Genomic DNA, 72,089 nt, shown 5'->3' with positions numbered 1-72,089 from the left:
AAAGCTTTTCCTAAAAGCTATTTTTCCTAAAATCAGGAACAAGGCAAGAATGCCTGCTTTCACAATTTCTATTCAACATGTGTTGAATTATAGAACTTCTGTTTCCTGCCCACTTCTTTCTGTGTCCTGACTGCAGGAGATTCACAGTGCAGAGAAAGTCTGTGCCATATGCACTGAAGAATGTGAGATCATTCAAAAAGCGGCCTAGCTATGTGCCTCTGGGCCCTGGTAGAAAGTGCGCAGCAAGACGTCAAGGGTCCAGTGGCCAGAACTTCCTTCCCAGAATAAGCTGAATCCCCCGCACCAAGCAAGTCTTTGGGTCAGGTGGGCCCAGTGTACAGTCTAATGCAAATGGCAGTGGCACATCTGGGAGGTGGCTCAGCAGGCCCAGACGAATGAAGCAGGTGGTCAGATTGCATCTCTCCCTCATTCCACACCTATTGTCTCCTAGGGGGAGAAGCAAGAAGACCAGTATCAGGTGCAGCCTTCGGGCATGCCCAGCAGCCAGGGCTCAAGTCCCTTTGAATTGCTGGTGACACAGAGCAGGAGAATCACTACCACTCTGGGAAGACCAAGAATGGATGCTGTTGCCCAGCCCAGGGTTTTGAGGGTGAAAGTTTTAGCCTCTGCAGAGCTGCAGCACATCAGGGATGATCTGTGTTCCACTTAGCACTTGTGAGGTGTCCTCATTGCTATTTGTCAGAGGATAATCTCTGAGGAATTCCATCCTTAGGGTCACATCTGGTTGTAGCTATCTTAGGTCAAGTTCCTAGAAGCAGAGCCTGCAATGGGGATTCTTGAACAAGAAATTTATTACACTGTGCTCTAGGAAGAAGGGCATGAGGAAAATGGAAGAGGGCAAAGGTAAGCATTGCTGTGGTCTTGGGTGGAGTCCAGCTTCAGTCTGTTTCCACCGAGGGCTTAGAGCAAAAATAGCAGCAGAGTTGGTCCAGGCTTGAGGAAAAGGGTGGGCTTTTTATCACTTAGGATCAGTTAGTCTCCAGCTGCTGACATGTCAGATGAGTCAGTAGCTGTTCTATGAGGCAACTCACTGGAGAGGAGGGGAGTGGTGAGCCCCAGCAGCCAACACTTACAGCACCCACAAATCAATAGAAGATGTGTGAGGCAGACGGAGACAAGCACTGTCCCCAGATGCTAATAGTGATGGTGAAATGAGCCATGTAAAAGAAATCTCAGTGACTCTTCAGGTGACCGTATCCTGGACAGATTTTCTCAAATCCAAAGACCAATGAGTGAACAATATGCTTCTAAGGACAAAAAGGTGATGTTGATTCTCAGATCCACACTCAGCCCTTCAATGGGAGGAATATTATCATCATTTTTTTGTGTGTGTGTGTGACAGGAAATAGGGTCCATTTTGCTAAAAGGACATATAATAATTTTCTTTCATCTCTTCTGACATTTACACACAAATTTTATTTTATATAATCTGTGAGCAATTGATAATGGCAGGTATGTACATAGGTGTTTGGAATGAAATAGATGATGTATATTTGAAAACAAATCATCAGATTGACCAGTCTCATTGTTGTTTCTGAACATAACTGTGAAAATATTTTGCAATTATGGCTGTCTTCTCCTCAACCAAATTATGAGTGTCGAAGTTTTCAAAAGAATCGTATTTCTCAGATACAAGGAGAAGAATGGGAAGAAATGATAAAGTTAAAACTTTAAAACATGTAATTGAAATCTGGAAGCAGTTTTTACAAGACAGATATGTTCTAGATTCATGCAAGTCATTAGCAGTTAGTGGCAAGCAAAGGACATTGCCCATTTTTTGGTATATATACTTTCAAAACAGAAAAATGTGGGACAGAAATTTGAGTTTTCTGTTTAAATTCTTCTTCCAATTTCAAATAAAGTTATTTGTCCCTATCCCTTTATTCTAACTCACGTAAGTCATTCATAAAATTACTTAAAATGCAAGCAAAATTACAAGGGTCCATAAGGCCCAGTGGTAAAAGATAATTATTTTCCTCAGTATACTGAGTGTTAAGCGGGAATTATTCAGAATGGTAAAAGAATGAAAACTTCTCAGAGGACCATCACTGGTAAAATTAATAAATACTTACACATTCTTAAAATGGAATATTGTATTGATATTAAAATTGTAATAAAAATAAATATCTACTGCTACAAAATAATTTCCAAAATATAAAGTGTAAAAAAGGTACAGAATAGGATGTAAAATATTCTATCATTTGTGTTGGAAAAAGGAGAAAAAGTATGAATTTTCCTTTTTTTTTTTAAATCATAGCTGTGTACATTAATGCAACCATGAGGTACAATAGGCTGGTTGGTTTTATATACAATTTGAAATACTTTCATGAAACTGATTAACATAGCCTTCACTGCATTTTCTTAGTTATTGTGTTAAAACATTTATATTCTACACTTAGTAGATTTAACATGTACCCTTGTAAAATGCACCATAGGTGTGGTCTCACCACTTACCCTCCCTCCACCTATTTGCCCCTCCCCCCCTCCTCTTTCCCCTTCATCTTGGGCTATAGTTGGGTTATAGCATTTATATTGAAGTGTAGGTGTTTATAAATTGGTTTCATGGTATGGCTGAGTACTTTGGATATTTGTTTTTTCAATTCTTGAGATAGTTTTCTAAGGAGAATATGTTCCAGCTCCATCCATGTAAACATAAAAGAGGTAAAGTCTCCATCTTTTTTAAGGCTGCATGATATTCCATGGTGTACATATACCACAATTGATTAATCCATTCATGGGTCAATTGGCACTTGGGCTTCTTCCATGACTTAGCAATTATGAATCGAGCTGCAATAAACATTCTGGTGCAATTATCTTTGTTACAAAGTGATTTTTGGTCTTCTGGATATATACCTACTAGAGGAATTGAAGGATTAAATGGCAGGTCTACTTTTAGATCCCTAAGTGATCTCCAAATAGCTTTCCAAATGGGATGTATTAGTTTACATTCCCACCAGCAGTGCAAAAGTGTTCCCTTTTCTCCACATCCACGCATAATGAGGAAGGAAAGAAAATACACACCCTACACTTACAAAGTGGAAAGTTATACCTGTTCTTGAGGGTAAAATATCTACATAAATCATTCACTTTTGCATAGAAGATTTGTCCTTCCCCATTTACTTGTTTGTATCAGTATGGACTCACAAATATTTATCCTCTCCTTTGTGTTAATGAACAGATTTTTTTTTTTATTAAGTAGAATTGTTGACTTGCTCTTCTGATTTTTCATCCTTTCTAGAGTTGTACACACAAAAAAAATGCTGATTTTTTTCTCAGGTTACAAGGACTTTATATGCATGTATATATAAGTTATATTTTAAAATATCCTCATAAAGTTTGGAAAGCATGCCAGATATGGGGAATTATTGCTAGTTCCTGATACTCCCTGTGTTATGACCTGCTCCTCCCCTGCACAGAGAGTCAGAATCCTCCAAATTCAGATCCCTTGCTCAAAGATTCTGGAATTCTTAAAATGTGTCCTAGCTTTCCATTAAACTTATAAGTCAATAATTCTTTGATTTAGTGAAAGATTTAGACTAGGAAGCATTTCACTTGGATTTAAACCACGTGCATTATAGTTTTAAATCCTCAGTTATCTTCAGTTACTGTTTGGTAAGCTGTTGAGAAGAAATACTCCTTGAATTCCAGGTCTTCTGCAGTGCCTTTGGGCAGCTATGTTCTCTGATCTCTGCTCTCTCTATTTATTTCCAGTTGCTTTCATATTTGGCTGCTTGTTATAGGATTTATAGATAGAATGGTGTAATCCCATTTCAATTTGAATGTCAGATAAACAATAAATGATTTTCTTTTAATATAAGTGTGTCCCAAATAGTTGACAAGACATACTTTGTTTTTTTCCTCCCCCAAACATATAACCCGGGTCTAATCATGAGAAAAACATCTACACCTGAGAAAAGCCAAAATAGTGCAGAGGGCATACTTGTCCTAAAAATTATTTGTTTTATTAATCTGAAATTCAAATTTAACATACCATACTATATTCTTTTTTTTCTTCAGGGTTAAATAATCCTTATTTCTTTTTATATTGACACAGATACACACATTATGTATTAAGTATATATGTTATGTATAAAGTAATGGAGAAAATAATATCTATCATTCTTAGAATACTCTGAAGTCTTTGAAATAAGGTCCTGTGATGTCCTAGGGGCAGTTCAGTTATATCACATTATTTTAAATCCATCTTACTGTGACTTTAAGGGTGTCCTGAATAGGAGAATGTAGATTCACCTTTACTGCCACCTTTAAGCAAAGTAAATGGTTGAAAAGCAAGAAAGCATTTTTCAGGTATGTTGCCAAAGGCATGGGTATTCTATTGCATTTTTCCATATTCTACTTAGATTTTTCTTAGCATCACTGATGTTAAAATGTCATCTGCTGAGAACTCAATTCCATTTGTAGTTCTTTAGGTGCCTTGGTGATATCAACTATTTGAGGCTAAAAAGCTAATTTCAGTGCTATGTCCTGATTCTCAGTCAGTGACTCTTTCATCGTATTCTCCAATTACTAGGTCTATACCATCTAGATGTTCTTCAAATGATTTACAGGTATCATCTTGCTTATCAATGATCCTTGCTACCTGGGGAAAATGTTCATCCAAAATTTCCTTTTTTAGAAGTGTTTTGATAAAATATACCTTTTTTTGTAAATGGCTTCCCTTTTTTACCAAGTATCTAGGCTACTTTATAAGTTGCTTCAGTGAAATTATTGCCAGGTCATATCACTGCTTGAAAACATTGCCTTTGCTTTTGATTTCATCTTTTAATTCTGCAATACAGCCTTTTATGGCTCTCCCTCTAATTTAAAATATTTGTGGTCTTTGTGAGTGTTACAATGTTGGTGACACTGAATTTCTTTAACATTCATATTATAGTATCACAAAGCAAGCAAATCATCTTATTTTTAGCAGAAACAAGATAATATTGCATTTCCTATTCCTCATAAAAAAAAAATCTGTATTTTTTTCCTTCCTGAAGTGTTCTTTGACATGATGGCCAATTAAGAAGATAGAATTAAAGCACATCATTCAGGTGTGCAGCTATTTACAAATCCTGCTTCAAGCAGAAACACATACATTGGTATCAAAGGCTGATAATAGATTGGCATACTTGAATCCTATAGACTCTCGCCAACATGCCATGTGCAGTATTGGTGCCAGTAGAGCAGAGGAAGTTAGAACTAAATCATGAGTATAGCAGACACCAATTTAACTCTTATGGCTTACCGATGTTCTAATTGTTCCAGTTAATATGGTAGGATTATTTCATTTAAAAAAATTTTATTCTTGGTGTTTTAAATACTCTCATTGTTAAAATAAAATAAAAATATGAATTAGGAAAAAATACATTAATAAAAATAAAAGAATTAGCTCTGCAAAAATTTGAATTCAATGAAAAGGTCACCTTTAAGGATCTAGAAGACCACATGTGGCCTTACGGCTGTAGGTTCCCCACCTCTTGGCATCATTGTCAAAGATCAATTGATTGTAAAGGTTGGATTTATTTCTGGGCTCTCTCTTCTGTTCCCTTGGTCAACATGTTTTATTTTTGTGACAGTACTATAGTATTTTGATCAAATTAGTTTTGTAATATAGTTTGAAATAGGGTAATGTGATGACTTCTATTTTGTTCTTTCTGCTTAAGATTGCCTCTACCATATGGGGTGTTTTGTAGTTCCATAGGAATGTTGGGAATCTTTTTTCTAATTTTGTAGCAAACTTTATTAAAATTTTGGTAGGGATTCTATTACATCTGTAGATCACTTGGGTAATACAGTATTTTAACAATATTAATTTATGTATATGTCTTCAATTCCTTTTAATTTTTTGGTATACAGATATTTTACCTTCTTAGTCAAATTTATTCCTAAGTATTTAATTTTCTATGGTATTGTAAATGTGATTATTTTATTAATTTCTTTTTTAGATAGTTCATTGTTAGTGTGTAGAAATGCAAAATGTTTTTTATGTTAATTATGTACCCTGCAAATTTATTGAATATGTTAATTAATTTTATGTTTTTATTAAACTTTTAGCATTCCCTCTCTATAAGATTGTCATTCGAAAAAATAGATAATTTCACTTCTTTTGCACTAATTTTGAGGCCTTTCATTTCTGTTCTTGACCTATTGCTGTGGTTTGGATTTGAGACTTTCTCAGACACCCCTCTTCCCCCCAAAAATAAGCCGAGAGAATTCATCACCACGGACTTACAGGATATGCCAATGAGAGTTCTTCAATATGAAATAAAATGAGACTAATTAATAAAACTGAAACGACATGAAAGTATTAAAATCACTGAGAAAGGTAAGCATATAGTCAAATTCAAAATACTGCATTGATGACGTGTAATCACTTTTAAGTCTAATATAAAGTTTAAAAAACAAATATAGAAAATAAATATAATAGGGATACATTTTTTAAAAATGTCTTGTTGGCAGTTTCATTGCTGTATGAACATTGTAGAGTGTACATACACAAACCTAGATGGTATACAAATCTCTATGACAAAGAGTACTATTCATCTACACCAGCCATTCTCAACCTGTGGGGGTCAAATGACCCTTCACAGCGGTTGCCTACAACCATCCTCCAATCATATATTTACATTATGATTCATCACAGTAGCAAAATTACAGTTATGAAGTAGCAACGAAAATAATTTTATGGTTGGGGGTCACCACAACATGAGGAACTGTATTAAAGGGTCGTGGCATTAGGAAGGTTGAGAACCACTGATCTAAACTATATGGCATAACCTATTGTTTCTAGGCTACGTGTTACTGTACTGACTATTGTAGACAATTGTAGCATAATAGCAAGTGTTTGCATATCTAAACATAGAAAGGGTACAGTAAAAATAAATTATAATCTGGTGGGACCACCACTAAATAAGCAGCACATCACTGATCAAAATTTCCTCATGTGACACATGACTTTATAACATACTTTATATAAGACTCATGGCAATCACAAAGAAAAAACATGTAATAAGTACCCAAAATAAAGAGAAAATCATCAAGGCATACCATTACAGAACATTATCAAATCATACACAGCAAGAGAGAAATAAAGAAACAAAGAAACTACAAAATATCAAGAAAGCAATTTAAAAAATTGCAATAGTAGGTTTTTACCTATCAATAATTACTTAAAATGTCAAAGAACTAAATTAGTCAAATAGAAGTTACAGGGTAGCTTAATGAATAATAAAAGAAAAACCAACCACATGCTGCCTATGAGAGACTCACTTCACTTTTAAGGACACACATACAATGAAATAAAGGAATGGAACCAAAAAGACAGCAGGAGACAAAAGACAAAATAGATTTTAACTTTTTAATTTAATTTAATTATTAAATCATAGCTGTGTCCATTAATGTGATCATGGGGCACCATGCACTGGTTTTATAGACCATTTGACATATATTCATCACACTGGTTAAAATGGCCTTCCCAGCATTTCCTTAGTTACTGTGTTAAGACATTTATATTCTACATTTACTAAGTTTCACATGTACCCTTGTAAGATGCACCATAGGTGTGATCCCACCAATCCCCCTCCCTCCGCCCATACGCCCCTCTCCTTTCCCTTCTTCTCCCCCTCCCCTTTATTCTTAGATTATAACTGAGTTATAGCTTTCATATGAAAGCCATGAAATAGTTCCATAGTAGAGCTGAATACATTGGCTACTTTCACTTCCATTCTTGAGATACTTTACGAAGAAGAATATGTTCCAGCTCCAATCACGTAAACATGAAAGAGGTGAAGTCTCCATCTTTCTTTAAGGCTGCATAATAGTCCATGGTGTGCATATACCACAATTTATTAATCCATTCATGGATCAATAGGCACTCGGGCTTTTTCCATGACTTATCAATAGATTTTAAATAAAAACAATCATTTACAGAAAAAGCAGGGCACTGTACAATGACCCAGGTGTTAATTCATCAAGCGTGTATAACAAATGCAAATATCTGTGTACCCAACATTGGAGCACCTAGATATATAACCAAATATTAACAAATTGGAAGATATAAATAGAGAGCAATAATACAATGATAGGGAATTCCAGTATCCCATTTTCAATAATGAATAGTTCATTCAGACAGAGAATCAATAAGGAAAAGCTGATTTAAACTACACTATAGATAAAATGGACCAAACAGACACGTACAGAATAGCCCCCAAATATAATACATATATTTCCCAACTGCACACAAAAAAAGGCCTCTAAGGTAGGTCACCTGTTAGTCCACAAATCAAGCCTTAACAAATTTTAAAAGATTACAGGTTTAGTAAGTATCCTTTCTGACCACAGTGGCATGAAACTAGAAATCAATAACAGGATAAAAAATGGAAAATTTACAAATATGTGGAAATTAAACAATACTCTCTTAAATAACCAATGAGTCAACAAAGAAACCAAAAGGGAAATAAAATATCATGAGACAAATGAAAACAGAAATTCTACATGAAAAACTTATGAAATATAGGAAAAGCTGTTCTCAGAGGGAAGTCTATACATGTAAAAACCTACCTGAATTAAAAAAAAAGAGCTCAAATAAACAATACACCTCAAAGAAATAGAAAAAAAGAAAAACAAATTAAGCTCAAAATTAGCCAAAGGAAGAAAATTACAAAAATCATAGCAGAAATAAATGAAATCGAGACTGGAAAAATAATAGAACAGATTACAAAAACTAAGAGTTGGATTTTTGAAAAGATAATCAAAATCAACCCACTTTTATCTAGGATAAAAGAAAAAGAAGGAAGACTCACAAGAATAAAATTTAAAATGAAAGGTGACATTACATCTGATACCATAGAAATATAAAGAATCATAATAGTATACTATGAACAATTATATACCCACACATTGGATAGAACAAATGGAGAAATTTCTAGAAACACACACCTACTAAGACTGAAACATGAAGAAATGTGAAAACTGAATATATCAAAAATGAATAAGAAAATTGAATCAGTAATCAAAAACCTCCCAACAAAGAAAAGTTCAAGATCAGATGACTTCAATGGAGAATTTTACCAAATATCTATAGCAGAATTATACCATTCTTTCATAAACTCTTCAAAATATTGAAGGAGAAGAAATATTACCAAACTTGATACCTTGATAACAAAGCTGGCTAAGGACACAATAATGGCAGATTCTTTTAAAGGCACAAATGATATATTCTAGGATTTGAAAATCCTAGGCTGGTTTGTAAAAAGATGTCTGTTGGGGAATTGGAAGGCTGTTTATATGCACACACACATATATAGGTTTACTGATTTTACTGAGCTTTATTTCCTTGTGCCTAGCCCATATTGCATTCTTTTTTTTTGCAGATTAAAACTTTGTGGGAACACTGTCCTAAGCAAGTCTACTAGTGCCATTTTTCTAAGAGAATATGCTGATTTTATGTTTCTGTATTACATTCTTACAGTATTCCAAATTTTTTTAAATTTGTATATTTGATACTACAACGGTCTGTAATCAAGAATGTTTGGTGTTACTATTGTAATTGTTTGGGGTGCCATATAAGACATTAACTTGGTCAATAAATGTGTGGTTCTACCTGCTCTACCAACTGGCTGTTACCCATCTCTTCTTTTCTCAGGCCTCCCTATTCTGTGAGACATAACAATATTGAAATCAGGCTGATTAATAACCCTACAAAGGCCTCTGAGTGTTCAAGTGAAAGAAAGTGTCACATGTCTCTCATTCTAAATCAAAAGCTAGAATGATTAAGCGTAGTGAGGAAGGCACATTAAAAGTCAAGACAGGCTGAAAGCTAGGCCTCCTGCACCAACTAGTTAGAGAAGTTGTGAATGCAAAGAAAATGTTCTTAAAGAAATTTAAAAGTGCTGTTTCAGTGAACACACAACTCATAAGAAAGTACAACAGTCTTACTATTCATAAGAAAGTTCGAGTAGTCTGGATAGATGAGCAAGTCCACCACAACTTCCCTTAAGCCAAAGTCTAATCCAGAGCAAGGCCCTAACTCTTTTTAATCCCTTGAAGGCAGATAGAGGGAAGGAAGCTTCAGAAGAAAAATTTGAATCTAGCAGAAGCTGGTTCATGAGATTTAAGAAAAGAAGACATTTCCATACTATAAAAGTTCAAGGTGAAGCAGCAAGTGCTGATATCGAAGCCACAGGTTATCAAAAAGATTTAGCTAACATAATTAATTAAACTGGCTGCACTAAAAAACAGATTTTCAATCAGCCTTATAGTGAAAGTAGATGCCATTGAGGTCTTTCATAGCTAGACAGAAGTCAATGCCTGGCTTCAACGTTTCAAAGAGCAGGCTGACTCTTTCGTTAGGGGTTTAACACAGCTGGTGACATTAATTTAAATCAAATGTTCGTTTATCTTTCCCAGAATCCTAGAGCCCTTAAGAATTATGCTAAATCTACTCTACCTGTGCTCTATAAATGGAATAAGAAAGCCTGGCAAATCATATGTTTGTCACACGGATTATCCAATCTTTTAAGCTTACTGTTGAGAATTATTGCTTAGGAGAAAAAAAAAAAATTCCTTTCAAAATATTACTTCTCATTGACAATACACCCAAATGCTCTGATGGGAGTTAGAAGGGAATTAATGCTGTTTCCCTGCCCATTAACATCCTTTCTGTAGCACATTGACTTTAGACTTTTAAGACTTATTATATAAAAAATGCATTTTACAAGGCTATAGAGGCAATAGATAATGAGTACTTTGATGAATCTGAACAAAATAAATTCAACCCTTGTGATATGCTCCATAGGTGTGGGCCCCCCCATTTTCCCTCCCTCTATGAAACCTCCCCCTTCCCCTCCCCTTCCTCTTACCTCCTTCATACTGAACTATACTTGTGATATATCTTTCATAAGAAAGTGTGAGTAATTGTAAATTGGTTTCATAAAAATACTGAGTACAGTGGATATTTTTCTTCCACTCTTGAGATGCTTTACTAAGAAGAATATGTTCCAGCTCCATTCATGTAAACATAAAAGAGGTAACATCTCCTTCTTTTTAAGGCTGCATAGTATTCCATGGTATACATATACCATAATTTACTAATCCATTCATGGGTTGATGGGCACTTGGGCTTCTTCCATGACTTGGCTATTATGAATTGGGCTGGTATGAACAATCTATGGCAAATATCTTTGTTGCAAAGTGATTTTTGGTCTTCTGAATATACACCTAGTAGAGGAATTGCAGGATCAAATAGCAGGTCTACATTTAGATCCCTGAGTATTCTCCAAACTTCTTTTTAAAAGGAACATATTAGGTTGCATTCCCACCAGCAGTGCAGAAGTGTTCCCTTTTATCCACATCCATGCCAAAATCTATAGTTTGGGATTTTGTTATGTGGGCTTCTCGTACTAGAGTCAGATGGTATCTCAAAGTGGTTTTGATTTTCATTTCTCTGATGATTAAAGATGATGAGCCTTTTTTCATGTATCTGTAGACCATGTGCCTGTCTTGTTTAGAGAAGCTTCTGTTCAAGTCTCTTGCCCACAGTAAAATGGGATCACTTGTTCTTTTTCAAATCTATCAAGTGTGAACATAAATGTCTTACTATAATAATTAAGTAAATGAGGTGAGCGCTATATTAATTCATCTGAGGCAAGCATTCCAAATTGTATAAAAAAACAACACAATGTACCCCACAGATGCATAAATATATTCATGGTCTATGAGTATATATAAAATTTTCATCTCTAGGCAATATATATAAAATATTTCTGTATTAAATACTTTGAATATTTTGCTAGACACTGAAATTCTGTCCCAGCTAAACTGAGTTTCATTTATGATGGAGAAATTAAATACTTTAATGACATTCACATGTTGAAGAAATTTGCCATAACTAAACCAGCTCTTCAGGATATTCTCAGACCTATCCTCCATAATGACCAGCCCAATCCTCTCCACAAAAGTAAACTCCTTCAGAAACTTTTGATCAAACTCCAACTTCCACAGTGGCAAAAGGATTAAAAATGTCCACTATACTTTCCAAAAACAATATCCAAAATTTTACCAGGCTTATCAATATTCTCCATTAATGTGAATGGCTTAAACTGTCCTCTAAAGAGGTACAGATTAGCTGACTGAATACAAAAACTCAGGTGAGATATCTGCTGCATACAAGAATCTCATCTTACCTTAAAAGATAAATATAGACTCAGGGTAAAGGGATGGTCATCTCTATTTCATGCAAATGGAAATCAGCAAAAAGCAGGTGTTGCAATTCTATTTGAAGATACAATACGTTTTAAACCAACAAAAGTAAGGAAGGATAAGAATGGTCACTTCATATTTGTAAGAATAATACTCAATATGATGAGATTCAATTATTAATACTTATGCTCCCAACCAAAATTTGGCTCAATTTATAAGAGAAACCCTAACAGACATGAACAACTTCATTTCCTCAAGCTCCCTAATAGTCAGAGATTTTAATACTCCTTTGGCAGTATTGGATCGATCCTCCAATAAGAAGCTGAGCAAAGAAATTTTAGATTTAAACCTAACCATCCAACATTTGGATTTAGCAGACATCTACAGAACATTTCATCCCAACAAAACTGAATACACATACTTCTCATCAGCCCACAGAACATACTCCAAAATCGATCACATTTGAGGTCAAAAGTCAAACCTCAGTAAATTTAAAGGAATAGAAATTATTCCTTGCATCTTCTCGGACCACAATGGAATAAAAGTTGAACTCAGAAACAACATGAATCTGCATACTCATACAAAAACATGGAATTTAAATAACCTTATGCTGAATGATAGCTGGGTCATAGATGAGATTAAGAAGGAAATAGCCAAAATTTTGGAACAAAATGACAATGAAGACACGAATCATCAGAACCTCTGGGATACCGCAAAGGCAGTCCTAAGAGGGAAATTTATAGAACCGCAAGCCTTCCTCAAGAGAATGGAAAGAGAGGAAGTTAACAAATTAATGGGACATCTCGAGCAACTGGAAAAGAAAGAACATTCCAGTGCCAAACCCAGAAGAAAAAAAGAAATAACCAAAATCAGAGCAGAATTAAATGAAATTGAAAACAAAAGAATAATACAACAGAGCAATAAATAAAAAAGTTGGTTTTTTGAAAAGGTCAATAAAATAGATAAACCTTTAGCTAACCTAACCAGGGGGAAAAAAAGTAAAATCTCTAATCTCATCAATCAGAAATGACAAAGACGAAATAACAACAGACTCCTCAGAAATTAAAAAAATCCTTAATGAATATTACAAAAAACTTTATTCTCATAAATATGAAAATCTGAAGGAAATTGACCAATACTTGGAAACACATCACCTTCCAAGACTTAGCCAGAATCAAGTGGAAATGTTGGACAGGCCTATATCAAGTTCTGAAATAGCATCAACATATGAAATCTCCCTAAAAAGAAAAGCCCAGGACCAGATGGCTTCACGTCAGAATTCTACCAACCCTTTAAAGGGGAACTCGTACCTATATTACTCAACTTGTTCCAAAATATAGAAAAGGAAGGAATACTACCTAACATGTTCTATGAAGCAAACATCACCCTGATCCCCATACTAGGAAAAGACCCAACAAGAAAAAAAATTATAGACCAATATCACTAATGAATATAGATGCAAGAATATTCATCAAGATCCTAACAAACAGAATCCAGCAACACCATCAAACAAATTATACATCATAACCAAGTCGGTTTTATCCCTGGGTCTCAAGGCTGGTTCAATATACATAAATCTATAAATATAATTCAGCACATAAACAAATTCAAAAACAAAGATCATATGATTCTCTCAATTGATGCAGGAAAAGCTTTTGATAATATCCAGAATCGCTTCATGATCAGAACACTTAAGAAAATTGGTATAGAAGGGACATTTTTTAAACTGATAGAGGCCATCTACAGAAAACTCACAGCCAATATCATATTGAATGGACTTAAATTGAAATTATTTCCACTCAGATCAGGAACCAGCAAGATTGCCCATTGTGTCCACTGCTCTTTAACATTGTAATGGAAGTTTTTGCCATCGCAATTAGGGAAGAAAAGGTGATCAAGGATATCCATATAGGGTCAGAAGCAATCAAACTGTCACTCTTCACAGATGATATGAATGATTGTATATCTAGAAAACACCAGCAATTCTACTTCAAAACTCTTACAAGTGATCAAGGAATACAGTAGTGTCTCAGGTTACAAAATCAACCTTAATAAATTGGTAGCCTTTATCTATACCAACAATAGTCAAGCTGAAAAACAGTCAAGGACTCTATTCCATTCAACGACACAGAGATATCACTGCAGATGGAATGATTTATTAAGGGAAGACTGTGGGCTAGCTCATGCTCACAGTGATTCTACATTTTTATTCACTGTATTATACATCCAAACTCATCAGATAAGAATAAGTAAGAATAAAAAACAAAACCATTAATTGAGACTGCTATAAAAAGTTCTCCTCAGCATAAATGTTGCAAAGCACATACATGTCATTTCTAAGTCTGGAGCATATAACTTAAAGATAAACTACAAGGACACCACGCTGTTTCTGTTCGCCCACCTCCCTAACAAGTTAAATGAAACTTTTGTGTAATTTGAAGTTAGGGAATGAAGAGTAACAGTTTAGCTCCAGACAGGTCCTAAATCTCCACCTACGACTTGGCAGGAACCTCAGGGAATCATTTCTCGAGGCCTTTTCAGCAAGCAGGGAGGAATTAATACCTGCATCTCTGCTGTTTTAGCAAGCAGGGAGGAATTAACCACCGAGTCTCGCTTATAGCCGAGAATGGAATTTTCCCATCTTAAATTCTTATACCACAAAGGAGCACATATGAGACAAAGCCATCTTTCTGGGGTGCTGAGAACCATGCCCCTTCAAGGTACATAGCCAAAATTGCAGGGTCAAGTCCAGGTTTTCAAGGGCTATACAATAGGCTTTCATCTGTTGTACCTCAAGCCTTTCATCTGTTGTACCTCAAGATCTCCAACAGATTAAAGAAACCAGATAATACCTGGTTCCAGGGGGAAGGAATAAAAAATCAATCAGGGTCTATTTCTGACAAGGTGAGAGGATAAAGTTGGAAAGAGGGATCTGGAAGGCCCAGGGTAGAGGGATATTCTGAACAGAGATGATGGGTTCTTTGCTCCTCATTGGGCCCCTCCACCCTTAGGAGCCCTTGGTGATGAGGAGGCCACAGGTCCATGATGTAGGCATAGGTCCTACTCAATAGGCCCAAAGAAAATGTCCAGGGCTTAGTTGCTTTAGGGCAACTGTAAATCAGATATAGATAATCATCTCTTGCCTCTGAAAAGCATTAGTGCCACATGGCTGAACCCCCCGCTCTACTTCCTGGATGATGTTCGTCATCCTGGGCTTCCTGGGTGGACTGGAGCTCTTCCTCCTGTTACCCCCTGCCTCAGGAGTGATCCGTCCTCACCACCAACTGAGCAGAATAGAAACATCAGGAAGGTAAGGAACCCTCAGCCCAGACCCAACAGGTAATGATCCTCTCTTTTCTATTATTATTTCTACTTTTCCAAATTAAATAGAGAGACTCCTGGGACAGGACATTACCTCATCCTCCTAGGAATAGGTGGCATTAGGGAAAAATCAAATACTGGGGACTCAATGGCCAGGGTGGGCTTATACTAGAGTTGAGATCTCTGTGTGAGGACAGCCCTGGGCCCTAGTTCATGAATCAACAGTCACAGTTCTGTGGCCCATGCCTGGACCCAGACTTTCCTCTACATCTGGCGATCTGAGGGCTGTGTTGGGCTCTTCAGAAACTGAGTGGCCACTGGGTTCCTTGGGAAGCAGAATCCTGCTGGACAGCTCAGAAGCACTTGTCGGTATAAGTGAGTGTCTCAAGCACTGGAACAGTGACAGAAGGCACCCACAGTAGATTTCATGTAGATAACACCTCCTGTGTTCTTCAAAGAAGGAAAACAGAAAATATTTTTTGTTCACTTTAAGAATGAGTAAAAGCAAAGATAAAACAAACATAAATCTTCTTTAATTCAGTGAAGAGGGTCCCATTGTCCATGAGCACTACTGTCTGGCAGTGAGTGAGAACTGGTCCCAGGCCCTCTTAGCATCCAGTGAAAAGGAGAGAGAGGCTCAGGAACAGAAAGAAGAGCTATCCTGTGAAAGGTTCTTACTTTGGGAGTTCCAGAGGCCACTCCATCTGGAACTCCAGGGGAGGACTTAGCCTCACTGTCCCTAAAGGACCAGTCTCTGAGGAAATCCACTGCAGAGGCCTGAGGGACACTCCAGGGAAGGAAATCAGAACCGGAGATTCTTCTCAGATCCTAGGCTGGGAATGAAGCCGGGTGGGCCAGGAATGGGTGCTGCCCAGAAGGGGCCTTCCAGGCCCAACTGTGGATACTTGCTTAGCCTTAGCTAAGGCTAATTCCTCTTTGAGGTGATCCCTCTCTTCTTCCCCATAGCGGAGTGTGAGGACTGTGAGGGATGTCACTCCCAGGGTCACGTGGCCTTGAACACTGATGCCTATGCTCCAGGGTCTAATCCCCCACCGTCTGTTCTAGAGGGACATTCAGTCTCCTCCAAGATCCCCAGATCCCTCTTTTCCCACCTAACTTCCAGCTTGTATATACTGTTGGAGGGAACTATAGGAACTCAGCACCTGAGTTTACTTCTGCAGAGGTGAGGAACTCTTTTCTCTTCTCTCCTAGTCCTCCTTTCTACCAGGGCTTGGGGCTAACCTGAAAGGGAGATCAGGAAAGGGGATGTACTGGAGCTCTGCGGCCATGGAGAGGTGCAGCTTTGTGAAGTCAGAGTGGGGACAGAGGAGGGTCTGTGCCCACCCCTGTTCTGCCCCTGCTGCAGCCTGTGCCTCCTGTCTCCTGCAGACACCTGGGGAACCTCCTGTGTCCAACCCCCCAGGGGAGATATACAAACTAGCACTTGCCAGAGCCCACTGACCTCATAGGGAGTGTGTGGAAGATACTTCTTCCACCACCTCATCCCCACTGACTTCCCCAGCTTCATGATGGAGCACCTTCTGCCTATGACTTCCACCCTGTCACCAGGCCCATCGACCTCCCCAATTTGTGCTGGAACACACTCATCCCTAAATGCCTTCTACCTGCCAGATCCTCTGCTTCTTCTAGAACTCACTTCACTCCAGTCACAGGGACTTCTCCCTGCTCCTATGGCCTGTTCTCTGCCACCTCCTGATTCCAGCTGAGCTCATCCTCAGGGTGACTCAATAGCATGCCCCCTGGGCACTGTCCCACAGAACTTTTCTTCACACAAAAACAACTTTTGGGTGCTCATCTCAACCATCTGGGGCCTTGGTCACTCCAGTGATCCAGTCTTAGCCCTCTCCTGGTGGAAGGTGGCTTCCAGAGCCTCCAGAGCCTGGAGCCTCTCCACCTTGCCCTAGGACACATCCCAGCAAGAGCATCTTTCCAACCATACACCATAGGCTTCATTCTGGGGAGAGATCACACATAGGCACATGGAAACTGGTAGCCCCTTATTCATGAACCTTGCTATCCAGAACCCAAAATCTCAAAACTGCAGATGCTGGCATGGATGTGGAGAGAAGGGAACACTTTTACACTGCTGGTGGGACTGCAAACTAGTACAACCTTTCTGGAAGGAAGTATGGAGAAACCTCAAAGCACTCAAGCTAGACCTCCCATTTGATCCTGCAATCCCATTACTGGGCATCTACCCAGAAGGAAAAAAATCCTTTTATCATAAGGACACTTGTACTAGACTGTTTATTGCAGCTCAATTTACAATCGCCAAAATGTGGAAACAGCCTAAATGCCCACCAACCCAGGAATGGATTAACAAGCTGTGGTATATGTATACCATGGAATACTATTCAGCCATTAAAAAAAATGGAGACTTTACATCCTTCATATTAACCTGGATGGACGTGGAAGACATTATTCTTAGTAAAGTATCACAAGAATGGAGAAGAATGAATCCTATGTACTCAATTTTGATATGAGGACAATTAATGACAATTATGGTTATGGGGGGGAACAGAAAGAGGGAAGGAGGGAGGGGGGTGGGGCCTTGGTGTGTGTCACACTTTATGGGGGCAAGACATGATTGCAAGAGGGACTTTACCTAACAATTGCAATCAGTGTAACCTGGCTTATTATACCCTCAATGAATCTCCCAACAATAAAAAAAAAAAAAAAAAAATTCCATGGCATTGATTACTGAGAAAGTGTGATGAAAATGTTGCTTTCAATTTCCTGTTCATGTAATAAAGCTGAATGTGATGATGTTCAAAAAAAAAAAGAGGAGAAAACCAAAGCTGTAGAAGGAGAAATAAAAGGAGCTGTCCTTTCTGAAACAAATGAGCCCAGGCTACCCCTGGGGTTCTCTGGGCAATATGTTCAAGTCACCAAGTGGGGATTAAGACACCATAACCCCACACCACTTCTGGAACATGGCAAACCACAGGAACTGCCAGGTCCTCAGCAGTTCTCCCATCCCAAGCCCACCCAGCCCCTACCTCTGGCTGGCACCTATACCCAGACCTATCTCCCACCCTCTCTCTCAACCCCTCCATTCTATTCACCTCAAGCTAGTTTCTATGGAGTTTCTTTCCCAGCACTCCATACAAAGGCCCAATTTCCTAAGCCAACTGCTATTCAACAACTAGAATGTCATCTTCTGAAGAAGCAATAAGAAAGCAGGAGGGCCATACCCACTGCAATCAAAAAATCTCAGGAAGTCTCTAGCTAGCTCCCTCCCAACAGCGAGCCTCCCAGACTCACAAATCAGTCTCCAGCAACCCAGGAGATACTATCAACTCTGAGCTCCAGGAGCAAGTGGAGCAACATCTACCAACAAGCATCACACACCAGTGGGCACTGCTCCCCAGGAACCATCTGTCTGGGCAGCCTCAGGGCACATTTCCAGGGGCAGGGCAGGCAAAGGAGAAAAAAGAGTCCTCCTGGCCATCTACATTTGCATGCAAAAGCAGCAGGACATACAGGAAATGGGTTCTAAGGGCCCAGAAATATTTCAGATATGGAAAGACCCTGCCTCGATCTGGGGAATATCCAAAAAGATCTATCCTGCAATTCAGAGAGCTCCCTAGTGGCAGTTCCAGGGGCCAGCTCTGAGGAAGAGTCAAAAATGGACACAAAAATTGATTTACCTAGGAGCCCAGACAAGGAGCATCTAGAAGACATTCTCACATTCTGAATGTACACTTCAGCGGGAAGACGCAGCAGATTAAGGCAGGTACTATCCCTGTGAGTGTTGCTACTGACCAAGTCTTGACACCTCCTTAAAGGTCAAACTCAAAAGTAAACTGGAAATCTAGCATCCTCAAAGGGTCAGGAATCTGGCCGGGATAACTTACAGAAACTCCTCCCTGATCCTGGCAGTCAGTAAATCTGGAGGCACATGTTAAAAAGTTATGGATGAGGCACAGGTGGGGCCTGCCCCTCAAGATACTCAAAACAAAAAAATCACTTTATCTTGAAAAAGGCACAACCCTCTCAGCCCACCAGTGGTGTTAAGGACAACTCCACAGACAGGCTTGCACATTCCCTGGGAGAAGATCCTTTGCAAAGTCCAGGAGAGAAAGTGGTAACAGAAAAGCCAGTTCTCACCCTGACTGGTCCTCTTCCTGTCCACCTGCACGTGAGGACATCCAGACAGACCTGAGAGGGACCCAGCATGTTGAAAACCCTGGGTACTCAGAGACCCTTTCCACTAGGCAGGGGGGCAGGTGGCCTTCTCGACCCCTCATAGGCAGAACCTGGCACAGTGAGATGGTCCTGGGAGTTAAGAAAGGCAGCCAGAGCCAAGTCCAAGTCCAGCAATGGCCAGGAATAAGCCATGGGAAAAATGTCTTCATGGCCTCAGGAGACCTCCCTCCACTGTACCATCAGTGCTGGCCCTTCGCATAGGGTCCCAATTTTCAGGGTCCAGGAAGACCAATAAGCCAGTGGAGGCTGAGAAGGAAAACACCCTGTTTGGGAAGCCACCTTGAGAGCCAGTGTGAGGGCAGACTCCCATCATTCTTCATGTCAAGCTGAGCTTGAGGTCTCTGGGAACAGTTAATATTTTCACCAGTCACTGTATTTTTCATATGTTGCCTCACATGATCTGTGTGTCTGATTTTCATGGCATAAACCTGTACCTTTATCCCAGAAGAAATAATCAGGAGGGTTCAATAACAATATTATCAGCAGGCCTAGACTTTATGACCTCCTCTATTTTATTTTGAATAAGAGTCACCTATTGCAAATCTGATAAACATCTTACCATTTGACATATACCAAGAAGAATTGATGCCAAAAAAATGATATAACAGAGAAAACAACAAAAACATATCTCTTTTGGTTTTTAGTATTTTTCACACCAAGACATTCTGCTAATAATGCGATTTTTAAATCTGAAGATAAACAGCTCTCTGACGGGCATTCAGGATCTATTAAAAATGGGACTCTGAAACAGATTTTCACTTAAAACATTTCTCATGCTGATTTTGATATATCAGGCACTCTGAACACAATGTGGAGAGTGTCAATTATATGATAACTTAAAACTCAAAAGGATAAAGATCTTTTCTAAATAAGGAACCAAAAAAAAAGTAGTTATTGTATATATATTGTTAACCCCAAGAGTGATTCTTCTTTATACACTACAATATTATTGTCAGTTTCATGTACTTTTACTTTATAAAAATTCCCGGGAAGGAGGAGACAAGATGGCTGACTGAAGCCAGCTTTCCACAGAGGCTCCCATCCAGTGGGAGAGTTAAAGGACAAAAATTCAGCAAGTAACCTGGTGGATTTGAGCTGCACTAAGAAACAAGGTTGGAGAACGCATGTCAACCCCACTGAGGCGAGCTGCGACCACGAGGATACAAACAAAGGTACAAAATCCATCACCAAGTGGATGGGAGTCCCCTCCCCCATAAGAACGGCTCAGAGTGCCCCACAAACAAACGGGCAGAGTTCAAAGGTCCTCCCACTACACTTCACGGGAGAGACCCTCTAAAAACTGGACCTACCTCTCCTACTAGGATGCCACAGCATCCTCCTGCCAAGCATAAAACTGTATAAACTGTATATAGTCTCTACCAGGAATTCTGAGCTCCCAGTGCTCCCCTTCACTCACACTGAGGTCTAGAGGCCAGTCCCGGTCGGCGGAGAGGGGACTGCACCAGAGTGGCAGTTCCCTGAGGAACAGTGCGACAGCTGTCTTTGGTGACAATATGGCCAGGCATAAAACTGTGTAAAGCTGTGTGTGTTCTCTGCATGCAACCCCAGGCTCCCAGTGCTCCCAACGCTCCCTGCTCTCCCTTATGCTCTCATTCCAGGGTCTGGGGGCCTGTCCCCCGGGGGTCTAGACACTTGGGCGATTGCTCGAGGGGTGTAGACAGTGCTGGGCTGTAGCCGGTTGGTGAAGACTCTGGGGTACGGGAGCAGAGAGAGGATGGTTGGCCAGAAGGGAGCTACACCGGAGCAGCGGTTGCCTGAACCATAAAATAGCAGCCCTCTTTTGCTAGCAATATGGCTCACTACCGAATATTCTGAAGCCACACCCACTGTCTCCCTGGGCAACCAGAGACTCTGAGTATACGATTTGCCTGAGGAAACTCCAACTTGCAAACCAGGGAAACTCCCAGGGCAGGGCTGACCAAGAGGTCCACTTTACTAAACCTAAGACACACCTGGCCCTCAGGCGATTGTCAGCCTATAGACAATACAAGAGCAAAGACAAGCTGATTTGGAACTCAATTCAGCTTCTCTTCTGCAGGGGAACAGCAGAGTTGTTCTATTCTGTTCTGTCAGTAACATTAATCAGGGGCGAGACTGGACCTGAGTGAAAACCCCACAACCTTCATCAAGCGCCCGAGGTTGTCAGGCCTCACCTCCTCCTGCTAGAGAGCGGCAGAGTGCAGCAGCTTGGCAGACGTCCTTGTGATTCAGGCAGGTGCAAACTCCTGGAGTACCGATTCACTACAGGCAACTGGGTCAGCCAACTGCAGGGCTATCAGTGACTGGATGTGACAGTGGTGCAAGGTGGGGAAGGAGGCATCAACCTTCCCAGACTGATCTGTTGGCTGGGTGGCTCCTCCTGACTCCACACAGCACTGGAGCAAGCCACACCAGAGTAGTCACCAGACCCCTGTGATCCAGTTCCCAGAGACCTCTTAAACTCTCTCACCCGAGACAGGTGTAGACTGAGACAACTGATTTGGACTTTTTGAACTGAACCAATCGCCTGAGGACAAATCAGGTGGTGCCCTAGGCGCACGGTGGTAAGAAGGTTTGATTTTTCTTTTCTAATTGTTTGCCGGTGGGGGGTGGGGTGACTCAATTGCTGATATTTCTCCACAGCTGAGACTTCAATCCAAAGTATCTGTTTCACTAGGGTGGAACAGAAACCAGCTGAAAACAAGGCAGAACCACTTAGCCTCACCACACCAGACAGGGCCCCAGTTTCTCAGGCCACAACATTGTACAGGCCCTCAATAAAGCCACAGGGAAAAAAAATCAAAGGAAGTAAAACAACGATGGGGCAGAATCAGCAGAAAAACTCTGGTAACATGAATAGCCAGAATAGATCAACCACCCCAAGGAAAGATGTGGCAGATGTAATTGAAGATCCTATTCATAAACACCAGGCTGAGATGTCAGAAATCGAATTCAGAATTTGGATTGCAGACAAGATTAACAATGTGGAAATAGGAATTCGAGGAGAAATTCAAAAGTTGTCTCAAGAATTTAACAAATTTAAAGACAAAACCACCAAAGACTTAGACACACTGAAGCAAGCATTTGCAGCCCTCAAAGATATGAAAAATACAGTAGAATCCCTCAGCAACAGAATGGAGCAAGCAGAAGAAAGGATTTCTGACATTGAAGATAAAGCCTTTGAATGCTCCCAAACTCTCAAAGAGAAAGAGAAATGGAGACAAAAACGGATCATTCTCTCTGAGAGCTCTGGGATAATTCAAAGAAGCAGAATATCCGAATCATTGGAGTTCCAGAAACAGATGAAGTGGCCTCGCTGGGCACAGAGGCCCTTGTGCATGAAATTATGAAAGAGAATTTTCCAGACATGCCAAGAGATTCTGAAATTCAGATAGCGGACAGCTTCAGAACCCCAGCACGACTCAACCCCAATAAGACATCCCCAAGGCATATCATAATTAACTTCACTAAAGTTAATATGAAGGAGAAAATCCTCAAAGCTGCCAGGAGAAAGAAAACCATTACCTTCAAAGGGAAGAATATTAGAATGACTGCAGATCTCTCTGCTGAAACTTTTCAAGCCAGAAGAGGGTGGTCACTGACTTTTAATCTCCTAAAGCAAAATAACTTTCAACCCCGGATCTTGTACCCAGCTAAACTGAGTTTCATTTATGATGGAGAAATTAAATACTTTAATGACATTCATATGTTGAAGAAATTTGCCATAACCAAACCAGCTCTTCAGGATATTCTCAGACCTATCCTCCATAATGACCAACCCAATCCTATACCACAAAAGTAAACTCACTCAGAAACATCGTATCAAACTGCAATTTCCACACTGGTGAAAGAATTAAAAATGCCCACTGGACTTCTGAAAAACTCGATACCCATAATTCCACCAGACTTATCAATATTCTCCATTATTGTGAACGGCTTAAACTGTCCTCTAAAGAGGCATAGGTTAGCGGATACAAAAACTCAGGCCAGATATTTATTGCATACAAGAGTCACATCTTAACTTAAAAGACAAGTATAGACTCAGGGTGAAAAGATGGTCATCCATATTTCAGGCAAATGGTAATCAGAAAAAAGCAGGTGTTGCAATTTTATTTGCAGATACAATAGGCTTTAAACCAACAAAAGTAAGGAAGGACAAGAATGGTCACTTCATATTTGTTAAGGGTAATACTCACTATGATGAAATCTCAATTATTAATATCTATGCACCCAACCAGAATGCACCTCAATTTATAAGAGAAACTCTAACAGACATGAACAACTTCATTTCCTCAAGCTCCACAATAGTCAGAGATTTCAACAATCCTTTGGCAGTGTTGGATGGATCCTCCAACAAGAAGCTGAGCAAAGAAATCTTAGATTTAAACCTAACCATCCAACATTTGGATTTAGCAGACATCTACAGAACATTTCATCCCAACAAAACTGAATACACATACTTCTCATCAGCCCATGGAACTTACTCCAAAATCGATCACATCTTAGGTCACAAGTCTAACCTCAGTAAATTTAAAGGAATAGAAATTATTCCATGCATCTTCTTGGACCACCATGGAATAAAACTTGAGCTCAGTAACAACAGGAATCTGCATACTCATACAAAAACATGGAAGTTAAATAACCTTAAGCTGAATGATAGCAGGGTCAGAGATGAGATTAAGAAAGAAATCACCAATTTTTTGGAACAAAACAACAATGAAGACACGAACTATCAGAACCTCTGGGACACCGCAAAGGCAGTCCTAAGAGGGAAATTTATAGCACTGCAAGCCTTCCTCAAGAGAATGGAAAGAGGAGAAGTTAACAACTTAATGGGACATCTCAAGCAACTGGAAAAGGAAGAACATTCCAACCCCAAACCCAGTAGAAGAAAAGAAATAACCAAAATTAGAGCAGAATTAAATGAAATTGAAAACAAAGGAATAATACAACAGATCAATAAATCAAAAAGCTGTTTTTTCGAAAAGGTCAATAAAATAGATAAACCTTTGGCCAACCTAATCAGGAAAAAAAGAGTAAAATCTCTAATCTCATCAATCAGAAACAACAAAGATGAAATAACAACAGGCTCCTCAGAAATCCAAAAAATCCTTAATGAATATTACAAGAAACTGTATTCTCAGAAATATGAAAATCTGAAAGAAATTGACTGATACTTGGAAGCACATCACCTTCCAAGGCTTAGCCAGAATCAAGTGGAAATGTTGAACAGGCCCATATCAAGTCAAGAAATAGCATCAACCATACAAAACCTCCCTAAAAAGAAAAGCCCAGGACCAGATGGTTTCATGTCAGAATTCTACGAAACTTTTAAAGAGGAATTAGTACCTATATTACTCAACATGTTCCAAATGGTAGAAAAAGAAGGAAGACACGTTCTATGAAGCAAACATCACCCTGATCCCCAAACCAGGAAAAGACCCAACAAGAAAAGAAAATTATAGACCAATATCACTAATGAATATGGATGCAAAAATATTCAATAAGATCCTAACAAACAGAATCCAGCAACACATCAAACAAATTACACATCATGACCAAGTCAGTTTTATCCCAGGATCTCAAGGCTGGTTCAACATACATAAATCTATAAATGTAATTCAGCACATAAACAAATTAGAAAACAAAGACCATATGATTCTCTCAATCGATGCAGAAAAAGCTTTTGATAATATCCAGCATCCCTTCATGATCAGAACAATTAAGAAAATCGGTATAGAAGGGACATTTCTTAAACTGATAGAGATCATCTATTGCAAACCCACAGCCAATATCATATTGAATGGAGTTAAATTGGAATCATTTCCGTTCAGATCAGGAACCAGACAAGGCTGCCCATTGTCTCCATTGCTTTTTAACATTGTAATGGAAGTTTTAGCCACCACAATTAGGGAAGAAAAGGTGATCAAGGGTATCCATATAGGGTCAGAAGAGATCAACTTTCGCTCTTCACAGATGATATGATAGTATATCTGGAAAACACTAGAGACTCGACAACAAAACTCTTAGAAATGATCAAGGAATACAGCAGCGTCTCAGGTTACAAAATCAACATTCATACATCGGTATCCTTTATATATACCAACAATAGTCAAGTTGAAAAAACAGTTAAGGACTCTATCCCATTCATAGTAGTGCCAAAGAAGATGAAATATTTGGGAATTTATCTAACAAAGGATGTGAAAGATCTCTATAAAGAGAACTATGAAACTCTAAGAAAAGAAATAGCTGAAAATATTACAAATGGAAAAACATACCATGCTCATGGCTGGGAAGAATCAACATTGTTAAAATGTCCATACTACCCAAAGCCATATAAAATTTCAATGCAATCCCTATTAAAGTTCCACTGTCATACTTTAAAGATCTTGAAAAAATAATACTTCATTTTACATGGAATCAGAAAAACCTCGAATAGCCAAGACATTACTCAGAAATAAAAATAAAGCAGGAGGAATTACGCTACCAGACCTCAGACTATACTACAAATCAATACTGATCAAAACAGCATGGTATTGGCACAAAAACAGAGAAGTAGATGTCTGGAACAGAATAGAGAACCAAGAGATGAATCCAGCTACTTACCGTTATTTAATCTTTGACAAGCCAATTAAAAACATTCAGTGGGGAAAAGATTCCCTATTTAACAAATGGTGTTGGGTGAACTGGCTGACAACCTGTAGAAGACTGAAAGTTGACCCACACCTTTCACCATTAACTAATATAGACTCTCACTGGATCAAAGATTTAAACTTAAGACATGAAACTATAAAAATACTAGAGGAAGAGTGCAGGGAAAACCCTTGAAGAAATCAGTCTGGGCGAGTATTTTAGGAGGAGAACCCCCCGGGGCAATTGAAGCAGCTTCAAAAATACACTACTGGGACTTGATCAAACTAAAAAGCTTCTGCACAGCCAAGAACACAGTAAGTAAAGCAAGCAAACAGCCCTCAGAATGGGAGAAGATATGTGCAGGTTATGTCTCCAACAAAGGTTTAATAACCAGAATCCACAGAGAACTCAAACACATTAGCAAGAATAGAACAAGGGATCCCATGGCAGGCTGGGCAAGGGATTTGAAGAGAAACTTCTCTGAAGAAAACAGGCGTGCGGCCTTCAGACATATGAAAAAATGCTCATCATCTTTAATCATCAGAGAAATGCAAACAAAACTACTTTGAGATACCATCTAACTCCAGTGAGACTAGCCTATATCACAAAATCCCAAGACCAGAGATGTTGGCGCGAATGTGGAAAAAAGGGAACACTTTTGCACTGCTGGTGGGAATGCAAATTAATACATTCCTTTTGGAAAGAGATATGGAGAACACTTAGAGATCTAAAAATAGATGTGCCATTCAATCCTGTAATCCCTCTACTGGACGTATACCCAGAAGACCAAAAATCACATCATAACAAAGATATTTGTACCAGAATGTTTATTGCAGCCCAATTCAGAATTGCTAAGTCATGGAAGAAGCCCAAGTGCCCATCGATCCACGAATGGATTAATAAATTGTGGTATATATACCCCATGGAATATTATGCAGCCTTAAAGAAAGATGGAGACTTTACCTCTTTCATGTTTACATGGATGGAGCTGGAACTTATTCTTCTTAGTAAAATATCTCAAGAATGGAAGAAAAAGTACCCAATGTACTCAGTCCTACTATGAAACTAATTTAGGGTTTTCACATGAAAGCTATAACCCAGTTACAACTTAAGAATAGGGGGAAGGGGGAAAGGGAGGGGACGGAGAGGGGAGGTGGGTAGAGGGAAGAGGATTGATGTTATTACACCAGCGGTGCATCTTACAAGGGTATATGTGAAACTTGGTAAACGGTCTGTGAAGCTAGTGAATGATGCCCCATGATTATATCAATGTACACAGCTATGATTTAATAAAAATAAATAAATAAAAAATAAAAAAAATAAAAATAAAAATAAAAATTCCCATAGGGGAAATATTTTTGATAAACACAGCTATGCTTTCTGTCTTGTACACACCATTGGGATAATACAACACATCCAAATGCAGACTGATGTACTTCATAACCTTTCTGTAATTATGATTACACCCAGGGCCATGTGGAGCCTTTCCAAAACAGGCTCAAGTGTCCTCGGCTACTCAGAGGTTTGCTGTGGCGTCCCTTCCTCCAGCACTGTGTAATAACCAGAATAGCCCATGTCCCTATAGTCAAGCATTCCATATCTCCACAAGTCCTGATTTTTCCTTGTTGTCTTTACCTTTCACTGCAAAGTGTAGGATGGGTTCACAGAGGCTGCTTAGGGGAGAAATTCCTCTTAGGCTCTAGGAATATGGGAACCAAGCAGCCTGTCACCTCCAGTGTAGGCCAGGAAGTTTTAGGAGTGATGTTGCTACCCTGGGTTAAAGGCAGAGATCAGCCCCTGTGCCTCTCAAGGTGGGGAACAGGTAACTCTATCTAAAGACCCCTCCCTGACTGCTAAAGGCTGGAGCAGAAAGTGGCCCTGCTTGCCCCACTGGCCTTGGCCTTCACGATAGAAGCACTCCCCTCCTGGTCTATGCCTTCCTCCTTTTGAGGGCTGCAGCCAAGACAAGGCTGATACCTTCTTTTCTCTAAGAGGGAAAATAGGGAGAATTGCTTGCAAAATGTTAACAAGCTCCTGGGGGAAACTAGGCCAGGTTAACCCTGAGTTGAGTTTTGGTTGAGCCTGAGCTGGGCCCCGTGCTGATCCTGGATTGAGCCTGTCCTGGGCTTTTCTGCTGAGCCTGAGCTGACTTTGTGCTGAGCTTGTACTAAGCCTGAGCTGAGCCTGTTCTGAGCCAGTGCTGGGCCCTGTGCTGAGCCTGAGCTGAGTATGTCCTAGGCCCTGGGCTGAGCCTGAGTTGAGCCTATTGTGGGCCCTGTGCTACACTTTGGACTTCTTTTTTTTTTTTTTTTGAGACAAGAGTCTCCCTATGTCAACCTCAGTAGAGTGCTGTGACGTCACAGCTCACAGCAACCTCCAACTCTTGGGCTTAAGTGATTGTCTTGCCTCAGCCTCCCAAGTACTAGAACTACAGGTGCCCACCACAATACTTGGCTATTTGTTGTTGTTGTTGTTGCAGTTCTCACTGTTGTTTAGCTGGCCTGAACCGGGTTCAAACCTGCCACCCTCGGTGCATGTGGCTGGCTATAGGCCACTTTGGACTTCTTAAAGTCTTGGCAAGATGTGGTGGCTCACAACTGTAATCCTAGCACTCTGGGACTGCACTGAATCCTTGCACCAAGGCAGGTGGATTGGCTGAGCTCCCAGGTTCAAGACCGGCCTGAGCAAGGGCAAAAACCCTCATCTCTAACAAAGCCTAAAATTAAACAAATTATAATTCCCTCCACCAAATACTGCAAGGATTAAAGAATGCTTTAACTCTGATCACCCCCTTTTCATATGTATGATTCACTTAGATCTTGTCTTCTTTACTTTGATTCCATCAACTACACCAAGATGTTGTTATACTCATGGCTTTATTATTGTTTCAAAGACATGAGTAGATTTTTAGAAGTGTCATTGGCTTACCAGCTGCTAGATTCTGACTAACAACCCTCTCCTTTTCCTTTCTCAATAAATCTATTAGTATTTCTTAAAAGAAGGTTTGTTGGTTATTAAACACTCTTAAAGATTTTATTTTTCTGTGAATGACATCATTCTGGGAAAATGAGAGTACAATTACTGGTTGTTAATTTTTTTTGTTTTGTTTTGTTTTTTGTAGACACACTGTTGCTCAGGCTAGAGTGCAGTGGCTTCAGCCTAACGTACAGCAACAATCTCAAACTCCTAAGCTCAAGTGATCTTCCTGCCTCAGTCTTCCAGGTATCTGGGACTACAGGTGCCCTCCATAATGCCTGGCTGCTAAGTTGTGAATAAATCCCTCAGAACTTTGAGAGTTCACCAGTCTCTGCATTCCATTGTTGTTACTTTTATCTCAGGCTGCTTTCAACATGCACTCTTTGATAGTAGTGTTGTACAGTTCCAACTGTTGCTGTGGGTGCAGATTTATCTCTCTTTTTGCTACTGGGGATCTCTCTTTTTGCTACTGAGCGTTCTCCTTCCTGAATCTAAAGATTCCAGACTTTTTTCAATTTTGGACATTTCCATAAATTTCAAGTATTCTCTTACCCTTATTCTTCCTTTCAGAACTCAGATCAGACACATGGATCTTGTCACTCCCTTCATCCTGCTGTCCCTCTCAGTTTCCATCTCTTTGTCTCTCTGAGGTTCATGATAGCTATTTATTTCAGAAGTCTTCTAATTTGCTGAGGGTCTTTTCACCTGTGTCTAATCTGCTGTTTCAAAATCTGAATTCTTTCAGTGATCCAGTTTTCATTTCTAGATGTTCTTTTTCTATTCTGATTATTTTGATAAAGAATAAGCCTCTTATTTTTTCTATGCTATGATTGCTTTAAATATAACAAAATAAACTTTAAAGTCTATATATGGCTTCAGTATCTGCATTTATTGTGATCTCATTTGGTAGTTTGGTACTTTATTTCCACTGATTCTCTTCCAGGGTGGTCTGTTTCCTTGTGCATTTTCTTTTTATTTTTATCATAAGCATATTTCCAAGAAGTGGGTGTGGGAACAAAGATGAGTGAATTTGAAAAGCATCAGTCTTTAGAGTACTAGCTGTACCTATTCTGCCAGGTTCCCCCCATCTAAAGACTACTTAAAGTATTCACCCTGTGGATCTGGGACCACATACTGAATATAAAGCAGAACATTCCTACTTTATGGTTCAGAATTCAGTGGGAAAAGGGTTTGTTTGCTTTTGTCCAAAGTCCATACTGGAGTCAAAGGCAAAACCAGAAATTTCCCCCACATTCTTTCTGGGAGAGGTTTTTTTTCATCACCTCCAGGAATATTGCCTTTCAGAAGTCCTGGCTTTAAGAGGGCTTAGACAGTACAGCCTCCAAATTAGAAAATATAATTATTATTTTTTGAGACAGAATCTCACTATGTTGCCCTTGGTAGAGTGTCGTGGCATCACAGCTCACAACAACCTCAAACTCTTGGGCTTGAACGATCTCGTCCCTCAAACTCCCAAGTAGCTGGCACTACAGGGACCTGCCACAATGCGTGGTATTTTTTTGGCCATAGTTGTTATTGTTGTTTTGGCTGGCCTGGGCCAGATTCCAACCCTCCGCCCTGGATGTATGTGGCCGGTGCCCTACCCACTGAGCTACAGGTGCCACCCCAAATTAGAAATTAAATCCCAGTCCCCAGATCATAGAAGACATATGTTCATTTGTGTTTAATCTGTTTTTAATTTTTATTTAGTTTTTAATTGGTAAATATTGTGTATGTGTTGGGTACAATGTGATGTTTTGATATATATACACAATGTGGAATGATTAAGTCAAATTCATTAACACATCCATCACCTCATATACTTATTATTTTTTGATGCAAACATTTAAAAAACAACTCCCCTTGCAAATTTGAAATAAAAAATACGGAATGCTTCACACATTTGTATGTCACCATTGCTCAGGGACCATACTAATCTTCTCTGTACTGTTTCCATTTCAGTATATGTGCTGCTTAAGTGAGCACAAAGATACAAGTTTATCTTCACTTTTCTGTCACATTTTCTATCTCTCTGCCTACAAGTGATACACTTCTGAGAAATCCTTGAGTCTAATTTTCCTGTTTACTAATTCAAATCAATAGCATCAATTCTGTTCTTTCAGCAATCTACTGAGTATATTATACCAAAAATGAAGTGTTTATACTGATTTTTTTTTAATAGCAATGAGGTCTTAACACCATCACCTAGGCCAAATATAGTGGTATTATCACAGCTCACTGGGACCTTGAACTTCAGGGTTCAAGGGATCCTCTTGCCCCAGCCCCCCAAATAGATGGGATAACAGGTGCTTGACACAAAATCCAGCTAATTTTCCTCATTTTTTGTAGAGATGTGTTCTCCCTATGTGCCCAAGCTGGTCTCAAACTCTAGGGATCTCCTGCCTTAGCCTCCCAAAGTGCTTGGATTACAGGTGTGAGGCATTGCATCAGGCCTCCCTGATTCTTTCTACTGCACACAGTATTCACTTTCTGTCTTTGAGGATAGTGGCCATTTTAACAATTCCTTCTGTTCAGATTTATTCTTTTTAGTCAATGGGTTTAACTGTTTCTTGAGCTTTCAGCTGCTGCTTTTCCTAAAATATTTGGTGACCTCTTCTGTAGGCTCCCCTTTGGGTTTTAGATTTGTCTTTAAACATCTATAAAGGCCATCAGCAGTTGCCTGCTTGGGAGCATTTTGAGCGGGTAAGGAGTGCTTCTGGGCAGGAGCGCCTGTAGCTTGCTTGATGTCCCAGGCAGGGTGTCTGTAGTCACCCAAGTTATTATCCAGCTTCTTCATCCCATGTGTCTACACAAAGATCTCAGGTGAGGACAGGCCCTTCCATAATTCACTGTCTGGCCAACAAGCAGTGGGGGAGAGGGGATGTGGAATATTTAACAAGCCAGCTGGTCTGTCTTGGTTGTCCACAATTTTCCCAAGGATCTCTTTTGCAGCCGGGATGCACCACTCCAGATTTACAGAGACTTCAGATTCCCAGGACCAGACTCATCTTTTGCAGTCATTCTGTTGGTTTTTATTATTTGATAATCTAATTATTTCTATTTCTATGTAAAAAGACATACTAAACACTTCATAATTTTTTAACTAATATATCACCAAGAAGTTATTTTATTAAATTATTGTACTAATATTGGTACACAATATATAATATTAGATAATACCAACCTGGTCAGGTAGAGTGAAGTCCTTTCTCAAGGCTTTCCACATATTAAAATATAACTCCATTTATTTTCCTTCTTCATTCAGCACTTCCTACAAATTCTTATTTCTACATGTTTTATTTAAATATGGGAATACATTTAACATTACTATCATAATGGGAGCATATTGGCCCCTCAACATTAGAATACTGTGAGTAAAACATAACAGTATTTCTATTAAGAGTAATTTTGCCTATAATCTCCCAAAAATTATTGAACAATTGAACAATTATTGAAAGATGAACCCTCAAAAGATAACAAATGTTATTTTTGATGAACTGTGTATCCCATAATTGGTCCTTGAAAGATGGGATTTTAACAACCAACAGGGTATGCATCTGACTGTATAAATCTCACTTATGCAAATAGTTAACTTCCTATTTCTCTCAAATTTAGCCTGCTTCAAACCAGGACTTTCTGTGACCAACACTAGTATCTAAGACAAAGGATAAACTACAACTAAGAACTAGAAGTACAAAACAACGATATTTCCAAAAGTGCTAAGTGGAAAATATTTCACATGATTCCATAATCACTTTTCCTGGCATTCTGGTGTGAACACAATGGGAGAAGCAGCAGGCCAGCATTCCACCCAGTGACACACGGCTATATCCTCAATACCACTCTTGGAGATCCATTTCCACTAACATGACCTACTGCTCTTCCCAACTGCTAAGGCCCACCCAGGAGGAGAAAAAGGAGACACAGAAATACCTTCAATCACAACAATAAAACTGACGCATTCGCTGAAACAACTACATGACTTTCTAGGGAAAACAATTCTCATTTTAGGGAAGGCGTAAAAGATGACACTGAATTTTTCTTCACTTCTCTGGGGGAAGAAGGAAGGAAGGAAATCAAAATCTAATCCAGACATAAAAAGAATCTGAAGGATTACATCTGAAGGGGTAAGTTTTTTTTTTTTTTTTTCATTTTTTGAGACAGACTCTCACTATGTTGCCCTTGGTAGAGTGCTGTGGCGTCACAGCCCACAGGAACTTCAAACACTTGGGCTTAAGTGATTCTCTTGCCTCAGCCTCCCACATAGCTGGGACTACAGGCCTGCAACAACACTCGGATATTTTTTTGTTGTTGTTCTTGCAGTTGTCATTGTTGTTTAGCTGGCTCTAGCCAGGTTTGAACCTGCCAGCCTTGGTGTATGTGGCTGGTGCCTTAACCACTGTCCTACAGGCGCAAAGCCAGGGGTGTACGTTTTTTAAATAGAATTTTATACATGCAGAATATAAGCTGTACTCCTTTCAATACCAAAAGTAAAAACACCAAATACATTTGAATTGAGAGATATCAATTACTAAATGAAGCTTTTAGTTTAAAAATAAAATGCCAATCTGGTACCAATTGAAGTAGAAACTGAAAGGAAGTTAAAAATTTTACAAGTTTAACTTTCGAAATTATTAAGCGAAATGGTGAAAAGCTAAGAAACTTTTTCAGAAGACTATATTTAAACTCCTTAAGTAGTGTCCTTCTCAAACAAGAAAAATTGGTGAGTGTGAAGTCTTTGTTTTATTACTATATGAGACAATTAAAATCATCTTCGGCATTCCATTCCAGATACAAATCATATTTTAAACATTTTGTTGAAAGTAGAATTGGCTTTAGACACAATGTGAAATCTATCTAGGTCCTTTATTAAAAGGATTTATTTTGTAAAATTTGGATTTAACCAGAAGGCTGCACTCAAAAATACAGAGGGCCACATCTGGCCCCAAGGCCACAAGTTCCCCACCCCCAAGAGATACCAAGTTATTCACATACACTGAGTATAACACAGTATTTGGTATGCTGTAATAACAAAGCAAAAGTTTATTCTTCAAAGAAAATGTAAGCAGGAAAATAATTCCTGTTTTTCTTCCTCTTAGTATTTGGATATTATTATGGACTACATGTTTGTGTCCCCTCCCCCTGCCAAATTCATATGTTGAAGCCCTTACCCTCATTGTGATGACATTAGGAGGTGGGCCTTTGGAATTATGTGTTATGGCTGAAGCCCTCATGAATGGGATTAGTGCCTTTACTAAAGGCAGCTCCCTTGTCCCTTCTGCAACACAAGGACACGGCAAGAAGAGTGCTATCTATAAACCAGCATGTGGGTCCTTACCAGACATGAAAGCTGTTTATGCCTTGATCTTGGGCTCCTCAGCCACCAGAACTGTAAGAAATAAATTTCTATTGTTTATAAATTACCCAGTGTATAGTAATTTGTTACAGCACCCCTAACCAAGACAGAAATTGAATTATATTTATAAAAATTTCATTTTATACTTTTTGGTGGAAGGGCTTAAAGTCCTATAATATGAAATAGTGTTTATAAATGAAATTTATCTTAAGGTGCTTACTGTTGACAAAATGCTATCAATTTTATTAAATTTGCATTTAAAACTTACTTTGGAAGATTGCATGCTCCAATTCTACAGAATTTAAAAATCCTAAAACTCACCAATGATGGCTATAATAAAAAAAAATAACCAATATTGATGATGTGGAGAAAATGGAGCCCTCGTAAACTGCTAGTGGGAATAAAAATGGTGTAGCGACTTTGGAACAAAATCTGGCAGTTTCCTTAATCATTTGAGAATGGTTATATGTAAAGTTACTATATGATCCAGCACTTTTACTCTGAGGTATGTATACAAAAACAAAACAATTTTTTTTTTTTTTGCAGTTTTTGGCCGGGGCCAGGTTTGAACCCGCCACCTCCGGCACATGGGGCTGGCGCCCTACTCTTTTCAGCCACAGGCACCACTCCAACCAAACAATTTTTTTAAATTCTTGTACTCACCACTCGACATAGAACACTTCCACAACCAAAATATGGGGGGTTTTAACTCACCATCAACCAATTATCTAGTGGACAATGACTGGACATCCTACAATTTAACTCAATTCTGACACTAACTTGACTTAGTGGAGACTCCACAGGTTGAGGGCTGAGTTCCACAAGACTATTGCTCACTTGAGACAACAACTGCAAGCCCCCAGGTTGTGACTTGTGTTTCTGACCTACTATCTAGAAGTCAGGGCTCCCATGACCCCCTCCTATAGTTCAATATTCCACAGGGACGGCACACAGAATTTAGGGAAATACTTATATTTACTGGTTCATTTTATCAATAAAGGATATGATACAGGGAACAGATGACCAGCCACCTGTAGATACATAGGTGAGTTCCTGAGCACAGGTGCTTCTGTCCCTGTGGAGTCAGGTTGTGTGACCCTTCCAGCACATGAATGTGTTCACTAATTGGGAAGCTCTACAAACCCCACAGTTTAGGGATCTCTATGGAAATTTTGTCATGTAGGCATGATTGATCATTAACTCTATTTCCAGTCCCTTCCCCTTCTCCAGAGAATGGTGGGGAAGAGAGGGGGCTGAAAGTTTCAAGCTTCTAACCATGGCTTGTCTTTCTGGTGACCAACTCCCATCTAGGATCTCAAAAAAAGTCTTCCCATTAGGAAAAAAAGCAGCTCCTAATACCTAAAAAATTCTGAGTGATTTAGGAGATCCAAGTCAGAAACCAGGGACAAAGGCCAATATATAATGTATAATATTTCTCCTTATTTCACAAAAGAAACCAAAATATACATCTACCCTGTTTCCCCGAAAATAAGACATCCTCCGAAAATAAGACCTACTTACAGGAAAGATAAGACATCCCCTGAAAATAAGACCTAGCGCATCTTTGGGAGCACAGCTTAAAATAAGGAAACAGGGTATATAAAAAACTTGAACATGAATGTTCATAACAGCATTGTTCACATAGCAGAAAGGTGGAACAACCCAAATGTTCATTAACACAAGAATAGATAAAAATATGGTAGATCCATAAAATGTAATATTAGTCAGCCTTAGAAAGAAAGGACATTCTGATATGCGCTGCAACATGGATGAACCTTGAAAACATCACACTAAGTGAAACAAAAAATATTACTAAATATTAAAATATTATATTTAATATCATATAATATTCCACTTAAAGTATCTAGAATAAGCAAATTTATATAAACATAAATTAGAAAAGTGGTGACCAGGGCCTCAGAGAAAGAAAGAATGGGGAGTTATTATTTAATGGGTACAGAGTGTTTGTTTGGGATGATGAACAAATTTTGGAAACATATAGCGGTGAGGGTTGCGCAACAATGTAAATGTACGTAATGCCACTAAATTTACACCAAAAAAAGGTTTAGAATAGTAAATTTTATGTTATGCACATTTTATCACTATATAAAACTTAAAAATAGCCTTACAGATACAAAAGTTGTAACTTTAATATACACACACACACAAACACAGATATTAATTTAGATGAATTTTAATTACTAAATTGTTGGTTGTAACTTTAATACACACACACACACAAACACGGATATTAATTTAGATGAATTTTAATTACTAAATTGTTGACTGGGGAAAAAATAAATGAAATAATGAAATAATGCAACACAAATGAACCCTGACAATATAGTAAATGAAAGTCACTGGTCATAAAAGATGAGAGATCACATGAGTTCATTTTTATGAAATGTCTAGAAAGGACAAATCTATAGAGACAGAAAGTTCATCAGTGGTTGCCAAGGGCTGGAGTGTTTACAAGGTTGGAGGATTATGTCTGAGTGGGGTGAAATTTTTTTGGAGTAATAAAAATGTTCTAACATGGATTGCACTAAATGCACGATTTTATAAACACACCAAAAATCATTGAACTGTACAATTCAAATAGGTGAATTACATATCAAAGCTATTTTGAAAAACAAATACAGAAACTCTAGAAATCTGCTGAATCAACTGACATCTAATTTGCTACAACTATTTCAACATAGAAATTTTACTGACAAATGATCATTAGACATTATGGGCAGCTTTCCCCAATTATTCTCTCCAACTACAATAATGCTTTGTGACAACCACATAGCCCCTTTTGCCTGCAACAACACCACCTGAGCTCACAGGTCTGCACGGCCCTGTTCCCACTTAGCAGTGCTTCCATCTCAGCCAGGTCACTCACCTGCCCAAGAAAGTTGTTTCTGGCTGGTCTAGGATGGCCCCATCTGGGATGATTCTGCTCACAACTCACCTTCTAGCCTGAGACCAGGAACATGCACTTAACAGTAGTATAGAAAACCTCAAGTCTGTCCTGAGCCTTCTCAAGTGTCATATTATAGGCTGGCATCCCATTGACCAGAACAAGTCACGTGGCCTGACTCAGAGTCAAGAATCAATAGAAGCAGATGCTACCTCTTCAACAGAAGGAACTGAGGAATCCTGTGGAAAGGGGGATGCATTTGGTGAGGGTGGGGAATGGGGAACCTGAACATTAGGAGCCTCCTACAACCAGCATAGGAAGTGTGCTCTGAAAAATGTTAAAGAGAACAGGTGTAAATATTTCCCATCTTGCAGATTTACCTTCTTCTCATTATCCCCTCTCTAGTAAGGCGAGGGGGAAGTAAAAATTACCTACAATGAAAACTTAATTCCTTCTGGGGTACAGTGTGATGTTTTGATATATGTATGTGACATGGAATAATTAAATCAAACTCAATAACATATCCATCACCTCTGTTACCTATTATTTTTGTTGTGAGATGTGAAGCTTACTTATTTTGAAATACACATTATTATTAACTATATTCACCCCACTGTGCGACAGATTTCAAACCTATTCCTATTGTCTACCTGAAACTTTGTACCTGTGACCAACAACTCCTATCCGCTCCCCAATACAGCTTCTAGTAATCATCAATCTACTCTCCACTGTTGTAAAATCAACTTTTTAGACCAAGATTTAAACCTCTACAGTAACAGGAGAAGGTATCTAGGTAACCTTGGTCTTGGGAATATTCTCTGTTTTTACCTGAAGACACTAGATAAAGAACAAATGAAAAACAAATCCGCAGAAAGGAAACTGTAAAGATCAGAGTAGAATAAAAAAATGGGTGGGAGAATCTATAAAATCAAAAGCTGGTTTGGGGAAAATACAATAATCTTGATAAATCTCTAGTCAGAATCATCAGTAAAATTTGCAAATAGACACAAATTACCAGAATAGAAATGAGAAATTACATCGCTACACATTCTACAGATATTAGAGAATAATTAGAACATATTATGAATAACCTTATGCCAAGAAATTTGACAACCAAGATAAATTCCTTGAAAGATGCTGAAAGCTCAGTTAAGAAGCAATGGATAGGCTCCGTACCCTTATATCTATGAAAGAAGTTTGAAATTATAGTTAAAAAACTTTCCACAAAATATACATTCTCAAATCGCTGCAATATTGAATTTCACCAATCTATGAATCTGATTTCACCAATCTAAAATACCAATTCTATGCAAACTCAAAAAATTAAAGAAGAAATACTTACCAAGTCATTTAATAAGTGTAGTATTCTTCTCATAACAAGACCAGAAAAAGGCATTACAGGAAAGGAACACATTAAACTGAGAACCCTGATGATTTTTGATGCAAAAATTCTAAACGAAATTTGGCAAATTAATTCAAACAATAGGAATAACATAACTAAATTTTACCGGGAAATGCAAGGTTGTTTTAACATTCTAAACTCAATCACTGTACCCAGAAAACCTCAGGGGGGCAAAACCTGCAGGCTGAAAGGCACCACCACACAAGGATGCCACATCAGTGGGGCGCCCACAGCAGTGCCCTTGGAGGCGGGCAGGGACCCCGGAGGCTATTGGACAGGTACAGGCGGGTAGCATTTTGCGGATGGGGGCCGATTTTGCTCCGAGGCTGGGCACCAAGCAAGGTCGAGCTGGTAGGTGTTCCCCAGGAGGGTTGACGTCATGCCGCGCAGGGCTCCGCGGCCAGGACCCTGAGCAACGCGCCCGCCCGGCTGCCCCGCGGACCGTGCTGCTGGGCCTCCAGCCCCACGCGCGGCGGGCCCACCGTAAGAGGGTGCGGGGGCCACGCTCGGCCTGGAGCAGATCGAGCGGGAGACAAGGGCCCCAGACCGGCCCCGGCCCGGTTGCTGCCTCCCACCTGATCTACCCGCCGCACCGCGGCCCCCAGGACAGCCCTCTCAGGAGGCAGCCGCGGACTCCTCACCTAGAAGAAAGCGGTCCACGTCTAAGATGAGGTGGGTGACGGGTCGCGGCGGGGCTGCCAGGAAACCGGCTCCTGACTCTGTTGGGGGTGGGTGGGGCGAAGTGGAGGCGTGCTCGCCCACCCGCCTTGCGCACGCGCTCCGCGTACGCCCTCGCGGGCCCAGAGCTGTGGCTCCTATGTCTCAGAATGGTTCCTAGGCCTACTTTTAAACCTAAAACTAAGCGACTTCTAGAAGAAAACAAAGCATCTTGACCTCAGACTAAGCAAATATTTTAGATCTGACTACAAAATCACTGTTCATAAAAGGAAAAAATTCAGTAAACTGCCCTTCACAAAAATAAAATTGCCTGCTCTTTGAAAGCAACATTCACAGTTGAGAGAATAAAAACGCTGGATGCCCTGAGCACAGTGGTTATGGCGCCAGCCACATATGCTGAGGGTGGCGGGTTCAAACCCGGCCAGGGCCAGCAAAACAACTGCAACAAAAAAATAGCGCAGCATTGTGGCAGGTGCCTGTAGTTCCAGCTGCTTGGGAGGCTGAGGCAGGAGAATCACTTAGGCCCAAGAGTTTGAGGCTGCTGTGAGCTGTGACGCCACAGCACTCTACCCAGGGCGACAGTAAGACTCTGTCTCAAAACAACAACAACAACAAAAACATAGGCACAGCAACTGAAGAACATACTGAGATGACCACTGTGGCCTGCACCACCACCTTTAGAGCGGCCCTCCACCCCCTTTAGGCCAGGGACCAGCGAGGAGGGAGGGATGGGGAACCAGGATAAGACTGAATTCATATTGGGCCCTGAAATGAGGACATCATTCCCTTAGGCAGGGAGAGGAGGGAAGAATGGGGAAATGGGACAAGAACTTACAGACCTTCTGTTGTAAAAACTGTTTACTTATCTAACTGCACCTGCAAATTCTGCTACTGTTTCTGTGAATGCCAGTTGTAAAATCTGGCAACTTGCTTGCATCAGCTCAGCTAGCCCCTACTCCAAGCCCTTATCTTATAAAAACCCAGACCCCCCAACTAGTCGGTGCTGCTCTTCCCTGATCTCTCTGAGACTTGCGGAGACAGCCTACATCCGGCTACTAAAGACTCCATTCTGACACTTTTAAATTGTCCGTTTGGTTCTTTCTCTCACCCACAAAAGTACTTGCAGTAATAGAATACATCTGTTATGGGGTGAGATAAGGACCACCGACTCAAATTAGAAGTTCAAAAACGTGGGGCTGTCTCAGCAAAGTCTGAAACAGACTAAGTGAGCGAGCATTGGGGGTCTGACATTGGGTTTTTTCTTGTCTAAAAGTTGGCAAAGGGACGAACATGTGGGCTGAAAGTTAACAAATTAGAAGCAAAAAGAAAATTGGCAAAAAAAAAAAAAAAGGAAGTGCTGGGTCACAATGACTCCTTTTACAGAAGCAAACCTTGCCATTTAGCAGATTAGCAGATAGGTAACATAAAGGTCACATTAAGCAGATCTGGCAACACATTAAGGAGCTCTGGCAATTAGCACATAAGTAAAACAATTTGTCACAGCACTTAGCTTGTTAACTCTCATCCTGACAGTACTTGGCTCATTAATTCTTATTTTGTTCTGGCCCAATCCGGACGGATCTAAGAGTAATAGTACTTGGCATGATTTCATTTAACTCTTTTTCCCCTTCCACCTACCCAGGGGGGGTGGTGTGAGGCCTTTGTGAAGCCACCTGCATCCATCTTATGGGGGTGATGAGGCAGCTGGCACCCATCTCCCATCAAGTGCTCCTAAAACCCAATAATATAAACTCCCCCACCCCCAGCTTTCTAAAAGTTGCCCAAAAGCTTCACCAAAGATAAGTGGAATGCAGATTAGCACATGAAAAGATGGCTGCACCATAGTCCTTAGGAAAATGCAAAGAAGTTCACAATGGAATTCCACCAACACTGTTAGAGGGGCTAAAATTAAAAAGACTGGCGAGTGCAAGTGTTTGTGATAGCTCCAAACTGTAAAGAAGCTGAGGGTCTATAGAGAGGTGAAAGTAAACAAATTCTGGTATTTCTATTTCTACTTTGGGAGACCATGGCACAGTGGAACAGTATACAAGATAAAAATCAGTGTCTTTTAGATACATACAATAACAAAATGAGTATGCAAGAGAAACCAGGCAAAAAGTACTGCAGTCTGTAATGATATATAAAATTCTATATGCAACGCAAACAGTAGTGACGAAAAGTAGATCAGTGATGGCTGTGAATGGGGAGCATAAAGAGTGGTGTTACTGGAATTTCTTTCTTCAGTAGGACCTTAGTCTCCTGGGATTGGAAGAATGACCCAGGGACCACAGATCAGTGGTAAGATAGGATTTATTAGTCATTAAAGAATACATAAGAAGCACCAGAGCTCCTGGCAGAGGGAAAGACCCAAATTGGAAAATCTCTGCCTGGGTCCTGTGCCTAGGAGCTGTATATACAGCCTAATAAATGAATGGATGCAGTCCTTTCCCCTTGGGCAAGGGTTAATGAGCTTGTTAACAAATGAATGGGTACAGTCCATTCCACTGAGTGCAAGGTGAATAAGCCATTTCCTAGATGCCCAGGCCTAGGAAACTTACATGAAATTGTCCAGGTCTAGGAAATCCAGGGTCACTGTTCAGCCCTGAGTGGGGGAACCCGGTATCACTGTCATTCTTAGCTTTAGATGTTGTGTGTGCCACACAAGGAGCTTCACATCAGTTGGTACTGTACTTAATATGAGGGGAAAGTAGAGGTGGCTCGGCTGTGCCATGGTCTCCCCAAACTTCCTAGGGATGTGCAAGCTGTGCCTTGCTCACCCCTCTCTGCGCACCTGGTTCTCCTGCTCTCTCCTCCCCGCATCCGGTCCCTCCCGGGCTGGCCAGCTGGGGGGGCGCAGGGGCGCCACTCACCCTGTATCAGTAGGAGGAAAAGATTACAAAGGGCTAGATAAAAAAGTCTTTGGTGGAGATGGATACAGTCATTTTCTTAATGTGATAACCGTGTCATGTGTATACATACTTAGAATTTTTATTAAATTGCACACTTCGTGTCAACTATACCCGAAGAAAGTGGTTAAAAAAGAAACGTCTCTCCTATTTAAAAAATGTGCAAATATGGGGATGTGGGCGGGCAGTCTAGCGCAGGCGTGCCCTCTAGAGCCGGTGATTGGCGGCGACTGGGCGGGACAGGGCGGGGACTCCTCTCAAGGCGCAAGTTCTACAGGCAGAGAGGGCAGAGCTGCTGGTGTCAGTTGGTCCAAGTGTCCCTTCCTGAGGTGTCTTCTGGTTTCCTCCACTTCCCAGCGCCTCAGATTTAAAAAAGAAAAAAAAAAAGTGCAAATATTAGCAAATGAGTACTATTATTTTTTCTGAGTTTGAATTCCAAAGACATTCTGTTAAAATGGCACTTTTTCAATAAAATATTCCCACCTGTCTTCTTTAGTAAAAAAATTAAATTCCTAAGCCAAAGAACACACTCCACTTATTTTTGGGTCAACTGCTGTTTAATAGCATGGTTACCTAATAAAAGTTTAGAAAACTCTTTCCTGAATTCACCAGCGTCATTTTTTGTTCTGGGATTGTCATTTCCTTAGCATGATAACAGGGGACACATTAAGGTATTTATACTAGCAATAATTTCTTCAAGTACATAGAACTGCCTTCAACAGGGCTACAACGTTTCTTCCGCTGCTAACCGACCGCACCAATAAGCCTATGAAAACTTGCCATGAAAGCGTGTCTTACACTAAGAATAACACACTATCTAGTATACAAAGGACAAAGAACAAAGGTTTACAGAAGTATAGGGTGAGACCAAGAAACTTATTGAAATTAACCAAACGCCTGTTTAGGAAAACCAGTACAGCATCCAGGAATCTTTCTTCTTTGGTTTGTAGGAAGGTAGTGAAATTAAATAATCTAATTTAACTTCACTAACAAACAAAATACTGGTACTGTCATGAATCAATGACATAAGGCCATTTTACATTTTTATAAAAGCTGTGAGTTTAATTTTTGAAACTTATACCTTGACAAAGAACAAATGTGAGTAGCACCAATCAATAAACCATGGGCACACAAAATAGGGGCCACGTGAATGGACACATACACATTAGAAAACTGGTTTCTTTAAACAATATGTATGCAATCTTTTACTAATTTTACTTGGCCTAATAAAAGCCAACCTATTACAATATCTGGCATATACGTTAAGTTTCTCTGTTAAAAAAAATGTAGGCTCATATCTGTTTTATATCATTGCAGTTTTGGATCATGATGTTCTGTAGGAGAGTTAAGGCCTAACACTTCCATGGGACAGTCTGATACCAGATACCTCTCTGAAAGCCAAGAAAATTTGTTCTGGAAAGTTAGAGCTCACAGATACACACTTCCTGGACTCCTTCCTAAAACTGGAAAAGTTATGCTGAGACAGATTATTGGAAAACAATGAAAAACAAGAAGAAAAACACACCTAATAACATCAAGGTCATGTCTTAGAACGTTGGAGATAATGACATGAAAAGATTTTTTAATGAAGGAATGAGTGCTAGTGTGATTTCAGTAAAGCAATAATGCCAGAAGAAAAAAATGCAGAACTAATGAGTTCTGATGGAAAGAACTTTGTAACTAAAATTTATACTCAGTCAAACTATGATTGAAACCACATAAGACATTTATTCAGGAATAATTGAGAAGTGATTTTCATTTTATTAGTTACATGAAAGGGGGTTGTTAAAAAGTGCACTTTCTGTACTCTCTTTCTCTATCACCAAGTGACTACTTCTGGCTCCCCTCTGCCTTCATACATGAGTGGAAGCAGCCTGAGGTTTTCACCAGATGCCCAATATTCCAGCCAGCAGAATCGTGAGCCAAATAAACCTGTACTTTTTTTGCTTTTAAGAGGTGAAGTATCACTCTGTCCTCCAGGGTCACTGCAGCCTTAAACTACTGGGTTCAAGAGATCCTCCTGCCTCAGCCTCCTGTAACTAAGACTATAGGCATACACCCTAATTTAAACAATTTTTAAAGAGACAGGCCTCGATATGTTGCCCAGGGTGTCTCGAACCCTTAGCCTTGAGTAGTCCTCCTGCCTCAACCTCCCAAATTGCTGGGATTATAGGTCATTAACCACTGGGCCTTGCCCAGCCTTTTTCTTGATAAATTACCTAGTTTCAGGTAATATTTTATTGCAACACAAATGTACTTAAGGTACCGAGCATCTGTTATTTCCACAAAATCAAGTAAAGCATTTGTGTTCTGTGTGATGATGACTTTTTCACTGGAGCCTGGAGCTACCCAAAAGGATACTATAACTTGGCCAAGCTTGAGTTAAGCTTGGCTGCAATGGGGCACCAGCTATTCTGTTCATCTGATAACCTTACAACTCTATAGAGCAGTGATTTGCAATCCTGGTGCTGTGGCACACTGGTGTGCTATGAGAAGATTGTAGGTGTGTCTTGAAAGTTTTTAAAGATTAATTAAATCATTTTCAAAAGAAATTCAAAGCAGAATAAGTATATCCCTTTTTTAACTCTTTTTTATTTTGTTGTTGTTGTTGACAAACATAATTTAAGTGTGCTGGGAAAGTTTAACTATAGGTTCAAGTGTGCCATGAGATGAAAAACTTTTGAAAAACACTGCTTTACTGGCTTGGTTCCTGTAGCTCAGTGGCTAGGGTACCAGCCACATACACTGGAGCTGGTGGGTTTGAACCCAGCTTGGGCCTGCCAAACAACAATGACAACTACAACCAAAACATAGGTGGGTGTTGTGGTGGGCACCTGTAGTCCCAGTTACTTGAGGAGGCTGAGGCAAGAGAACCGCTTAAGCACCCGAGAGTTTGAGGTTGCTGTGAGCCGTGACACCATGGCACTCTACCAAGGGTGACAGAGTGAGAATCTGTCTCAAAACAAACAAACAACAAAAAAAAAAACCCACTGCTTTACAGAGCTGAGTCCTGGTGCTTTTCTTGCCTCACTGTGCATTTCAGCTGCCCCTTGTTCTGTTTGCTCCAGTAGATGTTTTGCTGCTGCCTTTGCCCATGAGTCTCCTTTGAACTGCTTTTGTACTTAGTACACACTTCTACTTATTGTCCATATTATTCTGTATTTAATTTGCTTTGAGGGTAGAAACCATCTCTGTATCATTAGAATGTGTTACAATGGCCCAAAGGGATATATAGGAAACAGTGCTGAGCATTGTCTTACTCTTTGAGAGTTGCCATAACAGAATATCTGAAATGAGGTAATTTATACAGAAAAAAAGCATTATTTGGTGCATGGCTCTGCAGCCCAGGAAGTTCGAAAGCTTAGTGTTGCATCTGGCCAGCTTCCAGTGAGGACCATGTGTTGGGCCAAAGCTTCTGTAAATGGCAGAGATGTGCAAAACCAAGTGGGCATGTACAAAGAGATCACATGATGAGAGAGGAAGCAATCAAATGTCCAGGAAGCCAAACTCATTTTTATATTATAATAACCTGCTCTGGAGGTAACTAATCCAGTCCCACTTGAGCAAGATCATACTCGCTCCCAAGAGACAGCATTAATCTATTCACAAGGTATCCATTCCCATCACCTAAACCCCTCCCACTAGGCCCTATATCCCAACACCGCCACCTTGGAGATCAAAGTTGAGCATGAGTTTTGGCAGAAACAAGCCACATTCAAGCTCTTGCAGTCATTGGGGAAGGATTGTACTGATCCAAACCCAAGAAATGTAGTCTTGGGAAAGGAAGGCACAGAAACTGAATTGTCAAGGCTGAAGAGGGTGACAGCTGGTCAAAATGTGGTCCATAGACCAGCAGCATCAGTATCACCTGGGCACTTGTTAGAGATGCAGGATCTCAGGACTTAGCTCAGACCTAGTGAATCCAAATCTGCAAGTTGTTTTGTGTTTGTTTGTTCATTTTTTTGTTTGTTTTTGTTTTTTTTTTAAATAGGGACTCTGTGTGTGTGTGTGTGTGTTCCTTGGTCTAGGATTCAGTGGTGTCATCCTAACTCACTGCAACCTCAATTCCTGCTTCAGCCTCCCAGGTTGCTGGGACTACAGGTGTGTACCACTACACACATCTGATTTTTCTTTTTTTTATAGAGGGGGGGCCAGCTCTTGCTCAGGCTGGTCTTGAACTCTTGGCCTCAAACAATCCTTCTGCTTCTGCCTCTGCCTCCTATAGTGCCAGGATTATAGGCATGAGCCACTGTGCCTGGCCCATGTTCAAGTCATCAGTCAATTTTCTTGCCTCTACCCTCAAAAGCATTCTGAATCTTGGTCTGTCTCGGCAACTCCATTGCACTGCTGGTGTCATCTCATAACGTGTCTCATCATTTTTGCTTTGCCTTCCTTGTCCTTTTCTCAACACTGAATCATGAGCTTCCGAATAATCTCCATTTGGCTATTGATGTCATGATATACGACATGAATGTTCAGAATCCCCAGGAAAGGATTATATAGATCATTAATATATTTAGCAGTAGTAAGCCTGTAAGTGTAAAGTGTAAATGTTACTTTTATTTCATGATTGTTTCCTTTTGTCTTTTTCTTTTTGTAAATAGATTACTACAAAAAAACTCTATTCTCAGAAAGATAAAAAACTGCAGGTAATGGACCAATAGCTGGAAGCACACCACCTCCTAGACTCAGCTAGAAAGAAATAGAAATTTTGAATAGACCTATATCAAGCACTGAAATAGCATCAACTAAACAAAACCTCCTAAGAAAGAAAAGTCCAGGACCAGAATTTCTGACCAGGTTTCCCATCAGAATTCTGCCAAACCTTTAAAGATGAAATACTATCTATATTACATAACCTTTTCCAAAACATAGAAAAAGAAGGAATACTTCCCAACACATTCTATGAAGCAAATATCACCCTGATCCCCAAATCAGGAAGAAACCCAACAAAGAAAGAAAACTATAGACAATATCATTAATGAATATCAATGCAAAAGTATTCAATAAGATCCTAGCAAATAGAATTCAAAGACACATCAAAAAACTATACACCATGATCAAGTTGGATTTATCCAAATTGGATTGATTCAACATACATAAATCTATGAATATACTACATCACATAAATAAAATAAAAGCAAAGACCATAATTCTCTCAATTGATATAGAAAAATATTTTGATAATATCCACCATCCTTAAGTGATCAGAACATTTAAGCAAATAGCCTTAAATGGGACATTTCTTAAACTGATAGAGGCCATCTATAGAAAACCCACAGCCAACAACAGTCAAGATGAAAATGTAGTCAAGGACTCTATTCCTTTTCCACTAGGGCCAAAGAAGATGATACATCTGGGAATTTAGCTGTGAGCTGTGAAGCCATAGTTCTAATGAAGGGTACAAAGTGAGACTCTGTCTCAAAAAAAAAAAAAAAAAGAAAAAGAAAAAATAAGAAGAAAAGAAAAAGAAAAAAGAAAAGAGCCATTGCCTTTTTTTCTTCCCTCAAAGAAAGAATATGTTTCTAAGTTGATTACATTTCAACATCTCTGGAAAGGCAGTTTATGAGGAATTTCAGAGGAGATGTTATAAAGTCTGTGACAAGGGGATATTCACACATTTCTAGACTGAAGAGCTAGTGACAGCAATAATTGAAAATACTAATTATGACCGGAAACAATTTGAAGACGTAGTGCCCCCAAAACTTTTACAAATAAATTTTATATATTCCTCCTCAAAAAAACATTTCTTTTCTCTTTCTCTCAAGAATTCAATTATGATCACAGATACCACCAACTATATCCTACCATACTGATGTTTTGGAAGACTTTCCACAAACTAACTTTTGGTGAATAGAGAAAATTCCTCTGTAAGAATTGTAGTAATAGATATCTGTGTAATTGCATTATCCTTAAAAAAAAGATAAATATCTTGTCTGTGATGAAGCCATTTTTATTTCTGGGTAACATGTGTTGATGGGAGAACAGGGATTAGAACCCAGGATCCCTACCTTCTAGACCAGCATTCTTGCTCTTATGCAGGCTGTTTCCCATTTAAAAATAAAGAGAGACGTTGATATTTTATGACCATTTCCATGCTGACTATCCCAGCTCCAGTTTTTAGATTGTGCCCTCTTTCCTCACTCTAGCTGGCTCCAGTTTTTAGATTGTGCCCTCTTTCCTCACTCTAGCTGGCTGTTCACCAATCCTTTTATCTCAGGTTCCCATCTTCACTTAATTATCCAAGTCCTATGATGTTAGAACAATGTAAGCTGTCTCTTTTTTAAATAATATACCACTTAGAAATAATAATAATAGCAATGATAACTGATGATAATATATCCAATAACAGCAGCAGTATTTGCTGTGTGCTTACTCTGTGCCAGGCACCACACTGATCATGGTATATCCATTACTTCCATTTATCCTAATAGCAACCCCAGCAGATAGAGTCTATTCTTTTTACCCCATTTCAGACATGAAGGGAAAGAGGCTTGGTGCATTTTGTAGCTTGTTAATATTCGGACAACTGGTAAGTATGAGAACCAGGATTTGAATCCAATAGGCTGATTCCAAAGCTCAGACTCTAATCTTGTCATATAAGAACTTTTCTTGGTGGGAACCCTGTGGTTTCTCTAGGATAGATCTTATCCCATTTTTTGGTTCTCCCTAAGATATGCATCTTTCTTCTTGATACTTTTGTGGCCACTGAGAATGTTGGAAGACAATCCTAACTTCTCCATAAACAAATCCAACCTATTCCTCTACCTTTCTGATCTTCTCTTTCAATGGGACACTTTTGCTTCAGCCCAGTGCTTCAACTGTCTGGACATTCAGTGAACTCATGCACTTTGCACCTCTGCCTTTTTTGTGGGCTTTGTCCTGTGCCTTGAGAGCTCCTCCATCTTTAGAACTAGCCAGGTGTAACGTCTGTGAAGTGTGCCTGACTGGCCTGGTGTCTCTCTCTGTCTTGAGTCCTTTAGGCTTGTAGCCTCACACTTCCTCAAAAATGTAATTAAACTTCCTTGTGTCTTGCTACTTTTTATGTATGTAATTTCACCCCAACTAGACCATGAACTCACTGAGGATAAAGACCAAATGTCATGATTTTTCAGTGCCCTATGTAGTCCTCTGCACAAGGGCACTCAATAAATATTTAGTGAATGGAGTGATTACTTTTGTTCTTTCTATGAGTATCTTAACCAAACTGTATTCCTTTCTAGTTTTCCTTACAGGATGGGATAGGCTACATGTAAGAGGCTTACAGGAAATGGGAATATCATTTAGCTCTCCTGAAACTTTCAGTGAAAGAGATTCAGTGACTTGTCATAATATTCTGGACTGCCCTAAATATTCTACAATAGAAAGCATAGAGGAAGCACTTCAAGTAGCCATCAGTGACAACAGAGGATTTGTCTCACCCACGCTAAGGCTGTAATCCAAGAGGCTCAGTGAAGGTTCTCTCTCCCTTGGATTCTTCTATTCTTTCATATATCTAATTAGTAATTTTAGTTTAAATTAGTTGACATGAGAGTAAGGGGAATGGGGAGATGATGGTTGTTGCGTGACCAGAGACGCGAACGAACAGCAGCTTTGCCATGAGTGTAAACTCGCTCCTGTAATTATTAAGTCAAGAAACAGACTACATAAGATGAGATGGCATGTAGCAAAAATCTTCATTCAAGATTTTGATTTTATACTTTTCTAGTCACATACACAATCTATTATCTATTAGTTTCATCATTGTCTTATTCTACCTAACTGAAATTAACTTGAAAGGAAATATTTTGTTATCATATCAATACAATCATCTTTGTAGTAAACCTCTTCTTCTAAACATTGACTAATTTCTGAGGAGGTATCTAAAGAAAGATCACAAAGAAGAAAGTAGCCACAGGGGAATAGAGTTAATGAAAGAATATCTTCAAGCATTCACTCAGTTTACTCAGTATGAAGTAATGACTGTGTCTTCTGCTCAGGGCAGAGCACGTATAGACCTCTGACAATATGTTGTTAACGTAGGTCAACCCTCAGGCCCATATCTCTGAGGAAGGGCAGCATGCCCTTTGATCTCAGGCTTCATGGGGTGTACAGCTTCAGAGAAATGGCTTAAGGAATTTACAATGCCAAGGAAGCCAACTCTGCATGTAACCCAGGGGGGTCCAAGTCCCTTAAGCCTCTGGAAGAAAACCAAGGCATTTTAACTCACACTGAATTTACTTTGTGTGCTTGATGTAGGATATGTTTATTTCTAAATATTTTCCTACAATGGTGAAAGATTACAAAATCTCTGTTAGACAGGAGAAATAGATTTTTTTTCTTTTTTTAGTTGTATTGCATAGCATGGTGAACATAGTTAACAATTATGTATAGTTTATTTCAAAACATAAGAGAGTAACAAATGTGCTCATGGCAAAAATGTTAAGTATTTGAGGTAATGGATATGTTAACTAGTTTAATGTAACTGTTTCACATGGTATCCATAAATTATAACATCACTTTATACCCTAATTGATTTATACAATTATAAATTGTCAGTTTACAATTAAAAAAGAGAATTACTTGACAAATGTTCAGATAAACAATAAAGCAATGAATCAAGAATTCTTTTAATGAAACAAAGTTATGTAAACAACAATTCCTATATGTCTAAAGTTGCTATTGAATGTTAGCTTTTTTGAATTATTTCCTGAATAATAATTATCATTTAAAAATTAGGCCAGGCACAGTGATGCATACCCATAGTCACAACTACTTGAGAAACTAAGGTAGAAGAATTGCTTGAACCCAGGAGTTCAAGACCGGCCTGAGCAACAGAGAAAGACCCTGTCTCTTCAAAAATGAATAAATTAGGCTTAGTGCCCATGAGTCAGTGGTTAGGGCACTTGCCACATACACTGGGACTGGCGGGTTCGAACTTGGCTGGGGCCTGCTAAATAATGACAGCTAATACCTCAACAAAAAAAATAGCTGGGTGTTATGGCAGGGCACCTGTAGTCTCAGCTACTTGGAAGGCTGAGGCAAGAGAATCGCTTAAGCACAAGAGTTGCAGGTTGCTGTGAGCTATGATGCCACAGCACTCTACTGAGGGCAACATAGTGAGACTTTGTCTCAAAAAGAAAAAAAAAAAGAATAAATTAATTAAGTTAAAATGAAGTGACTATTTAAAGCAATAAATATTTTTTAAAATACTGTACCTCTAATAAACACTGCAAGTATGAAAGACATACTGAAGTTTGAGAAAGTAAACAAAACAAATTTTAATATGTTTTTGAGTTATATAGATGTATGTTTTATATTCAGGAATGTGTCTATGGAGTTTTGATTTTAGCACACTGCTGAAAAATTTACTGAAAAGTCTGAATGTTAAGGGATTCGTTAATTCATTGAATATTTATATTTAGTGCTATGTTCCAAGAACCATTCTAAATGTATATGTAATTATTTTTGGCAAAAAATAGCCCATCCAAGAGCTCCTTTCTAATTGTAGCTGAGGAGGTGTGACGAGGATGACATATGTCTCAGTGTCATGGCTACAAAGCAAATTTATGGACCGATGTAACTACAATGGGAAATGGGCAATGAATTCTGCAGACCAGTTCCATCTAATATTAAATTTAAAACTGTTATGTGGCTTCAAAATGATTTCAAACACTTGCATAGTTTGCTTACCCAAGTGATAAATGTTTTGCTGTGATGCGAACCTGTAGTGAACTCCCTTATTCAATCATTGGGGAAAAAGAAGATCTTTGCATGGCAATAAACCGCGATTTGTGAAAGCACACTCTGATCATTTCCCTTTAACCATAAGAAACAAACCGTAAGCTATTCTTTACATACCTACTGTTTCCGCACACCATTCACAGAAGCCTCGTGTTAGTGGTACTTTGGGAAATCAAAGACTATGAGGCAAGTCCACACTGGGTGCTGATGTGGGCAGGAATCATCTGAGGACAGACATAGAACAGAAGTAGAGAATTTCACAAGGCACTGGAGTGTGTGGTGGCTGGCAGAAATACAAGCCCCAGCAGACTGGACTTTGGTTTCCTTAATCAATGGACTGAAGGCCCAAATTTATGCTATTTGCATTTTAAATGAAAGGGTAATCCTTATGTATTAGGATATTAGGGCTCTTCAGGCACCTGACTTCTGGAGTGAACTGTACTAAACAGTTAAGGAAGAAATAGTACCAATCTTTCACACATTCGTTCAGAAAACAGAGGAAGAGAAAACACTTCCCAATTAGTTCTATGACACCAGCATTACCCTAATACTAAAACCAGACAAAGACATTAAAGGAAAATAATACTCTTTCACTAGCATAGACATAAAAATCCCTTACAGATTTTAACATGTAAAACATATCCAACAAAATATAGAAAGGATAATACCTCATGACTATTGGGTTTAGAACTTGAAATTGAATTATATTTCACAATATTAATGGAGAAGAAAAACTATATAATTGCCTCAGCCAACACAGAAAAGAAATTTGACAAAATTCAATACCCACTCATGCATGATAAATACTCTTAGCAAACTAGCATTAGAGGAAACGTTTTTGTTTCCTCGGAACAGCCTATAAACAACTAACCTCATACTTAATGGTGAATGACTGAGTACTTTCTTACTAATATTGGTAACAAGGCAATAATGTCTCTCATCACTTCTATTCAATACTGTACTGAAGGTACTAGTCCATACAACAAGGAAATTTTAAAAAGTGTACAAATTAGAAAGGAAGGTATAAAACTGTTTTCTTTGTAGACAACATAATCACCTACACAGAAGATTCTAAAGATCTACAAAAAAACTACTAGAACTATTAAGCAAATATAAAAAAAATACAAGGGATTCCAGGTGCATTTTTATATACTCACAACAATCATACATTTCAATTTGAATTGGTACCATTTGCAATATCAAAAAAGGATTTCAGGATAAATTAAAATATGTTTGATGTACACTGAAAACTATAAGCTGTTGCTGAAGGAAATTAAAGAAGATTGAAACTAATGATGAGACAGTTTATGTTCATGGACAGAAGAACCGTGTCAATTCTTCTAAATTGATCTAATTCATGCAATTGCAATCAAAATCCCTGCAGTCCATTTTTTAGAAATTGACAAACCAATCTTAACATATATATGAAAAAGCAAAGGATCTAGAATGGTCAAAACATCATTGAAAAAGGACAGTGTTTATTGGAGCACTTCTATGAACTGATTTCAAGACTTTCTTTGAATCTACATTTGATAAAACAGTGTGATATTGATCTTTATGTGTTCCATTCAGCTATGTCTCAGAACACAGAGAAATAAATCCAATCAAATTGTTGTAGAACAACGGGCTGACTGCTTAATGCCCATAGAAACCAAAATGATGGCATCAGTTTTTGAGAAAAGACAGGCTTCAGCAGGATGCCCATCGCTAGGTTGTAAGAGTGCCAGCGTGTGCCATCAGGGTAGCCAGTTCAAACCCGGCCAGGGCCTGCTAAACAAAACAAACCAAAAAAGACAGGCTTTATCATGAGGCTAACCAGTAAGGAGATGGAAAGGCATTGCTCAACCTACCTCCCTAGGTTGGGGTCTGAGACAAGTTTTGAAAGGTCAAAGGGCAAGGGTAAGTATTAGGCATGCTGGCTTAGAATGGTCTGATTGGAGAATTTCAAACTCAGTATTCATGGTAAACTATGGTGAGGAGGATTTTAGCCCCAGCTTTTTTCTGCCAACAGATTCCTCACTTCTGATAGGGTTCTGGCATTCATGTTTGGATCATATCCTAGTCTTCTTGATTCCACAGGGAAGAAATGGTCCCAGGTATTATTACAGGTCAAAGCTTTTTTTATTGCACATGCTCAGACTACATGTAATAGTTTTGGCTCTGTGATACCTACAAGGTAACTTGACATTGTGTTAGCAAGAATAGGTTTGGACTGGTCCTGTCCTTCTAATATATGGCAAACTGAATTTTGACAAAGTGGTGAGGGTAATTCAGTGGAGTCAGGCAGACTGGAACAACTGGAAATTCATAAGGATAAAAGTCAGGCAGACTGGAACAACTGGAAATTCATAAGGATAAAAAATGAACCTCTGCTCTTACCACACATTATAAAGAATAATTCCTGTGAACTATAACAAAGACCTAAAATTATAAAACTTCCAGATGACAAGTTAGAAAATCTATCTTGTAGCCTTGTGCTTGGCAAAGAGTTCTTAAGTAGGACAAAAAAGTCATGAACTATGTAAAAGAAAATAAATAGACAAACGGCACCAAAATTAAAAACTTTAGCTCTTCAAAAGGCACTTTTAATAAAATGAAAAGTCAAGCCACAGACTGGTGGAAAACATCCCAAAACACATAACTAATAAAGAACATGCTATAAAACATAATAAAGAACTCAAATACACAGAGAACTCTTAGATAACAATTCAAGCCATCTCATTAGTGGGCAAAAGATTTGAACAGATGCTTCACCAAATTAGAACCAGGAGGCTGGACATAGTAGTGTCTGAGGGAGGCCAAGGCAGGAGAAACTCTTGAGTCCAGGAGTTGCCTGGGCAACACAGGGAACCCTCATCTGTACAAAAAACAATGAAATTAGCTGGGCAGGGTGGCACAGGCCTGTCAGTCCTAGCTACTCAGGGGACTGAGCCTGGAGGATACTTGAACCTGGGAGTTAATTAATTAATTGAGTTAATTAATTATTAATTAATTATTTAATTAAAATAAGGAAAAAAAAGAAAAAAACCACAAGGAAATACCATTATAATCGCTAAAATTAAGAAGGTTGACAATATCAAGTGCCGGCAAAGATACAAAGTGACTGAACTCCCAAAAACCGCTGGAGGAAATACACATTGTAACCTGTCAGGCTGCCTCCTAGAGAAGCTGCGGTTCCTTCCAAAGCCATTCCGTACAGGAGTCAGGACTTCAGGTGGCCAGTGGACACCGTTTCAGTCCGACTCGCTCCTTTCACCACCTGCCAGAGATTTACTAGGGCCACCTTGGAAGCCCCTATCGTTTGAGTTTCCCTTTTTCATCCGTCCCCTAAAAAATAGTTTTCTTTCCCACTTGAACTGTTGTCCCATCCCCAAACAGAGCACTGGGAGCCCAGCGTCTGGGCCAGCGCTGGGCACAGGAGGCCGCGGGTCCCCCCAGCGCCTCTGTTCGCGACGCCCTGGGCGGCGGATGCGCCTGGCCCGTGGCCGTCTCCGCGTCTTCTCTGGTCTCCAGGCGGTCGAGTCCCACAAAACAGCGGTGGAGTAGAAGCCGCCGAGGACGTCGCGGGGCCACAGGAGCTCCGGTCCCGAGTCGACTGCGGCGTCCCGCCCCGCCCGCAGCTCCCAGCCCCGCGGGCCGACGCCACGCGCCCAACCTGCCGCTCGCGGGGCGCCGGGCGCTGCGGGGACTTGGGGGGCCGGCGTGGAGGTCGCCAGCTGCTGGCGGGGAGCGACGGCCGGGGCCGAGGGAGCGGGGGGGAGGCGCGCTCGGCCCTCAGGCCTCGGCGGGGGCGGGAAGGGCGGGCGGGTTGGGGCTCCGCGGCCGCATCGCCTGGGGGACCAGCACAGAAGCTCGTGGCCGCAGTGGCCGGAGTTGCGGGCGAGGCCTTCTCTCAACTGGAAGGAAGCTCAGAGGGTGCCGGCGCCCTGGCGGTCTGCGGTGGCCACAGACGCCCGCCTGGTCCGGTGGTTTCCCGGTTTTGCGGTGCTGTGCACCTGCGCTCTCCTCTAGCCGGGTCCCTCCTGGGGGCAGAGTTCGCAGGATGTGGGCGACCTATGGATCGTCCACTCAGCAAACTGACTGGCGCGGAGTGCACAGGCAGTGTCTTCATCACTGCAGTCTTCCTCATGATTGGTTTCTCTAAGAAGTTGGTCCCTTTACTATTTAGGACATGTCTGCTCCGATTTTCTGTTATCCTTGCCATGTTCCCCGCAATAAGATTACTTCACATTGGGCTTCAGGTGCGCTTCTCCCAGATCCTAATCTCCGAGATGTTAGTCGGGTATTGTAGGTCTGATTTTACAGGTGCAGGGAGGTAAATGCCCGCACTCTCCATCTTTAAAACTTTGCCCATCTGAGGAGTGAAGAAATTGGTATCTTACTGTGGTTTGTTTTCCTTTACATCAAGCATCTATTTCCGTTTCCTGCAGGGTATTTGCATTCCTTTTTCTGTAAACTGCCTAATCATCTTTGCCAGGCTATAAAAGAACTGAGTTGTTAGTCTTTTTATTTACTGAAAGGAGATATTTGAATATTAAGTAAGCATAGCCTTCTGCCTGTCATATATGTTGTAGTATTTTTTGTTGATGTTATTTTTTGCTGTGCAGAATTGCTATCAATTTCTTCTTTTAAGGAGGCTTTTGGATTGCGTTTACTTAGAAAGTTATTCACAGTCCCAAAATGTTTTTGTTTTTTTTTTAAAGTGCTCATCTTTATTGTACTTTTAAGGTTTTATTAAAGTTAAAATTTTTGGTACATTTGTTTTTTGTTTCTTTGCTTAGCAGGCCCCAGGCAGGTTGGAAGCAGCCAGCCCAGGTACACAGAGCCTGCGCTCTAACCTTTGAGCTATGGGCACCCAGCCTTTTTGGTACATTTGTAATTTATTTTGATTTAAAGAGCTAGATAGGAAGACACTAGGTTGATTTGTTTGTTTTTCCAAATGATTACCTGGGTGTCCTAATTCCATTCCATGAATACTCCTTTTTTTCAACTAATTTGAAATGCTAAATTATGTGAAGGATAAAAAAAAGGAAGTTAATCTGTTTGTCCAAACTGTTTTGGTTCCCCTGGCATTGGTAATGTGGTTTGGGCTTTAAGATTTTTACATAAATAGATTTCATTTCATTAGCACTGAAGAGCAAAACCACATCCCAGAACTATCCTAGCTTAATTGTTGTTAAGAAGGAAGTGGTGGACACTTTGAAATCTCTTAACTTTTAGTGGGGACAAAATGTGCACGGATGCCATGAAAATTCTTTTGACAGCATCCCCTTTAAAAACAGTCCTTCCTTTTAAAAACACAGGCGTTGGCTTCTATTGTGAACAGTAAGGAAGTATTCTGCTTTGGAAACAAATATATTTTAGAATGTGCAGTATATTTATTCTTGAAATGAGTTATGTTGTCCTAAAATTAAGTTATATTTTCTTATACAACTTTTCATTTTTATAATTTCAAGTTTAGTTTGTCTCTGTTTATTAAGGAAAAATCTAAAAGTGGGTAGTTAACTGGCTATTTTAAGATTATATGCTGTTTAAAACAAAGTATAAATCAATGCTTTTCCAAATTAAAAGAAAATCTATATTAAGACAATTGCCATTCCTAATTTCCTTTGTATACTTGAATTTTCTTAAAGAGAAACTCTGAGGTTGTCTAGCTGAATTTTTTTTTTCAGATATTGTACGTATATTGTAATGCAAGTGGGTAATAATCAAAGTGATGGTACTTCCTTGTTGGATTTGCTCTGCAGAGAACATTAAATTAGGGGAAAAAAGAAGATGCATTCCATGGACCAAGGAACAGAGTGCTTACTGATTCTATCTTCAGAACAGAAGGCCATTTGAGTGCAGCTATAGCATAGAATGTGGAAGGTAGGGAACTTCTTTCTTTTATTAAAAATTACCCCATACAGATCAGTGTTAGAACTTTTATTTATGCTCCATTGTACTTATACTTCTGATTTCTATTTTGTCTAAAATACAAAATAATTTTAGATAGCATTTAAAATGATTGATTAGGGCGGTGCCTGTGGCTCAGTTGGTAGGGTGCCAGCTCCATATAATGAGGGTGGTGGGTTCAAACCCAGCCCCAGCCAAACTGCGACAAAAAATAGACATGCATTGTGGTAGGTGTCTGTAGTCCCAGCTACTCTGGAGGCTGAGGCAAGAGAATCGCGTCGTAAGCCCAGCAGTTGGAGGTTGCTGTGAGCTGTGACACCATGCTACTCTACCAAGGGCGACAAAGTGAGGCTCTGTCACTACAAAACAAAAACAAAAAAAAAAAAAATTGATTAAATAAGTAGATATGCACTAGGGCTGTGGGATTATCATTATCATTGAGAATAAAATTGTATACAAGCTTTATAAGATTAAAAATTCATCGCCTTTTAATAGGAGAAATCCTAAGGATTATTTCATAATAAGCAATTGAAGTTCATTTTCAGCCCATCTCTTTTAATTCAGAGCTCCTTTTCTTAGTGAGCCATTTGGATCAGAAGTGCCTGACATTGGCATCTGGGTTCCTGACACCATTGTTAAAAGGGACTCATGTGAGTTTGTGTCACCTGGAGGAAACCTCAGCTATTGTTGGCAAACACTTGAAACTCTATGAAACTGTTATCACTTAAATAATAATGTTTGCCACAAAAAAAGTATTGTCAAATAGGATTAGGCAGGTCCAAGAGATTTCTAGAATATTGGACATAGAATGCAGTTTTGTAATTTTTTTTTTATTATTTTATTGTTGGGGATTCATTGAATCCCCAAGAAACCAGGTTATACTGATTGCATTTGTTAGGGAAAGTTCCTCTTACAATCATTTCATGCCCCCAAAAGGTGTGACACACACCAAGGCCCCACCTGCCTCCGTCTTTTCCTCCTCTGCTCTTCGTTTCCCCACCCCTCCCTCCTCCTTTCTCTCTCTGCTCTCCCCTTCCCCTACCCTCACGGTGTCATTAATTGTCCTCATATCAAAATTGACTACATAAGATCCATGTTTCTTCATTCTCGTGATGCTTTACTAAGAATAATGTGTTCCACTTCCATCCAGGTTAATACAAAGGATGTAGAGTTTCCATTTTTTTTAATGGCTGAATAGTATTCCATGGTGTACATATACCACACCTTGTTAATCCATTCCTGGGTTGGTGGGCGTTTAGGCTGTTTCGACATTTCAGCGATTATAAATTGAGCTGCAATAAATAGTCTAGTGCAAGTCCCCTTATGATAAAAGGATTTTTTTCCTTCTGGGTAGATGCCCAGTAATGGGATTGTAGGATCAAATGGGAGTTCTTTAAGGGTTCCCCATACTTTCTTCCAAAAAGGTTATGTTAGTTTGCAGTCCCACCAGCAGTGTAGAAGTGTTCCCTGCTCTCCACATCCACGCCAGTATCTGCAGTTTTGAGATTTTGTTATGTGGGCCATTCTTGCAGGGGTTAGATGGTATCTCAGGGTGATTTTGATTTGCATTTCTCTAATAAATAGGGATGATGAGCATTTTTAGATATGTTTGTTAGCCATTTGTCTGTCTTGTTTAGAGAAGTTTCTATTCATGTCTCTTGCCCATTGATATGTGGGATTGTTGGCATTTTTCATGTGGATTAATTTGAGTTTCTCTATAGATCCTAGTTATCAAGCTTTTGTCTGATTCAAAATATGCAAATATCCTTCCCCATTGTGTAGGTTGTCTCTTTGCTTTGGTTGTTGTCTCCTTAGCTGTACAGAAAGTTTTCAGTTTAATTAAGTCCAATTTGTTTCTTTTTGTTGTTGTTGCAATTGCCAGGGTAGTCTTCATGAAGTCTTTCCCCAGGCCAATATCTTCCAGTGTTTTTCGTATGCTTTCTTTGAGGATTTTTATTCTTTCATGCCTTAAATTTAAGTCCTTTCTCCATCTTGAAACAATTTTTGTGAGTGGAGGAAGGTGTGGGTCCAGTTTCAGTCTTTTACATGTGGATATCCAGTTTTCCCAGCACCATTTATTGAATAGGGAGTTTTTCGCCCAAGGTATGTTCTTGTTTGGTTTATTGAAGATTAGGTGGTTGTAAGATGTTAGTTTCATTTCTTGGTTTTCTATTTGATTCAAATGTCTATGTCTCTATTTTTGTGCCAGTACCATGCCATCTTGACCACTATGGCTGTGTAGTACAGCCTAAAATCTGGTATGGTGATGCCCCTGGCTTTGTTTCTTCTATTGCTAAGAACTGCGTTAGCCATACAGGATTTTTTCTGGTTCCATACAAAATGTAGAATCATTTTTTCCAAGTCTTGAAAGTACGATGTTGGTATTTTGATAGTGATGGCATTGAATTGGTAGATTGCTTTGGGAAGTATAGACATTTTAACAATGTTGATTCTTCCCAGCCATGAGCATGGTATGCTCTTCTATTTGTTAATATCCTCTGCTATTTCCTCTCTTAGGATTTCATAATTTTTTTTATAGAGGTCCTTCACCTCCTTTGTTAGTTATATTCCTAGGTATTTCATTTTCTTTGAAACTATGGTGAAGGGAGTTGTGTCCTTAATTAGCCTCTCATCTTGACTGTTATTGGCATATATGAAGACAACTGACTTGTGGACATTGATTTTCGATACTGAGACATTACTGTATTTTATGATGACCTCCAGGAGTCTTGTGGTTGACTGTTTGGGGTTCTCTAAGTGTAAGATCATGTCGTCAGCAAAGAGTGAGAGTTTGACTTCCTCTGCTCCCATTTGGACGCCCTTTATTTCCTTGTCTTGCCTAAAATTGTATTGGCTAGAATTTCCAGCACTATTTTGAGTAGTAAAGGTGACAGAGGACAACCTTGTCTGTTTCCAGTTCTAAGAGGAAAAACTTTCAGTTTTACTCCATTCAGTAAAATATTGGCTGTGGGTTTGTCATAGATAGCTTCAGTCAGTTTCAGAAATGTGCCACCTATGCCTATACTCCAGTGTTCTAATTAGAAAAAAATGCTGGTTTTATCAAATGCTTTTTCTGCATCTATTGAGAGAATCATATGATCTTTATTTTTGCCTCTGTTAATATGGTGGATAACGTTTATGGACTTGCGTATGCTAAACCAGCCTTGCGTCCTTGGGATGAAACCTACTTGATCATGATGTATGACTTTTTGATGATAAGCTGTAATCTATTGGCTAGGATTTTGTTGAGAATTTTTGCATGTATATTCATTAGTGAAATTGGTCTGAAATTCTCCTTTTAAGTTGGGTCTTTTCCTGGTTTTGGTATCAGGGTGTTGTTTGCTTCATAGAACGTGTTGGGGAAGATTTCTTCCTCCTCATTTTTTTAGAATAATTTCTGCAGTACAGGAATAAGCCCTTCCTTGAAGGTTTGATAGAAATCTGTTGTGAATCCATCCAGACCAGGGCATTTTTTTGTTGGAAGCTTTTTTATTGTTTCTTTAATTTCAGTGCTTGAAATTGGTCTGTTCAGGAGCTCTATTTCTTCCTGGCTAAGTCTAGGGAGAGAGTATGATTCCAAATATTGATCCATTTCCTTCACATTGTCAAATTTCTGGGCATAGAGTTTCTGGTAGTATTCAGAGATGATCTCTTGTATCTCTGTGGCATCAGTTATTATTTCCCCTTTACCATTTCTGATTGAGGTTACTAGAGATTTTACATTTCTATTTCTAATTAGTCTGGCCAAAGGTTTATTTATTTTATTTATGGTTTCAAAATACCAACTCCTTGTTTCATTAGTTTTCTGAATGATTCTTTTGTTTTCAATTTCATTGATCTCTGATTTAATTTTGGATATTTCCTTTCTTCTACTGGATTTAGGCGTAGATTGTTTTTCTTTTTCCAGTTTCAAAAGATGGCTTGTGAGTTTGCTTTCTGTTTTTCGAATATAGGCATCTAAAGTGTTAAATTTTCCACTCAAAACTGCTTTTGCAGTATCCCATAGGTTTGGTAGCTTGTGTTCTCATTGATGTTATGCTCAAGGAAGTTAATGATTTCCTCTTTTATTTCTTCTGCACCCAAGTGTCATTCAACAGAAGTTTGTTTAATTTCCATGTCTTTGTGTGGGGTTGAACGTTTTTCTTAGAGTTCCAACTTTAGTGCCTTGTGGTCTCAGAAGATACAAGGTAAAATTTCAATTATTTTGATTCTGTTGAGGTTTGTTTTGTGTCCTAGGATACGATCAATTTTGGAGAATGTTCCATGGGGCCATGATAAGAATGTGTGTTCTTTATCTTTGGGATGGAGTGTTCTATATGCCTCTATCAAGCACAGTTGTTCTAGGGTCTCATTTAAGTCCCTTATATCTTTGTTTAATGTCTGTTTAGAGGATCTGTCCAGCTCTGTAAGAGGAGTGTTAAAGTCTTCTATTATTATGGTATTATAGGATATCATGTTGTTCAGACCAAGTAAGGTTTCAAGAATCTTGGAGCATTTAACTTGGGTGCATAGTGGTGAAAGGATTAAAAATGTCCACTGGATTTTTCAAAAGACATGACACCCAAACTACTATCAGGCTTATCAATACTCGCAATTAAAGTGAATGGCTTAAATTGTCCACTAAAGAGGCACAGGTTGGCTGACTGGATACAGAAACTCAGGCCAGATATCTGCTGCATACAAGAATCTCATCTTATCTTAAAGGATAAATATAGACTCAGGGTGAAGGGGTGGGCATCCATAATCTAGGCAAACAGAAATCAGATAAGAGCAGGGGCTGCAATCTTATTTGCAGATACATTAGGCTTTAAACCAACAAAAGTAAGGAAAAACAAGGATGATAACTTCAGATTCATTAAGGGAAACACTCAACTTGATGAGATTTCCAACTATTAACATTTCTTCGCACAACCAGAATACTCCTCAATTTATAAGGGAAACTCTAACAGACATGAACAATGTAATATCTTCTAGCACCATAATAGTTGGAGATTTTAATACCCCTTTGGCAGTGTTGGATAGAGAAGCAAAGAAATTTTGGACTTAAACTTCACCATACAACAATTGAATTTAACTGATATCTACAGAACATTTTATCTTCACAAACCTGAATACACATTCTTCTCATCAGCCCATGGAACATACTCCAAAATTGGTCACATCTTAGGTCACAAGTCTAACCTCAGCAAATTTTAAAGTGTAGAAATTATTCTTTGTATTTTTTCAGGCCATTGTGGAAAGAAAGTTGAATTCACCAACAACAGGAATTTGCATATTCATACAAAGACATGGAAATTAAATAACCTTATGCTGAATGATAGCTGGGTCATAAATGAGATTAAGAAGGAAATTGCTAAATTTTTGGAACAAAATAATAATGAAGACACGAATTATCAGAACCTGTGGGATACTGCAAACACAGTCCTAAGAGGAAAATTTTTAGCATTGCAAGTCTTCCTCCAAAGAATTGAAAGAGAGGAAGTCAATAACATAATGGGACATCTGAAGCTACTGGAAAAGGAGGAACATTCCAACCTTAAACCCAGCAGAAGACATAACTAAAATTAGAACAGAATTAAATGGTATTGAAAACAAAGGAATTATTCAAAAGATCAATAAAAAGTTTTTTTGTTTTTTTTTAAGAATTCAACAGAATTGATAAACCTTTGGCCAAATTGACCAAAAGTAGAAAAGTAAAATCCCTAATATCATCAATCAGAAATGACAAAAGTGAAATAAAACAGACACCTCAGAAATTCAAAGTTCCTTAATGAATATTACAAAAAAACTATTCTCAGAAATATGAAAATCTGAAAGAAATTGACCAGTACTTGGATGCATGCCACCTTCCTAGACTTAGCCAAAAAGAATTAGAAATGCTGAAAAGGCCTATATCAAGTACTGAAATAGCATCAACTATACAAAATCTCCCCAAAAAGACAAGTCCGGGACCAGATGGTTTCACATCAGAATTCTACCAAACCTTTAAAGAGAAACTAGTACCTATATTACTTAACCTTTTCCAAAACCAAGAAAAGAAAGGAATACTTCCCAACACATTCTATGAAGCAAATATCACCCTGATCCCCAAACCAGGAAAAGACTCAACAAGAAAAGAAAATTAAAGACCAATATCCTTAATGAATATAGATGCAAAAATATTCAATAAGATTCTAACAAGCACAATCCAGCAACACAAAAAATGAATTATACACCATGACCGTGTCAGTTTTATCCCAGGGTCTCAAGGCTGGTTCAGTATACCTAAATCTATAGATACAGATTCAATATACCTAAATACAGTTATTCAATATACCTAAATCTATAAATATAATATATCACATAAACAAAATAAAAACAAAGGCCATGTAATTCTCTCAATAGATGTAGAAAAATCTTTTGACAATATCCAGCATCCTTTCATGATCAGAGAACACTTAAGAAAATAGGTATAGAAGGGACTTTTCTTAAACTGATAGAGGCTATCTACAGCAAACCCACAGCCAAGGGGGTTGGAGTAAAATTTAAAACATTTCCTCTCAGATCAGGAACCAGACAAAGCTGCCTATTGCCTGCAATAGGCTTTTTAACATTGTAGTGGAAGTCTTAGCCATCACAATCAGGCAAGAGAAGACGATCAAGGGTATACAAATAGGGTCAGAGGAGATCAAACTTTCATTCTTCACAGATGATATGATTTTATACCTGGAAAATCTCAGGGACTTAACTACAAAACTCTTAGAAGTGATTAAGGAATACAGTAGTATCTCAGGATACAAAATCAATACTCACAAATCAGTAGCTTTTACATATACTAATAATGGTCAAGCTGAAAAAACTGTCAAGGACTCTATTCCCTTTACAGTTGTGCCAAAAAAGATGAAATATTTGGGAATTTGCCTAACAAAGGACGTGAAAGATCTCTATAAAGAGAATTATGAAACTCTGAGAAAAGAAATAACTGAAGATGTTAACAAATGGAAAAACATACCATGCTCGTGGCTGGGAAGAATCAACATTGTTAAAATGTCCATGTTACCCAATGCAATATGCAAATTTAATGCAATTCCTGTCAAAGCTCCATTGTTATACTTTAAAGATCTCAAAAAAATAGTACTTTGTTTTAATGGAACAAGAAACACCTCAAATAGCCAAGACATTACTCAGAAATAAAAACAAATCAGGAGGAATCCTGCTATCAGACTTCAAACTATACTATAAGTCTAGAGTGATGAAAACATCATGGTACTGACACAAAAATAGAGAGGTAGATGTATGGAACAGAATTGAGAACCAAGAGATGAACCCAGACATTACCATCATTTGGTAAGCTTATCAAAACTATAAATTGGGGAAAAGATTTAACAAATGGTGCTGGGAGAACTGGCTGGAGACTTGTAGAAGACTAAAACTAGACCCACGCCTTTCACCATTAACAAATATTGTCTCACTGGATAAAATATTTAAACTGAAGACATGAAACTATAAAGATTCTTAGAGAGACTGCAGAGGAAACATTTGAAGAAATTGGCCTGGAAGAATACTTTATGAGGAGGACCCACCCACCCCGCTGGCCTCCGATAACCATCATTCTACTCTCTACTTCTATGAGTTTGAATTTGAACATATAAACAAGATCTTACTTGAAATATTTGTCAATTGAAAATAAATAAAATTTTTTGTAAAGAATAAGCTGCTCATACAGCTAGGTTGGGTAGCTGCTAAGAAAGTAGTTATCGAATGGTTGTTGCTTCTCCCCTTTTATTATAACCCTATGCCAATATCTGTCGCTAGTATTTCCATGTAGGTAGTATTCTTTTCTACTGGTCTGTTTGGTTCTGACTCCTTTGTAAGCTGTTCTCTGTTTTTTGTGATCTCTAGATTTATATATTTTTATAAATTTGTTTACACCTGGGCTTGGCCAGGTCTACACCAGAGCTTATGGGTATCTCTTCCTTGGCTCCCATTATTTGCACTGATGATGTCCAAGGAGGGTGTGAACATCCTAGAGAGTACCAGAATAATCCAATGCAATGTGGAAAAGAGTTGTGAGAAGTCTATTTCCTTTGAATTTTCTTGTCTTAAAAAAATCTAAAGTTTATAAGTGTATATAAATGAGTTGTGGTAAGTTAAAACTTTTTAAGCTAATTGAGTGATAAGTTTTAAGACAAAATTAGGTCCAAAATGGCCTTTATAACCATTCATGTTAAAGCCTCAAGAATGAATAGGAAAAGTAGTAGTTTCCAAAGATATTTTCTATGTCACCTAATTGTGAAATCTTGAACAAAATGTGTTGTTACAGGAATCAGTGTCATTTGAGGACGTGACTGTGGAATTCACCCAGGAGGAGTGGCAGCACTTGGGCCCTGTGCAGAGGACACTGTACAGAGATGTGTGATGCTGGAGAACTACAGCCACCTTGTTTCACCTGTTTCACTGGGTGAGCAGACCACATGGGACTCCCTCTAGAATATGTTAACTTTAAAAAAAAGATCAAAACACATGGACCCTTTATGGCCATTGGGGTTATTCAGGCTTTAATCAGTCCAATTCTAAGGTGATTGAAACCTTTAGAGAAACAGAAACAATGTTTGTCATTCCCTTCCCAGTGAAAACTTAAAATGAGCACCTTCATTCATTGCTTTGCTACTGTATCTTTTTCTATCTTTGGAAACCCCAACACCCATGGATCTGGTCCTTGTACACTCTCAATTATTTCATTTTTACAGGGTATTGCATTAGCAAACCCAAAGTGATCTTCAAGTTGGAGCAAGAAGAGCTGTGGTTCTTAGAGGACGAATTCCTCAGCCATAAGTACCCAGGTGAGCATTTACACAAGGAACTCAGGGGGTGTTGGACCTCAGAGGGAGAGCACCTTTGAAAGTATTTTATTTTTAACAATTTTATCGACATATAATTCACATCTCATACCATTCACCTATTTAAGGTGTACACTTCAATAATCCTTAGTACATTTACAAATACAGTCAGCCCTCTGTATCTGTGGATTTAATGAACCATGGGATGGATACTATTCAGAAAAAAAGTTGTGTGTATATTGAATATGCATAGACTTTTTTTCTTGTCATTTTCCCTAAACAATAGGGTATAATAGTTGTTTACATAGCATTTACAGTGTATTAGCTCTTATCAATAATAATAATGATTTAAAGTACACAAGAGGATGTGCATAGGTGATATGCATTTTATCTCAGGGACTCTGCCATCTGTGGATTTTGGTGTCCTTGGTGGTGGGAGTAGAGTCCTGAAACCAATGATTCGTGGGTACTGAGGGACAATTGTATGTGCAAACATGACCACCACAGTCTTCATCACTTCAAAAGAAACTGGTACCCTTTAGTTATCATCTTCCTGTCATCTCTATCCCCTCTATCTTTAAGCAACCACTGATCTACTTCTGTCTCTATAGATCTGCCTATTCTGGACATTTCATATAAATAGAATCATATAATGCGTGATCTTTCGTGATTGCTTTCTTTTGCTTAGCATAATGTTTATAAGGTTCGTGTTATAACATATATTAGTATTTTATCCTTTTTAGAGGCCATAATATTCCATTATATAAATCTATTGTCAGTAAGTAGATTTGTCATCTATTTGTCAGTAAGTAGATTTTTGAGGTTCCACCTTTTGGCTATTTTGAATGAATAATGCTGGTATAAATATTCATTTACAAGTTTCTGCATGAACACATGTTTTTACTTTTCTTGCAGTATATGTCTAGTAGTAGAATTTCTGGGTCATACAGTACTTCTGTGTTTATCTGTTTGAGGAACTGTCAGATTGTTTTTCTAAGTGATGTACCACTTGCCATTCCTAACCAAAGCATAGGAGGATTCTGATTTCTCCACATTATCACCACTTGTTATTATCTGACTTTTTGATTCTAGTCACCTTGATAGATGTGAAGTATGGTATCTCATTATGGTTTTGGTTCATATTTGTGTATTGGCTAGGACCCTTATAATAAAATACCATAGGCTGGGTGGCTTAAACAGCAAATTCTCACAGTTCTGGAAGCCAGAAGTCAAGATCAAGTTGCTTTTGTTAGTTTCTCATGAGGCCTCTTTTCCTGCCTTCCAGATAGCCACCTTTTCTTTTTGCTGTGTTCTCACATGCCCTTTCCTCTGTGCACAAACAGTGCAGGAAAGAGAGAGAACACTCTGGTATTTCTTGCCCCTATGAGGACTCTAGTCCTGTTGGATTAGGGACCACCCTCATGACCTCATTTAACTTTGGTTACTATGTTATAGCCATGTCTACAGATACAGTTACACTGGGTTTAGGACTCCAACATATGAATTTGGAGGTGGGAGAGACACAATCCAGCCCATAAAAATTTTCCTCATTACTAATAAATGTCAAGCATCTTTTCATATGTCTATTAGACTTTGTAATAATAAACCATTTCAGGAATTTTTAAAAGTTAGAGTTTTCAGTATAATTCCTACAACAAAAGGAAAGATCATTTTAATTACTAGAAGTGAAGCACAGTTACTGAAAGTTTTTGTTGTGAAGCCATATAAACAAATAGTGTAATGTAAAGATTGTCATAATTTAGGTGAAGCATATTTTCCAGTCACTAAAGGTAAATGATTGGATCATATTGAGTGTCTAAAAAAGATATCTCTAAAAGAATGATAAAGTTTTTGAGACAATAAATAAAATAACTTAGGATTTACTTCCTTTTGTTACTCACATTCGAATTTTGACAGTAAGTGCATTAAATTAAAAGAAGCCCCTCTAGCTCAAGAGCACAGGTAAGAGAAACCCTTTAAGGATTTGAGTGACTGCCCCAAATAATATGATATCAATGTTCATAGCATATAAAATAATGGAGTTTTAAGAACTTAAAATTAATTAGAATTAAGATACACTTAATAGGATTAGGATTAAATAACTGGTACGGTTGACATTACATAAATGTCTATAGGTGATATAAACGGCATTTATATTAAAGTAAACCATACATGTGTGTATAGTTTGCCAAATGCAAAGAGCAAGCCTTTGTCTTTCCCATGGAATAATCGTAAGTTAGTGAAAGTACCGTATTAATAGGGAAAACCCCAGTATAATCCAGCAAATTAGAATCACCACAAATAATCTCTGAACATAATTTGGTAAATCTAGAAATTAATACTTAAAAACTCCACATGAAAATTTTAAAAAATTGTCTCTTTTAGACAGTCTGTAAGAAAGGAAATCAGTTCCAAAATTGTGTGATACTTGTGAAATAAGATATAGCTAAATTAGTGAACAGAAGTAAGATTATAGTTTCATATTTGTATTAATTAAGCAAGAATAGTAACAAAAATACACTAATGAAAACCAAAGAATTTGAAAGTAAAATTAGAAATAAACTGTAAAACTGAGAAATAGAATGTTAGAATAAAAAGCAGTAAAATTGATGTAATTGGTGAAACAGAATAGAAAGCTCAAGGAAAAGCAGGCACTTTTATAGACAGTTGGTTTTAGGTGACACTGCAGAACAGTGGGGAAAGGATCTTGAGATATCCATATAGACGAATGATTCAAATTGTTTAAGGACCTAATTATCAAAGCAAAACTAGAATTATTATGGAAGATGATAATAAGTTTATGACTCTTCTCTGGAAAGGATTTAATATAGAAGGCATTAACTGGGAGAAACATGGAGCAAATATATTCCTTTCTACTCTACTTAAGTATAATTAAATATGTACTCATATGGAGTAACTCAGAGATATTGCAGGTTGAGTTCCAGAACACTTCAGTAAAGTGAATACTGCAATAAAATGGGTCACACTAACTTTTTGGTTTCCCAGTGCATATAAAAATTATGTTTACAGTGTATTATAATCTTTCAAGTATGCAATAGCATTATGTCTAAAATGTGCATATCTTAATTAAAAAATACTTCGTTGCTAAAAAATACTGACACAGATATGAAGTAAGCATATGAGCTAAGAAAAATGGCTCTGATAGACTTGTCACAAACCTTCAATTTGTAAACATGCAGTATCAGTGGAGTGCGATAAAGTAAACCACAATAAAACAAGGCCCTCTCTATGTATATGTGTATATACAGAGGGTACCTTTAAGAAAGGAAAAATCTGTATCAAAATTGAAATACTCGATACATACTGATAACATTTGTTATCTTGTATATTAAATCTTATATCTCTTGTAATTGCAGAAGTCAAATGTGACTTGAGTATTACAATTTCAGTACAATTTTTTCCTTTATTAAATGTGTCTGTATTTTTTGGTGCCCTCTATGTATATCAAACATAAGATTCTGGAAGCTGGAAAAGAAGAATAACTTTGAACAACTAGGGACCTTGGTACCTGAGGAAATGCAAGGTGGTTAGTGTCAGCAGAGGCCTGTGGGGAACTTGATCTCCCACCCCTGTCCAGTGTTGATGTGGAAGCCTTCTCTTCCATCTCCTGGGTGTCAGAACAGATTAATGGAACCTGGACTTCTGTCCCCACTTGGCAGTTAGTGATGATGAAACCCTCTTCTCTTACTGGCATAATTTCAGAGAAGACTGACCAACACTGAACATTATTTTGACAAAGTCCAATTTGTTAATTTTCTCTCATATATCATGCTTTTGTTGTCCCATCTAGAAACTTCAGAATTAAAAGTAATAGTTTTATGCCTATGTTTTCCTATGGAAATTTTAAAGTTTCACTTTTTACACTTAGTTGATCTGTTTTCTGTTAAATTTCATAGAAAGTGTGAATGTGTCAAGTTTAATTTTTTGAGTTTAGTTATTCTAGCACTGCTTGTTGAAAGGACTATTATTTTTCTATTGAATAGCATTCTTTCTTAGAAAACAGGTGACTTTGTATTTGTGGGTCTATATCTGGATAATTTGTTCTTTCTCATTCATCTACATATCTTTGCTGATGCCAGTACTACATTAACTTGATTATTATAGCTTGTTAATTAAGTTTTGAAGTCAGTTCTCTAACTCTCATCTTCTCTATGAGTTTTTAAGTGAGTTTAATTTTTACAAAGAAAGGATCCTGGTATTTTACCTGGGATTGTGTTGAATTTATAGATTAAAGAGAATTGACATCTTATCAATATAGAGTCTTCTAATTCATAAACAAAAAATTCTACATTTATTTAGTATTTATTTGCTTTCATCCATTTTTTTATAGTTTTCATAACACAGACACCAAGCCTTTTTGTTGTTGTTTATTTATTTATTGGTGCTATGGTAAATTGTGCTGCTTTTCTAAAATTTCAAATTCCATTTGGTCCTTGCTTGTTTACAAGCACATGATTCTGTATTGGCCTTATGTTCTGCCTTTGCTAAAAACATTTCTTAGTTCAAGGAGGTTTGTGTAGGCTCATAAATGATTTTCTGTATAGAGTTGCTTTATATCTTTTGGTTTTTATTCTTGGCTTATTGTTCTGGCTGATACTTTTACTATAACCTTGAGTAAAGGTGGTAAGAGTGGATATCCTTGCCTTTTTCCTAAGCTTGGAGGGAAAATAGTCTTGGAAAACTATTAATAAAATTAATACAAGGTGTTCATAAAGTTTGTGCAATTTTTGGGCACCCTCCTATTTCAAGTGTTTTACAGTTGGGGAATGAAATCTCATTTGTCATGATTTATTATCTTCTTATATTTTTTGAGGATATTGTATTATGTCATATTGGCCTTTAGGATTTTTTCCTTGAATTGCCTTTGTCTCATCTTGCCGTGTGGATAATGTAGGCCTCATAAAATAATTTGGGAAATATTCTCTCCTCTTATATTTTCTAGAAGAGAGTCTGTTGAATTAGTATTATTTCTTCCTTAGATGTTTGGTAGAATTCACTAGTTAAA

The 72,089-nt window shown here is 38.7% G+C and overlaps 1 long non-coding RNA gene and 1 other non-coding gene across 2 annotated transcripts; one reads left to right on the top strand and one right to left on the bottom strand.

The window, feature by feature from the left end:
* Positions 1–31,258: 31,258 nt before the first annotated feature.
* LOC128580062 (U6 spliceosomal RNA) lies at positions 31,259–31,365 on the bottom strand. The gene has a single exon (XR_008378421.1). It is a non-coding gene; the product is annotated as a U6 spliceosomal RNA (small nuclear RNA).
* An 8,061-nt stretch (positions 31,366–39,426) lies between these two features.
* Positions 39,427–67,069, top strand: LOC128576182 (uncharacterized). The gene is made up of 3 exons (XR_008377292.1): positions 39,427–39,714; positions 66,547–66,684; positions 66,974–67,069. It is a non-coding gene; the product is annotated as an uncharacterized LOC128576182 (long non-coding RNA).
* Positions 67,070–72,089: the final 5,020 nt, after the last annotated feature.

The sequence above is a fragment of the Nycticebus coucang genome, chromosome 2, assembly GCF_027406575.1.
Source record: "Nycticebus coucang isolate mNycCou1 chromosome 2, mNycCou1.pri, whole genome shotgun sequence".
Taxonomy (NCBI): Eukaryota; Metazoa; Chordata; class Mammalia; order Primates; family Lorisidae; genus Nycticebus; species Nycticebus coucang.
Note: the sequence above shows the minus strand (reverse complement) of the source record. Positions and strands in the feature narration are given on the sequence as shown.